The sequence below is a fragment of the Arachis hypogaea genome, chromosome 20 (genome assembly GCF_003086295.3).
Source record: "Arachis hypogaea cultivar Tifrunner chromosome 20, arahy.Tifrunner.gnm2.J5K5, whole genome shotgun sequence".
Classification (NCBI taxonomy): Eukaryota; Viridiplantae; Streptophyta; class Magnoliopsida; order Fabales; family Fabaceae; genus Arachis; species Arachis hypogaea.
In genome coordinates, this window is record NC_092055.1 from 140167156 (window position 1) to 140233513 (window position 66358).

General features: G+C 32.5%; 4 protein-coding genes and 1 long non-coding RNA gene across 15 annotated transcripts; all 5 read left to right on the forward strand.

Annotated features, from left to right (window-relative positions):
- The first annotated feature begins 28406 nt into the window (after positions 1-28406).
- Positions 28407-32698, forward strand: LOC112784237 (plant UBX domain-containing protein 1). Its single transcript, XM_025827386.3, has 7 exons — positions 28407-28654; positions 30128-30224; positions 30323-30397; positions 30818-30885; positions 31058-31187; positions 31382-31486; positions 32259-32698. Exons 1-7 carry the CDS (start codon positions 28589-28591, stop codon positions 32456-32458), a joined length of 741 nt encoding a protein of 246 aa, XP_025683171.1. The 5' UTR covers positions 28407-28588; the 3' UTR covers positions 32459-32698.
- A 1525-nt stretch (positions 32699-34223) lies between these two features.
- On the forward strand, positions 34224-44632 carry LOC112782331 (glucose-6-phosphate 1-dehydrogenase 6, cytoplasmic). Of its 9 annotated transcripts, none has more exons than XM_025824682.2 (17): positions 34246-34363; positions 34535-34609; positions 35150-35363; positions 35473-35558; positions 35881-35947; positions 36059-36245; positions 37138-37292; positions 37373-37441; positions 37675-37733; positions 37977-38013; positions 39848-39919; positions 40210-40357; positions 42350-42445; positions 43222-43292; positions 43894-44009; positions 44080-44125; positions 44279-44632. In XM_025824682.2, the coding sequence occupies exons 3-17, from the start codon at positions 35190-35192 to the stop codon at positions 44447-44449; spliced, it is 1554 nt and encodes a 517-aa protein (XP_025680467.1). In that variant the 5' UTR covers positions 34246-34363; positions 34535-34609; positions 35150-35189; the 3' UTR covers positions 44450-44632. The 9 variants fall into 9 exon arrangements, with proteins under 9 accessions (XP_072086286.1, XP_025680468.1, XP_025680472.1 ...); XM_025824684.2 differs by having other exon boundaries at positions 34259-34363; positions 35160-35363; XM_072230185.1 differs by having other exon boundaries at positions 34224-34609.
- Positions 41049-42128, forward strand: LOC140182787 (uncharacterized). Its single transcript, XR_011878911.1, has 2 exons — positions 41049-41287; positions 41596-42128. It is a non-coding gene; the product is annotated as an uncharacterized lncRNA (long non-coding RNA).
- Positions 44633-45764: 1132 nt separating the features above from the next.
- Positions 45765-47150, forward strand: LOC112784447 (large ribosomal subunit protein mL54). The gene is made up of 2 exons (XM_025827648.2): positions 45765-45956; positions 46475-47150. The coding sequence occupies exon 2, from the start codon at positions 46484-46486 to the stop codon at positions 46874-46876; it is 393 nt and encodes a 130-aa protein (XP_025683433.1). The 5' UTR covers positions 45765-45956; positions 46475-46483; the 3' UTR covers positions 46877-47150.
- A 7342-nt stretch (positions 47151-54492) lies between these two features.
- Positions 54493-58971, forward strand: LOC112783710 (uncharacterized). Of its 3 annotated transcripts, none has more exons than XM_025826755.3 (4): positions 54493-54878; positions 55363-56083; positions 56987-57800; positions 58259-58971. In XM_025826755.3, exons 2-4 carry the CDS (start codon positions 55379-55381, stop codon positions 58792-58794), a joined length of 2055 nt encoding a protein of 684 aa, XP_025682540.1. In that variant the 5' UTR covers positions 54493-54878; positions 55363-55378; the 3' UTR covers positions 58795-58971. The 3 variants fall into 3 exon arrangements, with proteins under 3 accessions (XP_025682540.1, XP_025682541.1, XP_072086014.1); XM_025826756.3 differs by having other exon boundaries at positions 54876-55020; XM_072229913.1 differs by lacking the exon at positions 54493-54878 and having other exon boundaries at positions 55193-56083.
- The last annotated feature ends 7387 nt before the right edge of the window (positions 58972-66358 follow it).

Below are 66358 nucleotides of genomic sequence, written 5' to 3' on the forward strand. Positions count from 1 at the left end.
CACCAGCCTTAAACTTCTGTTTGCATCCATCACATTGAGCACGATCTATTCCATCATCACCAGGTACAAGCTTTGTGAAATATCTCTACACATCAGATGTTGTTGCCTTCGTCTTTTTCTTTTTAATATCTTCAGTCGTTTCAGATCTTTCCATATTTTCAGGATTTTGTGTTGCATTCCCACCATCAACTTCCATAGAGACAGAATTATCCATTGCAGAATCAACAGCTCAATCTAAATAATCTCAATACATGAAAATGTTTAAATCAGTCAAAAAATATTCAAACAATAATCAAACATAATAAATAAGTAATTTAGTACTAACTAAATAATACCCAGTTGCAGAAACATAATCAAATCAGGCAGAAAAACAATATTCAAAGTTTCAAACATAATCAAACAATAATACCCAGTTGCAGAAAACTCAAATCAGGCAGAAAAACAATATTCAAACATAATCAAACAATAATACCCAGTTGCAGAAAACTCAAATCAGGCAGAAAAACAATATTTAAACATAATCAAACAATAATACCCAGTTGCAGAAACAATCAAATCAGGCAGAAAAACAATATTCAAAGATTCAAACATAATCAAACAATAATATCCAATTGCAGAAAACTCAAATCAGGCAGAAAAACAATACTCAAACATAATCAAACAATAATAACCAGCTGCAGAAAACTCAAATCAGGCAGAAAAATAATATTCAAACAATAATACCCAGTTGCAGAAAACTCAAATCAGGCTGAACAAATTGACATGGAAAATGTAAATCACTTACTGTAATGGCAGAGCCGTCGAGCAGAAAGAGGAGGAGAGAGGAGCGATTCCAGGAGTCCGCTAGTCACAGAACCGCCGAGCAGAGGCACCGACGAGACAAAGCTGCCGACGACGACAGGAGGAGAGAAAGGAAGGCGAAAGGCAGAGGCGCCAGAGAGGAGCGAGTGAGGAAAGGCCGCCGCTGGGAGGAGCGAGTGAGGAGGGAGCCGAGCTGCTGAGGAGTGAGGAGGAGCGAGTGAGGAGGGAGTGGGTCAGCGAAAGGTCTGGCCGGCGGGGGTGTGGGTGTGGCTGAGCTGAGTGACCGGCGTTACTGCGTTAGGTCGGGTGTGGCCGTGTGGGTGTGCCGTCTGCCGTGTGGGTGTGGCTGACAGGCTGAGCAGGAGGCACCGAGGCAAGGCAGCTCTGCAGTCCACAGTAGCACCGTGTGGGTGTGGGTGTCACGGGTGTGGGTCTGCCGAGGAGTGAGGACAGACGAGGGAGCTGAGCTGTTGAAGGATGAAGCCGGGGGTCAGGGTCCGTCGGTCTGAGGTCTCACCGTCTCTGGCATTTCAGGGAGTCAGGGTCGCCGGTCAGGGAAAGGAGTAACTAGTAAGGAACGAAGGGTTAAGGGGGCTAGGTTCGGCTGTTTGTGGGAAGGAGGAGAAGGAAAACCTAATTTTTCTATTTATATATCACTTGCAAATTTACGAAATTACCCTTAAAAAAACAATATGTCAGCCCGCCGGGCCAGTCCGCCCCGCCCCGCCTTGGCCCGCGATTTTGGCGGTGCGGTTTTGGCGGGTTTTTAAAATTTGGCGGGTTCAAAATCTCGTCCCGACCCGCTGTTTTTGGCGGTTTTGGCGGTTTGACCCGGCGGGTTCGACCCATTTCGCCACCCCTACTAGAAAACCCTAGATAACCCTAGAAAACCCTAGAAAATCCTAGAAAACACTAGATAACCCTAGATAACCCTAGAAAACCCTAGATAACCCTAGAAAATCCTAGAAACCCCTAGATAACCCTAAAAAACCCTAGAAAAATTAAGATAACCCTAGAAAACCCTAGATAACCCTAGATAACCCTAGAAAATCCTAGATAGCACTAGATAATCCTATATAACCCTAGATAACCCTAGAAAACCCTAGATAACCCTAAAAAACCCTAGAAAACCCTAGATAACCCTAGAAAACCCTAAAAAACCCTATAAAATCTTAGATAACCCTAGAAAACCCTAGATAACACAAGAAAACCCTAGATAACCCTGGAAAATCCTAGATAATCTTAGAAAACCCTAGATAACTCAAGAAAATCCTAGATAACCCTAGAATACCCTAGATATTCCTAAATACCCAAGAAAATGCTAGAAAACCCTAACAAACCGAAGAAAACCCTAGATAACCCTAGAAAACCCTAGAAAACCTTAGATAATCCTAGAAAATCCTAGATAACCCTAGATAACCCTAGAAAACCCTAAAAACTTCTAGAAAACCCTAGAAAATTCTAGAAAATCCTAGATAATACTAGAAAACCCTAGATAACCCTATATAATCCTAAAAAATCCTAGATTACCCTAGAAAATCCTAGATAACCCTAGAAAACCCTAGAAAACCCTAGAAAACTCTAGAAAATCCTAGATAAACCTAAATAACCTTAGAAAAGTCTAGATAACGCTAAAAAACCCTTTAAAACCTTAGATAACCCTAAAAAACCCTAGATAACCCTAGAAAAACCTAGATAACCCTAGAAAATCCTAGAAACTCTAAAAAAACCCTAATAACCTAGAAAACCCTGGAAAACTCTAGATAACCCTAGATAACCCTAGATAACCCTAGAAAACCGTAGATAACCCTAGATAACCTTAGAAAACCCTAGAAAACCCTAGAAAACCCTAGATAACCCTAGAAAAACCTAGAAAACCCTAGAAAACCCTAGATAACCGTAGAAACCCCTAGATAATCCTAGAAAATCCTAGATAACCCTAGAAAATCCTAGAAATTCCTAAAAACCCTAGAAAACCCTAAAGAACCCTAGATAACCCTAGAAAACCCTAGAAATCCTAAAAAACCTAGAAAACCATAGATAACCCTAGAAAACCCAAGAAAACCCTAGATAACCCTAGATAATCCTAGAGAACCCTAGATAATCCTCTAAAACCCTACATAATACTAGAAAACCCTAGAAAACCATGGATAACCCTAGAAAACCCTAGAAAACCCTAAAAAATACTATAAAAACATAGATAATCCTAGAAAATCCTAGATAACCCTAGAAAATCCTAAAAATTCCTAAAAACCCTAAAAAATCCTAAAGAACCCTAGATAACCCTAGAAAACCCTAGAAAATATAAAAAACCCTAGAAAACCCTAGATAAACCTAGAAAATCCTAGAAAAACCAAGATAACCCTAGAAAACCCTAGATAACCCTAGATAACCCTAGAAAATCCTAGATGACCCTAGATAATCCTAGATAACACTAGATAACCCTAGAAAACCCTAGATAACTCTAAAAAATCCTAGAAAACCATAGAAAACCCTAGAAAACCTTAGAAAACCCTAAAAAACCCTATGAAACCTTAGATAACCCTAGAAAATCCTAGATAACACTAGAAAATCCTAGATAACCCTGGAAAATCCTAGATAATCCTAGAAAACCCTAGATAACTCAAGAAAATCCTAGATAACCCTAGAATACCCTAGAAATTCCTAAATACCTAAGAAAACGCTAGAAAAGCCTAAAAAACCGAAGATAACCCTAGAAAAACCTAAAAAACCAAAAAAACCCTAGAAAACCCTAGATAACCCTAGAAAACCTTAGATAATTCTAGAAATCCAAGATAACCCTAGATAACCCTAGAAAACCCTAAAAAATTCTAGAAAACCCTAGAAAATCCTAGATAACCCTAGAAAACCCTAGATAACCCTATATAATCCTAAAAAACCCTAGATTACCCTAGAAAACCCTAGATAACCCTAGAAAATCTTAGAAAACCCTAGAAAATCCTAGATAAACCTAGATAATCCTAGAAAAGCCTAGATAACCCTAAAAAACCCTTTAAAACCTTAGATAACCGTAAAAAACCCTAGATAACCCTAGAAAAACCTAGATAACCCTAGAAAATCCTAGAAAACCCTAAAAAATCCTAATAACCTAGAAAACCATAGAAAACTCTAGATAACCCTAGATAATCCTAGATAAACCTAGATAACCCTAGATAACCCTAGAAAACACTAGATAACCCTAGAAAACCCTAGAAAACCCTAAAAATCATATAAAACCTTAGATAACCCTAGAAAACCATAGATAATCCTAGAAAATCCTAGATAACCCTAGAAAATCCTAGATTACCCTAGAAAACCCTTGATAACCGTAGAAAATCCTAGATAACCCTAGAAAACCCTAGAAATTCTAGATAACCCTAGAAAACCCTAGATAACCCTCAAAAATCCTAGATAACCCTTGAAAATCCTAGAAATTCCTAAAAACCCTAGAAAACCCTAAAGAACCCTAGATAACCATAGAAAACCCTAGAAAATCTAGATAACCCTAGAAAACCCTAGATAACCCTAGAAAACCCTAGATAACCCTAGAATCCCCTAGAAAAACCTAGATAAACCTAGAAAACCCTAGAAAACCTAGAAAACCCTTGAAGACCCTAGAAAACCCTAGAAAATCCTAGTTAACCTTAGAAAATCCTAAATAACCCTAGAAAGCCCAAGAAAACCTAAAAAACCCTAGAAAATCCTAGATAAGCCTAGATAAGCCTAGAAAACCCTAGATAACCCTGGAAAACCCTAGATAACTCTAGAAACCCCTAGAAAACCCTAGTTAACGCTAGAAAACCCTAGAAAATCCTACATAACCCTAGAAAATCCTAGATAACCCTAGAAAACACTAAAAAATCCTAAAAACACTAGAAAACCCTAGAAAATCCTAGATAACCCTAGAAAACCCTAGAAAACCTAGAAAACCCTTGAAAACCCTGGAAAATCCTAGAAAACCTAGAAAACCCTTGAAAACCCTAGAAAACTCTAGATAACCCTAGAAAATCTGAGATAACCTTAGAAAATCCTAGATAACCCTAGAAAATCCTAGATAACCCTAGAAAGCCCTAGAAATTCCTAAAAACCCTAGAAAATCCTAAAGAACCCTAGATATCCCTTGAAAACCCTAGAAATCCTAGAAAACCCTAGATAACCCTAGAAAACCTTGGATATTCCTAGAAAACCCTAGATAACCCTAGATAACACTAGATAACTCCAGAAAATCCTAGAAAACTCTAGAAAACCCTAGATAAAGCTAGAAAATCCTAGAAAACCCTAGATAATACTAAAAAATCCTAAAAAACCTATAAAATCTTAGATAACCCTAGAAAACCCTAGATAACCCTAAAAAACCCTAGATAATCCTAGAAAATCCTAGATAATCGTAGAAAACCCTAGATAACAGTAGAAAATCATATATAACCCTAGAAAGCCCTAAAAATTCTTAGAAACCTTAGAAGTTTCTAGAAAACACTAAAGAACCCTAGATAACCCTAGAAAACCTAGAAAATCCTAGTTAACCCTAGAAAACCCTAGAAAACCCTAGATAACCCTAGAAAACCCTAGATAACCCCTAGAAAACCCTAAAAATTCCTAAAAACCCTAGAAAACCCTAGAAAACCCTAAAGAACCCTAGATAAACCTAGAAAATCCTAGAAACCCTAAAAAACCTAGAAAATCTTAGCAAATCCTAGATAACCCTAGAAAACCCTAGAAAACCCTAGATAACCCTAGAAAACTCTAGAAAATAATAGATAACCCTAGAAAACTCTAGATAACCCTAGATAACCCTAAAAACCCTAGATTACTCAAGATACCCCTAGATAACCCTAAATAACCCTAGAAAACCCTAGATAACCCTAGAAAACCCTAAAAATTCCTAAAAACTCTAGAAAACCCTAGAAAACCCTAAAGAACCCTAGATAACCATAGAAAACCCTAGAAAACCCTAAAGAATCCTAGATAACCCTAGAAAACCCTAGAAATCCTAGAAAACCATAGATAACCCTAGAAAACCCTAGATAACCATAGAAAACCCTGGAAAATCCTGGATAACCCTAGAGAACCCTAGAAAACCCTAAAAAATACTAGAAAACCCTAGAAAATCCTAGATAACCCTAGAAAATCCTAGAAAACCTAGAAAACTCTTGAAAACCCTAAATAACCCCTAGATAACCCTAGAAAACCCTAGAAAATCTAGAAAACCCTAGAAAACCCTAGAAAATCTTAGATAACCCTAGAAAACCCTAGAAAAACTTAGATAACCCTAGAAAACCCAGATAACCCTAGATAACCCTAGATAATACTAGATAACCCTAGAAAACCCTAGATAACCCTAAAATACCCTAGAAAACCCTAGATAACCCTAGAAAATCCAAGAAAACCCTAAAAAACCCTATAAAATCTTAGATAACCCTAGAAAATCCTAGATAACACTAGAAAATCTTAGATAACCCTAGAAAATCCTAGATAATCCTAGAAAACCCTAGATAACTCTAAAAATCCTAGATAACCCTAGAAAACACTAGAAATTCCTAAATACCCTAGAAAACTCTAGAAAATCCTAAAGAACCGAAGATAACCCTAGAAAAACCTAGAAAACCTAAAAAACCTAGAAAACCCTAGATAACGCTAGAAAATCCTGGAAAAACCTAGATAACCCTAGAAAATCCTAGAAAACCCAAGATAACCCAAGATAACCCTAGAAAACCCTAGATAACCCTAGATAACCCTAGAAAATCCTAGATAACCCTAGAAAACACTTGAAAACACTAAAAAGCCCTTTAAAACCTTAGATAACGCTAAAAAAGCCTAGATAACCCTAGAAAAACCTAGATAACCTTAGAAAATCCTAGATAACCCTAGAAAATCCTAGATAACCTAGAAAATCTAAAATAACCCTAGAAAGTCCAAGAAATTCCTAAAAATCCTAGAAAACCCTAGAAAATCCTAAAGAACCCTAGATAACCCTAGAAAATCCTAGAAAACCTATAAAACCGTAGATAACCCTAGATAACCCTAGAAAACCCTAGATAATCCTAGATAACCCTAGATAACCTTAGATAACCCTAGAAAACCCTAGATAACCCTAGAAAATCCTAGAAAACTCTAGATAACCCTAGAAAACCCTAAAAATCCTATAAAACCTTAGATAACCTAGAAAATCCTAGATAACCCTAAAGAATCCTAGATAATCCTAGAAAACACTAGAAAACCTAGGAAACCCTAGATAACCCTAGATAACCCTAGATAACACTAGAAATCCCTAGATAACCCTAAATAACCCTAGATAACCCTAGAAAACCCTAGATAACCCTAGAAAATCCTAGAAAATCCTAGATAACCCAAGAAAATCTTAGAAAACCCTAGATAACCCTAGAACACCCTAGATAACCCTAGAAAACCCTAAAATTTTTATATACTCTAGAAAACCCTAGAAAACTCTAAAGAATCCAAGATAACCCTAGAAAACCCTAGAAAACCTAAAAAACCCGAAAAAACCCTAGATAAACCTAGAAAACCCTAGATAACCCTAGATAACCTTAGAAAATCCTAGAAAACCCTAGAAAACCCTAGTTAACCCTAGAGAACCCTAGAAAATCCTTAAAAATCCTATAAAACCTTAGATAACCTTAGAAAAATCTGGATAACCCTAGAATACCTTACATAACCGTAGAAAATCCTAGATAACCCTAGAAAACCCTAAAAACCCTAGATAACCCTAGAAAACCTAGAAAACCCTTGATAACCATAGAAAACCTAGAAAACCCTAAAAAGCCCTAGAAAACCAAAGAAAACCCTAGATAACCCTAGATAACCCTAGAAAACCTAGAAAACCCTAGAAAATCATAGATAACCCTAGAAAACCCTAGATAACCCTAGAAAATCCTAGATAAACCTAGAAAGCCCTAGAACTTCCTAAAATCCCTAGAAAACCCTTAAGAACCCTAGATACCGCTAGAAAACCCTGAAAAACCTAGAAAATCCTAGATAACCCTAGAAAACCATAGATAACCCTAGAAACCCCTAGAAAATCTTAGATAACCATAGAAAGCCCTAGAAAATCCTAGAAAACCCTAGATAACCCTAGAAAACCTTAAAATTTCTTAAAAATCCTAGAAAACCCTAGACAATCCTAGAAAACCCTAGATAACACTAGAAAATCTTAAATAACCCTAAAAAGCGCTAGAAAACCTAAAAAACCCTAGAAAACCCTAGATAAGCCTAAATAACCCTAGAAAACACTAGATAACCCTTGAAAATTCTAGATAACCCAGGAAAACCATAGATAACCCTATATAACCCTAGAAAACCCTAGATAACCCTAGAAAACCTTAAAATTTCCTAAAAATCCTAGAAAACTCTAGACAATCCTAGAAAACCCTAGATAACACTAGAAAATTCTAAATAACCCTAAAAAGCCCTAGAAAACCTAAAAAACCCTAGAAAACCCTAGATAAGCCTAAATAACCCTAGAAAACACTAGATAACCCTTGAAAATCCTAGATAACCCAGGAAAATCCTAGATAACCCTATATAACCCTAGAAAACCCTAGATAACCCTAGATAACACTAGATAACCCTAGAAAATTCTAGATAACCCTAGAAAATCCTAGAAAACCCTAGTTAACCCTAGAAAAACCCTAAAAAACCCTTAAAAATTCTATAAAACCTTAGATAACCCTAGAAAAACCAATATAACCCTAGAAAACCCTACATAACCCTAGAAAATCTTAGATAACCCTAGAAAACCCTAGAAAACCTAGAAAACCTTTGAAAATTCTAGAAAATCCTAGAAAACTCTAAAAAGCCCAAGAAAACCATAGAAAACCCTAGATAACCCTAGGAAATTCTAGAAAACCTAGAAAACTCTTGAAAACCCTAGAAAACTCTAGATAACCCTAGAAAATACTAGATAACCCTAGAAAATTCTAGATAACCCTAGAAAGCCCTAGAAATTTTCAAAAACCCTAGAAAATCCTAAAGAACCCTTGATACCCCTTGAAAACCCTAGAAAGCCTAGAAAACCATAGAAAAACCTAGATAACCCTAGATAACCCTAGATAATCCTAGAAAATCCTAGAAAACCGTAGATAACGCTAGAAAATCCTAGATAACACTAGAAAATCCTAGAAAACCTAAAAAACCTATAAAACCTTAGATAACCCTAGAAAACCCTAGATAACCCTAGAAAACCTTAGATAACCCTAAAAATCTTAGATAATCATAGAAAACCCTACATAACACTAGAAAATCCTAGATAACCCTAGAAATCCCTAGAAATTCCTAAAAATCCTAGTAAATTTCAGAAAATCTAGAAAATCCTAGAAAACCCTAGATAACCCTAGAAAACCCTAGATAACCCTAGAAAATCCTAGAAAACCCTAGATAACCCTAAAAAACTCTAGATAACCCTAGATAACCCTAGATAACCCTAGAAAACCCTAGATAACCCTAGATAACCCTAGAAAACCCTAGAAAACCCTAGAAAACTTAGAAAACCCTAGAAAACCCTAGATAACCCTAGAAAAACCTAGAAAATCTTAGAAAACCCTAGAAAACTCTAGATAACAGTAGAAAACCCTAGATAAGCCTAGAAAACCATAGATAATCTTAGAAAACCCTAAAAATTTCTAAAAACCCTAGAAAACTCTAGAAAACCCTAAAAACCCTAGATAACCCTAAAAAACCCTAGAAAACCTAGAAAACCCTTGAAAACCCTAGAAAACCTAAAAAACCCTAGAAAGCCCTAGAAAACCAAAGAAAACCCTAGATAACCCTAGAAAACCCTAGATAACCCAAGAAAATCCTAGATAAACCTAGAAAGCCCTAGAACTTCCTAAAAACCCTAGAAAACCCTAAAGATCCCTAGATACAGCTAGAAAACCCTAGAACACCTAGAAAATCCTAGATAACCCTAGAAAACCTTAGAAAACCCTAGATAACCTTAGAAGAAAACCCTAGATAACCATAGAAAGCCCTAGAAAATCCTAGAAAATCCTAGATAACCCTAGATAACCCTAGAAAACCTTAAAATTTCCTAAAAATCCTAGAAAACCCTAGACAATCCTAAAAAACCCTAGATAACCCTAGAAAATCCTAAATAACCCTAAAAAGCCCTAGAAAATCTAAAAAACCCTAGAAAACCCTAGATAAGCCTAGATAACCCTAGAAAACACTAGATAACCCTTGAAAATCCTAGATAACCCAAGAAAACCCAAGATAACCCTATATAACCCTAGAAAACCCTAGATAACCCTAGATAACACTAGATAACCCTAGAAAAGCATAGATAACCCTAGATAACCCTAGAAAACCCTAAAAAGCCTTAGATAAGCCTAGAAAACCCAAGAAAACTCTAGAAAATCCTAGAAAACCCTTGAAAACCCTAGATAACCCAAGAAAATCTTAGATAACACTAGAAAACCCTAGATAACCCTAGATAACCCTAGAAAATGCTTAAAAAACCCTAATAACCCTAGAAAACCCTAGAAAACTCTAGATAATCCTAGAAAACCCTAGAAAACCTAGAAAACCCTGGAAAACCCTAGAAAACCCTAGAAAGCCCTAGAAAATCCTAGAAAACCCTAGATAATTCTAGAAAACCCTAAAAAACCTAAAAAACACTTGAAAACCCTAGAAAACCCAAGAAAACCCTAGAAAACCCTTGAAAACAATAGATAATCCTAGAAAATCCTAAATAACCCTAAAAAGCCCTAAAAATTCCTAAAAATCCTAGAAAACTCTAGAAAATCCTAAAGAACCCTAGATAACCCTAGAAAATACTAGATAACCCTAGAAAACCCTAGAAAACCCTAGATAATCTTAGAAAACCCTAGAAAATCCTAAAAATCCTATAAAACCTTAGATAACCCTAGAAAACCCTAGATAATCCTAGAAAACCCTAGATAACCCTAGAAAATCCTAGATTACCCTAGAAAACCCTAGATAACCCTAGAAAGCCCTAGAAATTCCTAAAAACCCTAGAAGTTTCTAGAAAATACTAAAGAACCCTAGATAACCCTAGAAAACCTAGAAAATCTTAGCAAATCCTAGATAACCCTAGAAAATCCTAGAAAACCCTAGATAACCCTAGAAAACCCTAGAAAACCATAGATAACCCTAGAAAACTCTAGATAACCCTAGATAACCCTAAAAAACCCTAGATTACTCAAGATACCCCTAGATAACCCTAAGTAATCCTAGAAAACCCTAGAAAACCCTAGATAACCCTAGAAAACCCTAAAAATTCTTAAAAACCCTAGAAAACCCTAGAAAACCCTAAAGAACCCTAGATAACCATAGAAAACCCTAGAAAACCCGAAAGAATCCTAGATAACCCTAGAAAACCCTAGATAACCATAGAAAATCCTAGAAAATCCTAGATAACCCTAGAGAACCCTAGAAAACCCTAAAAAACACTAGAAAACCCTAGAAAATCCTAGATAACCCTAGAAAATCCTAGAAAACCAAGAAAACTCTTGAAAATCCTAAATAACCCCTAGATAACCCTAGAAAATCCTAGAAAACCTAGAAAACCCTAGAAAATGCTAGAAAATCTTAGATAACCCTAGAAAACCCTAGAAAAACCTAGATATCCCTAGAAAACCCAGATAACCCTAGATAACCCTAGATAACACTAGATAACCCTAGAAAACCCTAGATAACCCTAAAATATCCTAGAAAACCCTAGATAACCCTAGAAAATCCTAGAAAACCCTAAAAAACCCTATAAAACCTTAGATAACTCTAGAAAATCCTAGATAATACTAGAAAATTCTAGATAACCCTAGAAAATCTTAGATAATCCTAGAAAACCCTAGATAACTCTAAAAAATCCTAGATAACCCTAGAAAACACTATATATTCCTAAATACCCTAGAAAACTCTAGAAAATCCTAAAGAACCGAAGATAACCCTAGAAAATCCTAGAAAACCTAAAAAACCTAGAAAACCCTAGATAACACTAGAAAACCCTGGAAAAACCTAGATAACCCTAGAAAATCCTAGAAAACCCAAGATAACCCAAGATAACCCTAGATAACCCTAGAAAACCCTAGATAACCCTAGAAAACACTTGAAAACACTAAAAAACCCTTTAAAACATTAGATAACGCTAAAAAAGCCTAGATAACCCTAGAAAAACCTAGATAACCCTAGAAAATCCTAGATAACCCTAAAAAATCCTAGATAACCTAGAAAATCCTAAATAACCCTAGAAAGCCCAAGAAATTCCTAAAAACCCTAGAAAACCCTAGAAAACCCTAAAGAACCCTAGATAACCCTAGAAAATCCTAGATAATCCTAGATAACCCTAGATAACCCTAGAAAATCCTAAATAACCCTAGAAAACCCTAGAAAAATCTAGATAACCCTAGAAAACCCTAAAAATCCTATAAAACCTTAGATAACCTAGAAAATCCTAGATAACCCTAAAGAATCCTAGATAACCCTAGAAAATACTAGAAAACCTAGGAAACCCTAAATAACCCTAGATAACCCTAGAAATCCCAAGATAACCCTAAATAGCCCTAGATAACCCTAGAAAACCCTAGATAACCCTAGAAAATCCTAGAAAACCCAAGATAACCCAAGAAAATGCTAAAAAACCCTAGAACACCCTAGATAACCCTAGAAAATCCTAGATAACCCTAGAAAACCCTAAAATTTTTATATACTCTAGAAAACCCTAGAAAACTCTAAAGAACCCAAGATAACCCTAGAAAATCCTAGAAAACCTAAAAAACCCTAGAAAACCCTAGATACCCCTAGAAAACCTGAAAAAATCCTAGATAAACCTAGAAAACCCTAGATAACCCTAGATAACCTTAGAAAATCCTAGATAACCCTAGAAAATCCTTAAAAATCCTATAAAACCTTAGATAACCTTAGAAAAATCTGGATAACCCTAGAATACCTTACATAACCGTAGAAAATCCTAAATAACCCTAGAAAACCCTAGAAAACCCTAAAAACCCTAGATAACCCTAGAAAACCCTAGAAAACCTAGAAAACCCTTGATAACCATAGAAAACCTAGAAAACCCTAGAAAGTCCTAGAAAACCAAAGAAAACCCTAGATAACCCTAGAAAACCCTAGAAAACCTAGAAAACCCTTAAAAATCCAAGATAACCCTAGAAAATCCTAGATAACCCTAGAAAACCCTAGATAACCCTAGAAAATCCTAGATAAACCTAGAAAGCCCTAAAACTTCCTAAAATCCCTAGAAAACCCTTAAGAACTCTAGATACCGCTAGAAAACCCTGGAAAACCTAGAAAATCCTAGATAATCCTAGAAAACCCTAGATAACCGTAGAAACCCCTAGAAAACCCTAGATAACCCTAGAAAACCTTAAAATTTCCTAAAAATCCTAGAAAACCCTAGACAATCCTAGAAAACCCTAGATAACACTAGAAAATCCTAAATAACCCTAAAAAGCCCTAGAAAACCTAAAAAACCCTAGAAAATCCTAGATAAGCCTAGATAACCCTAGAAAACACTAGATAACCCTTGAAAACCCTAGATAACCCAGGAAAACCCTAGATAACCCTATATAACCCTAGAAAACCCTAGATAACCCTAGATAACACTAGATAACCCTAGAAAATCTTAGATACCCCTAGAAAACTCTAGAAAACCCTAGTTAACCCTAGAAAAACCCTAAAAAACCCTTAAAAATCCTATAAAACCTTACATAACCCTAGAAAAACCTATATAACCCTAGAAAACCCTACATAACCCTAGAAAATCCTAGATAACCCTAGAAAACCCTAGAAAACCTAGAAAACCTTTGAAAATCCTAGAAAATCCTAGAAAACTCTAAAAAGCCCAAGAAAACCATAGAAAACCCTAGATAACCCGAGGAAATTCTAGAAAACCTAGAAAACTCTTGAAAACCCTAGAAAACTCTAGATAACCCTAGAAAATCCTAGATAACCCTAGAAAATCCTAGATAACCCTAGAAAGCCCTAGAAATTTCCAAAAACCCTAGAAAATCCTAAAGAACCCTAGATACCCCGTGAAAACCCTAGAAAGCCTAGAAAACTATAGAAAATCCTAGATAACCCTAGATAATCCTAGAAAATCCTAGAAAACCGTAGATAACGCTAGAAAATCCTAGATAACACTAGAAAATCCTAGAAAACCTAAAAAACCTATAAAACCTTAGATAACCCTAGAAAACCCTAGATAACCCTAGAAAACCTTAGATAACTCTAAAAATCTTAAGTAATCGTAGAAAACCCTACAAAACACTAGAAAATCCTAGATAACCCTAGAAAGCCCTAGAAATTCCTAAAAACCCTAGTAAATTCTAGAAAACACTAAAGAACCCTAGATAACCCTAGAAAATCCTAGAAAACCTAGAAAATCCTAGAAAACCCTAGATAACCCTAGAAAACCCTAGATAACCCTAGAAAATCCTAGAAAACCCTAGATAACCCTAGAAAACTCTAGATAACCCTAGATAACCCTAGATAACCCTAGAAAACCCTAGAAAACCCTAGAAAATCCTAGAAAACCCTAAAGAACCCTAGATAACCCTAGAAAACCCTAGAAACCCTAGAAAACCTAGAAAACCATAGATATCCCTAGAAAACCCAAAAAAACCCTAGATAACCCTAGATAACCCTAGATAATCCTAGAGAACCCTAGATAACTCTCGAAAACCCTAGATAACACTAGGAAATCCTAGAAAACCCTAGATAACCCTAGAAAATTCTAGAAAATCCTAAAAAACACTATAAAAACATAGTTAACCCTAGGAAATCCTAGATAATCCTAGAAAATCCTAGAAATTCCTAAAAACCCTAGAAAACCCTAAAGAACCCTAGAAAACCCTAGAAAACCCTAGATAACCCTAGATAACTTTAGAAAACCCTAGATAACCCTAGAAAACCCTAGAAAACCCTAGTTAACCCTAGAAAACCCTAGATAACCCTAGATAACTTTAGAAAACCCTAGATAACCCTAGAAAACCCTAGTTAACCCTAGAGAACCCTAGAAAACCCTTAAAAATCCTATAAAACCTTAGATAATCCTAGAAAAACCTGGATAACCCTAGAAAACCTTACATAACCGTAGAAAATCCTAGATAACCCTAGAAAACCCTAAAAACCCTAGATAACCCTAGAAAATCCTAGAAAACCTAGAAAACCCTTGAAAACCCTAGAAAACCTAGAAAACCCTAGAAAGCCCTAGAAAACCAAAGAAAACCCTAGATAACCCTAGAAAACCCTTGAAAACCTAGAAAACCCTTGAAAATCTAAGATAACACTAGAAAATCCTAGATAACCTTAGAAAACCCTAGATAACCCTAGAAAATCCTAGATAAACCTAGAAAGCCCTAGGAAACCTAAAAAACCCTAGAAAACCCTAGATAAGCCTAGAAAATCTTAGAAAACCCTAGATAACCCTAGAAAATCCTAGATAACCCTAGATAACGCTATATAACCCTATATAACCCTATATAACCCTAGATAACCCTAGAAAATCCTAGATAACCCTATATAACCCTATATAACGCTATATAACCCAAGATAACCCTATATAACCCTAGATAACCCTAGATAACACTAGATAACGCTAGAAAACCTAGATAACCCTAAAAAACCCCAGAAAATCCTAGATAAGCCTAGAAAACCCTAGAAAATCCTAGAAAACCCTAGATAACCCTAGAAAATGCTTGAAAACCCTAGATAACCCAAGAAAACCCTAGATAACACTAGAAAACCCAAGATAACCCTAGATAACCCTAGTAAATCCTAGAAAATCCTAGAAAACTCTAGAAAATCCTAGAAAACCCTAGAAAACTCTAGAAAACTCTAGATAACCCCTAATAATACTAGAAAACCCTAGAAAACTCTAGATAACCCAAGAAAAATCCTAAAAAACCTAGAAAACCCTTGAAAACCCTAAAAAGCACTAGAAAATCCTAGAAAACCCTAGATAATTCTAGAAAACCCTAAAAAACCTAAAAAACACTTAAAAACCCTAAAAAACCCTAGAAAACCCTCCCTAGATAACGCTAGAAAATCCTAAATAACCCTAAAAAGCCCTAGAAATTCTTAAAAACCCTAGAAAATCCTAAAGAACCCTAGATAACCCTAGAAAACCCTAGAAAATCTAGAAAACCCTAAATAACCCTAGAAAACACTTGATAATCCTAGAAAACACTAGAAAACCCTAGATAATCCTAGAAAACCCTAAAAATCCTATAAAACCTTAAATAACCCTAGAAAACCCTAGATAATCCTAGAAATTCTGGATAATCCTAGAAAATCCTAGATAATCCTAGAAAACCCTAGAAATTCTAGATAACCCTAGAAAACCCTAGATAACCCTCAAAAATCCTAGATAACCCTAGAAAATCCTAGAAATTCCTAAAAACCCTAGAAAATCCTAAAGAATCCTAGATAAACATAGAAAACCCTAGAAAACCTAGATAACCCTAGAAAACCCTAGATAACCCTAGAAAATCCTAGAAAATCCTAGAAAACCCTAGAAAACTCTAGATAACCCTAGATAACCCTAAAAAACCCTTGATTACTCAAGATACCACTAGATAACCCTAGAAAACCCTAGAAAATCCTAAATAACCCTAGAAAACCCTAAAAATTCCTAAAAACCCTAGAGAATTCTAGAAAACCCTAAAGAACCCTAGATAACCATAGAAAACTCTAGAAAACCCTAAAGAATCCTAGATAACCCTAGAAAACCCTAGAAATCCTAAAAAACCATAAATAACCCTAGAAAACCCTAGAAAACCCTAGATAACCCCAGATAACCCTAGATAACCCTAGATAATCCTAGAGAACCCTAGATAACCATAGAAAACCCTAGATAACCATAGAAAACCCTAGAAAATCCTAGAAAATTTTAGAAAACCCTAGAAAATCCTAGAAAACCTAAAAAACTCTTGAAAACCCTAAAGAACCCCTAGATAACCCTAGAAAACCCTAGAAAACCTTAGATAACCCTAGAAAACCCTAGAAAAACTTAGATAACCCTAGAAATCTCAGATAACCCTAGATAACTCTAGATAACACTAGATAACCCTAAAAAACCCTAGATAACCCTAAAATATCCTAGAAAACCCTAGATAACCCTAGAAAATCCTAGAAAACCCTAAAAAATCCTATAAAACCGTAGATAACCCTAGAAAACCCTAGATAACACTAGAAAATCTTAGATAACCTTAGAAAATCCTAGATAATCCTAGAAAACCCTAGATAACTCTAAAAAATCCTAGATAACCCTAGAAAACACTAGAAATTCCTAAATATCCTAGAAAACTCTAGAAAATCCTAAAGACCCGAAGATAACCCTAGAAAAACCTAGAAAACCTAAAAAACCTAGAAAACCCTAGACAACGCTAGAAAACCCTAGAAAAACCTAGATAACCCTAGAAAATCCTAAAAAACCCAAGATAACCCTAGATAACCCTAGAAAACCCTAGATAACCATAGATAACCCTAGAAAACCCTAGATAACCCTAGAAAACCCTAGATAATCCTAGAAAACCCTTGAAAACCCTAAAAAACCCTTTAAAACCTCAGATAATCCTAAAAAAGCCTAGATAACCCTAGAAAATCCTAGATAACCCTAGAAAATCCTAGATAACCTAGAAAATCCTAAATAACCCTAGAAAGCCCTAGAAATTCTTAAAAACCCTAGAAAACCCAAGAAAACCCTAAAGAACCATAGATAACCCTAGAAAATCCTAGAAAACCTAGAAACCCTAGATAACCCTAGATAACCATAGATAACCCTAGAAAACCCTAGATAATCCTAGATAACCCTAGATAACCCTAGAAAACCCTAGAAAACCCTAGAAAACTCTAGATAACCCTAGAAAACCCTAAAAATCCTATAAAACCTTAGATAACCCTAGAAAAACCTATATAACCCTAGAAATCCCTACATAACCCAAGAAAATCCTAGATAACCCTAGAAAATACTAAAAAATCCTAAAAATCCTAGAAAATCCTAGAAAATTCTAGATAACCCTAGAAAACCCTAGAAAACCTAGAAAACCCTTGAAAATCCTAGAAAATCCTAGAAAACTCTTGAAAACCCTAGAAAACTCTAGATAACCCTAGAAAATCCTAGATAACCCTAGAAAATCCTAGATAACCCTAGAAAGCCCTAAAAATTCCCAAAAATCCTAGAAAATCCTAAAGAACTCTAGATACCCCTTGAAAACCCTAGAAAACCTAGAAAACCATAGAAAATCCTAGATAACTCAGATAACCCTAGATAATCCTAGAAAATCCTAGAAAACCGTAGATAACGCTAGAAAATCCTAAAAAATCCTAGATAACACTAGAAAATCCTAGAAAACCTAAAAAACCTAGAAAACCTTAGATAACCCTAGAAAACCCTAGATAACTCTAGAAAACTTTAGATAACCCTAAAAAATCCTAGATAATCGTAGAAAATCCTACATAACACTAGAAAATCCTAGATAACCCAAGAGAGCCCTAGAAATTCCTAAAAACCCTAGTAAATTCTAGAAAACACTAAAGAACCCTAGATAACCCTAGAAAATCCTAGAAAACCTAGAAAATCCTAGAAAACCCTAGATAACCCTAGAAAACCCTAGAAAACCCTAGATAACCCTAGAAAATCCTAGAAAACCCTAGATAACCCTAGAAAACTCTAGATAACCCTAGATAACCCTAGAAAACCCAAGATAACCCTAGAAAACCCGAGGAAACCCTAGAAAACTTAGAAAACCCTAAAAAACCCTAGGTAATCCTAGAAAAACCTAGAAAACCCTAGAAAACCCTAGAAAACTCTAGACAACCGTAGAAAACCCTAAAAATTCCTAAAAACCCTAGAAAACCCTAGAAAACCCTAAATAACCCTAGAAACCCTATAAAATCTAGAAAACCATAGATAACCCTAGAAAACCCAAGAAAACCCTAGATAACCCTAGATAACCCTAGATAATCCTAGAGAATCCTAGATAACCCTCGAAAACCCTAGATAACACTAGAAAATCCTAGAAAACCCTGGATAACCCTAGAAAACCCTAGAAAACCCTAAAAAACACTATAAAAACATAGATAACCCTAGGAAATCCTAGATAATCCTAGAAAACCCTAAAGAACCCTAGATAACCCTAGAAAACATAGAAAACCCTACAAAACCCTAGATAACACTAGAAAACCCTAGAAAAACCTAGATAACCCTAGAAAACCGTAGATAACCCTTGACAATCCTAGAAAATCCTAGATAACCCTAGATAACCCTAGAAAACCCTAAAAAACCCTATAAAACCCTAGATAACCCTAGAAAACCCTAGATAACACTAGAAAACCCTAGATAACCCTAAAAAATCCTAGATAATCCTAGAAAACCCTAGATAACTCAAGAAAATCTTAGATAACCCTAGAATACCCTAGAAATTCCTAAATACCCAAGAAAATGCTAGAAAACCCTAAAGAACTGAAGATAACTCTAGAAAAATCTAGAAAACCTAAAAAACCCTAGAAAACCCTAGATAACCCTAGAAAACCCTCGAAAATCTTAGATAATCCTAGAAAATCCTAGATAACCCTAGATAACCCTAGAAAACCATAAAAAATTATAAAAAACCCAAGAAAATCCTAGATAACCCTAGAAAATCGTAGATAACCCTATATAATCCTAAAAAACCCTAGATTACCCTAGAAAACCCTAGATAAACCTAGAAAAATCTAAAAAACCCTAGAAAACCCTAGAAAACCCTAGATAACCGTAGAAAACCTTAGATAACTCTAGAAAACCATAGATAATCTTAGAAACCCCTAAAAATTCTTAGAAACCCTAGAAAACCCTAGAAAACCCTAAAGAACCCTAGATAACCCTAGAAACCCTAGAAAATCTAGAAAACCTTAGATAACCCTAGAAAACCCAAGAAAATCGTAGATAACACTAGATAACCCTAGATAATCCTAGAGAACCCTAGATAACCCTCGAAAACCCTAGATCACACTAGAAAACCCTAGAAAACCCTGGATAACCCTAGAAAACCCTAGAAAATCCTAAAAAACATTATAAAAACATAGATAACACTAGAAAATCCTAGATAACCCTAGAAAATCCTAGAAATTCCTAAAAACCCTAGAAAATCCTAAAGAACCCTAGATAACCCTAGAAAACATAGAAAATCCTAGATAACCCTAGAAAAACCTAGAAAACCCTAGAAAACCCTAGATTACTCAAGATACCCCTAGATAACCCTAGAAAACCCTAGATAACCCTAGAAAATCCTAAATAACCCTAGAAAACCCTAGAAATTTTTAAAAACCCTAGAAAATCCTAGAAAACCCTAAAGAACCCTAGATAACCATAGAAAATCCTAAAAAACTCTAAAGAATCTAGATAACCCTAGAAAACCCTAGAAAACCCTAGAAAACCCTAGATAACCCCAGATAACCCTAGATAATCCTAGAGAACCCTAGATAACCCTAGAAAACCCTAGATAACCATAGAAAATCCTAGAAAATCCTAGAAAATCCTAGAAAACCCTAGAGAATCCTAGAAAACCTAGAAAACTCTTGAAAATCCCAAAGAACCCCTAGATAACCCTAGAAAACCTAGAAAACCCTAGAAAACTCTAGAAAACCTTAGATAACCCTAGAAAACCCTAGAAAAACTTAGATAACCCTAGAAAACCCAGATAACCCTAGATAACACTAGATAACCCTAAAAAACCCTAGATAACCCTAAAATACCCTAGATAACCCTAGAAAACCCTAGATAACACTAGAAAATCCTAGATAACCCTAGAAAACCCTAAAGAACCCTAGATAACCCTAGAAAATCCTAGAAAACCTAAAAAACCCTAGATAACCCTAGATAACGCTAGAAAACCCTAGAAAAACCTAAATAACCCTAGAAAATCCTAGAAAACCCAAGATAACCCTAGTTAACCCAAGAAAATCCTAAATAACCATAGATAACCCTAGAAAACCCTAGATAACCCTAGAAAACCCTAGATAATCCGAGAAAACCCTTGAAAACCCTAAAGAACCCTTTAAAACCTTAGATAACCCTAAAAAAGCCTAGATAACCCTAGAAAAACCTAGATAACCCTAGAAAATCCTAGATAACCCTAGAAAATCCTAGATAACCTAGAAAATCCTAGAAAATCTAAAAAACCCTAGATAACCCTAGATAACCATAGATAACCCTAGAAAACCCTAAATAATCCTAGATAACCATAGATAACCCTAGATAACCCTAGAAAATCCTAGATAACCCTAGAAAACCCTAGAAAACTCTAGATAACCCTAGAAAACCCTAGAAAATCCTAAAAATCCTATAAAACCTTAGATAACCCTAGAAAAACCTATATAATTCTAGAAATCCCTACATAACCCTAGAAAATCCTAGATAACCCTAGAAAACACTAAAAAATTCTAAAAATCCTAGATAACCCTAGAAAACCCTAGAAACCCTAGAAAACCCTTGAAAATCCTAGAAAATCCTAGAAAACTCTAAAAAGCCCAAGAAAACCATAGAAAACCCTAGATAACCCGAGGAAATTTTAGAAAATCTAGAAAACTCTTGAAAACCCTAGAAAACTCTAGATAACCCTAGAAAATCCTAGATAACCCTAGAAAATCCTAGATAACCCTAGAAAGCCCTAAAAATTTCCAAAAACCCTAGAAAATCCTAAAGAACCCTAGATACCCCTTGAAAACCCTAGAAAACCTAGAAAACCATAGAAAATCCTAGATAACCCTAGATAACCCTAGATAATCCTAGATAATCCTAGAAAATCCTAGAAAACCGTAGATAACGTTAGAAAATTCTAGAAAATCCTAGATAACACTAGAAAATCCTAGAAAACCTAAAAAACCTAGAAAACCATAGATAACCCTAGAAAATCCTACACAACCCTAGAAAACCTTAGATAACCCTAAAAAATCCTAGATAATCGTAGAAAACCCTACATAACACTAGAAAATCCTAGATAACCCAAGAAAGCCCTAGAAATTCCTAAAAACCCTAGTAAATTCTAGAAAACACTAAAGAACCCTAGATAACCCTAGAAAATCCTAGAAAACCTAGAAAATCCTAGAAAACCCTAGATAACCCCAGAAACCCCTAGAAAACCCTAGATAACCCTAGAAGATCCTAGAAAACCATAGATAACCCTAGAAAACTCTAGATAACCCTAGATAACCCTAGATAATCCTAGAAAACCCAAGATAACCCTAGATAACCCTAGAAAACCCTAGAAAACTTAGAAAACCCTAGAAAATCCTAGGTAACCCTAGAAAAATCTAGAAAACCCTAGAAAACTCTAGACAACCGTAGAAAACCCTAGATAACCCTAGAAAACCATAGATAATCTTAGAAAACCCTAAAAATTCCTAAAAACCCTAGAAAATCCTAGAAAACCCTAAAGAACCCTAAATAACCCTAGAAAACCCTAGAAACCCTAGAAAATCTAGAAAACCATAGATAACCCTAGAAAACCCAAGAAAACCCTAGATAACCCTAGATAATCCTAGAAAATCCTAGAAAACCCTGGATAACCCTAGAAAACTCTAGAAAACCCTAAAAAACACTATAAAAACATAGAAAACCCTAAGAAATCCTAGATAACCCTAGAAAATCCTAAAGAACCCTAGATAACCCTAGAAAACATAGAAAACCCTACAAAACCCTAGATAACACTAGAAAACCCTAGAAAAACCTAGATAACCCTAGAAAACTGTAGATAACCCTTGATAACCCTAGAAAATCCTAGATAACCCTAAAAAACCCTATAAAACCCTAGATAACCCTAGAAAACTCTAGATAATACTAGAAAACCCTAGATAACCCTAGAAAATCCTAGATAATCCTAGAAAATCCTAGATAACTCAAGAAAATCCTAGATAACCCTAGAATACCCTAGAAATTCCTAAATACCCAAGAAAACGCTAGAAAACCCTAAAGAACCGAAGATATCCCTAGAAAAACCTAGAAAACCTAAAAAACCCTAGAAAACCCTAGATAATCCTAGAAAACCCTAGAAAATCTTAGATAATCCTAGAAAATCCTAGATAACCCTAGATAACCCTAAAAAACCCTAAAAAATTCTAGAAAACCCAAGAAAATCCTAGAAAATCCTAGATAACCCTAGAAAACCGTAGATAGCCCTATATAATCCTAAAAAACCCTAGATTACCCTAGAAAATCCTAGATAAACCTACAAAAACCTAAAAAACCCTAGAAAACCCTAGAAAACCCTAGATAACCGTAGAAAACCTTAGATAACCCTAGAAAACCATAGATAATCTTAGAAACCCCTAAAAATTCCTAAAAACCTTAGAAAATCCTAAAAAACCCTAAAGAATCCTAGATAACCCTAGAAACCCTAGAAAACCTAGAAAACCTTAGATAACCCTAGAAAACCCAAGAAAACCGTAGATAACCCTAGATAACCCTAGATAATCCTAGAGAACCCTAGATAACCTTCGAAAACCCTAGATCACACTAGAAAACCCTAGAAAACCCTGGATAACCCTAGAAAACCTTAGAAAATCCTAAAAAACACTATAAAAACATAGATAACCCTAGAAAATCCTAGATAACCCTAGAAAATCCTAGAAATTCCTAAAAACCCTAGAAAACCCTAAAAACCCTAGATAACCCTAGAAAACCCTAGATAACCCTAGATAACCCTTGAAAACCCTAGATAACCCTAGATAACCTTAAAAAATCCTAGATAACCCTAGATAATCCTAGATAACACTAGATAACCCTAGAAAACCCTAGATAAACCTAAAAAACCCTAGAAAACCCTAAATAACCTTAGAAAATCCTAGAAAACCCTATAAAACCTTAGATAACCCTAGAAAACCCTAGATAACACTAGAAACCCCTAGAAAACCCTAGAAAATCCTAGATAATCCTAGAAAACCCTAGATAACTCAAGAAAATCCTAGATAACCCTAGAATACCCTAGAAATTCCTAAATACCCAAGAAAACGCTAGAAAACCCTAAATAACCGAAGATAACCCTAGAAAAACCTAGAAAACCTAAAAAACCCTAGAAAACCCTAGATAACCCTAGAAAACCCTAGAAAACCTTAGATAATCCTAGAAAATTCTAGATAACCCTAGATAACCCTAGAAAACCCTAAAAAATTCTAGAAAACCCTAGAAAATCCTAGAAAATCCTAGATAACCCTAGAAAACCCTAGATAACCCTATATAATCCTAAAAACCCTAGATTATTCTAGAAAACCCTAGATAACCCTAGAAAACCCTAGATTACCATAGAAAACCCTAGAAACCCTAGAAAACCTAAAAAATCATAGATAACCCTAGAAAACCCTAGATAACCCCAGATAACCCTAGATAACCCTAGATAATCCTGGATAACCCTAGAGAACTCTAGAAAATCCTAAAAAATACTAGAAAACCCTAGAAAATCCTAGATAACCTTAGAAAATTTTAGAAAATCTAGAAAATCCTTGAAAACTCTAAAGAACCCCTAGAAAACCCTAGAAAACCTAGAAAACCCTAGATAACCCTAAAAAACCCTAGAAAAACCTAGATAACCCTAGATAACCCTAGATAACACTAGATAACCCTAGAAAACCCTAGATAACCCTAAAATACCCTAGAAAACCCTAGATAACCCTAGAAAATCCTAGAAAAACCTAAAAAACCTATAAAACCTTAGATAACCCTAGAAAACTCTAGATAACACTAGAAAATCCTAGATAACCCTAAAAAATCCTAGATAATCCTAGAAAATCCTAGATAACTCTAAAAAATTCTAGATAACCCTAGAAAACACTAGAAATTCCTAAATACCCTAGGAAACTCTAGAAAATCCTAAAGAACCGAAGATAACTCTAGAAAAACCTAGATAACCCTAGAAAATCCTAGAAAACCCAAGATAACCCTAGATAACCCTAGAAAACCCTAGATAACCCTAGATAATATAATGTCAGAATAAAAATAGAACAAAGAAGAGAAATTTTGCATTACCGAATATCTTAGTTCAACCATTAATGCAATGTGATATACATTCAGTCTTCATCACAAACAATAATAGAATTTTCACTATAATTTCTAGAAATTACATTCACCAATTCTCTATAATACTTCCTAATCCTATCAAGGAACTCATAAACTTCTAACCAAACATTGTTTTGACTAAGCTCCCTAGCCTAAATTCTCGATAGTAAGTGCTTACTCAACCTAGTACGAAAAATCTCTCAGGCTCATGACACAAAATTGAAAATTATCAAAAGTTTTAGACTTTTTTTCATCAGTCAAACAAGTTATAGGTCTAACGGTTAGATATCAAATACTGATCATGTCAAGATGGCTATTTTGATTGTCTTAGAAACAAGAATCTGACATTTGGAAGAGTCTTTGCAACGTTTGAAAAGTGTTAAATGATGAGTTTACTTGGTATATTAAGAATTTAAACAAGAATTTTTTATTTTCCAGATGGAGGAGAGAAGGACAAGTATCTAATAAGATGGATTATGTTCACATTTCTTATTCGAATTTTTGGATATCTGATTAATTGGTAGGTGGTATTGGAGATTCTTTATCTCCTCTATCTCAGAATATAAAAGGTAACATTATTTCTTACAATCCAGATATGTAAATGGGTTTAGAAGTGAGTTGGTATTGGTCTAGAGCTGTATCCAAAATCTATGACTCACGCAATGGTTACTTGTAGTTGTCGAAGCAGCTTTTTGGCTGGGAGAAGTGGGAGAATTGACTTTGACTTTGGCGTCAGCTTGTTCCAAAAAAGCACAAGTTTTTAGCTTTGCTGTGTTTTAGGGAGGCTCTTCATATTGCAAGTTCGCGTCAAAAGAGAGATATCGTCATTGAATAGTTGTCCAAGATGTTTTTCTTGTCAGAAATTAATTTTACATTGTATTTGAGATTTTCCGAAAACTCAGCTTGTATGGCATATGTTGGATATTTCTTGTCATCCTCTAAATTTGAAAAACTATTTCTTGTATCATAACATAGAGTATCCATTCAAGTTCTTTTTGAAACTTTGGTGTACATGGTAACTGTAGTCTGTAGAAACGGATTTACGTTGGGAGTGTGGGAGCAAGTGCCCCATTAAAATTTTATAGAGTTATATGTTGTATAAAAGATAAAAATTTATTTGCCTCTCCTCAATAAATAAATTTGACTTCGCTTTAATTTTTTTAAATTTATCTTTGTTTTCATAATGCATAAAAAAAAAAGATCTCACTATTTTATAATAATATCACATTGATTATAAAAATAATTAAATAATAATAATAAAAAGATAATTAAAAATTAACTCAATAATTTAAATTTAAGTACTAAAAGCATACTTTTTTTATGCTCTCTAAAATTCTAATTTTCTTCTCTTGTTGTTCGTTCTTGACTTTTTATCTTTTAGTAAGACTCATTAACTTCATTCTTTAATTTCTCTTGATTCAATTAAAGATTTATTTTTATTTATATTTTTTAATTTATTCAATTATTTTGTATTTTACTCTATAGTTATGTTGTTGTATATTTTTTATTACATGGTTAAGTATTATTGAATAATAAGATTCATTAGTAATTTAAATTTTGAAATATAATAATAATAATGAACAACAAAGAACAGTTAAAATGAAAAGTAAGACCCAAATATACGAATATCTATTGATGTTTCTTCTTTTGAAGTTTGCTCTAATTTTGTTAGTAATAACGACATTAATTAAAAAAAAGTTTAATTATAAACATTATAAAGAGTCAATTTCATAATTTTATAAAAGATAAATTTTTAACCAATTATTTAGTGACATATATAAAAAATAAAATATTTAATTGTATTAACAAAAAAAGAATTATTCAATCTTTTTAAAATATAAAATTTAAAAGAATAAAATTCTAAGTTATATGTTATTATTTAAATTACTATATAAGTGTTTTAATTTATTAGTTAAATAGCTAGAAGATTAATTATATTTTATAATAATAAAATATAATTATAAAATTATTATCATGTTATATATATTTTGCCCTCACTAATAAAATTTTTTGGATCCGTCACTTATGGCGAGTAAGGAATAATGGCATCGTTAATCTTCAAGAAACTTGGCCTCAGACAAAAAAAAATGAATGATCTGGTTTTAGTTTTAGAAAATAAATTTAGGAGTATTTTTGAATTACAACATATGTCCCTCCCTTCTATTCTAAGTGGTTCTTGAAATTTTTCATACTTTTAAGATTGATTGATATGCTAATTATCTTGATTCTGGTGATAGTGTTGGTTTTACTTGCGTCATCAAAAATTGTAATGAATGTTGACAAAATGGGTGTTTAAAATGATTGAGAGTAGCAGTATTCTTCAAGTGAAATTGTTTGTTATTTGGAGATGTTATCTCTTAGCCTAAAATATGTGTTAACGAGATGTTTGTGAGATGGATTATGTGGAGGCGTTTAATCTTATTACTAATAATCAAAATGCTTTTAGGTTTATTGATACATTGATGCTCAAAATAAGGAATATCATATATTCGAATTGGCATGTTGATTTTCGTTTAATTACGAGAGATGTAAACTCAGTGGTGAACACAATAACAAAAATATGATGAAATTACAATTTTATTAAGTGGAGATTTTCTTTTTTTAAAAGAAATTTGAAAATTGTTTTAAGTGGGACTGCTCATCTATTTAAGTAGTTTTTAACCCTTTTTGTTAGCTTATTTAGTAAAAAAAATGACAATTAAGTCTTGAAAATTTTGATTTTTGATTAATTAATTTTTGAAAAAAAAAATTTAACCCTCTAAAACAGTTATTGACAATATTAATTTATCACGTAAAATTTAAAATAATATTTATATATATTATTAATTATCGTGATGTATTTATTTATAAAAGATCATTATATTTTACTTATTTTAGTAAGATTCGAAATAAATAAAAAAAGAAAAATATATATCACATTATCTATTAACAAAATTATATATATGTTTATTATTTATTACCGTAAAAAATTTAATTAATATTTTTTTAAGAATTAGTGTTTATTTGGATATCATTATTTTCATAAAAAAAATCTTTTTTTAATAAAAAAAATATTTTTTATTTTTTAACGTGTTTGACAAATTTCTAATAGTAAAAATAAAAGTACTAAAAAAATTACCAAGCCCTCATACTTGACTTGAGATGGCTGTGGATTTGAAAGAGTTGCAACTCTTATGGAGATTTGAAATTGGTGATCAATCAACTCCTTGGTAATTATTCAGTTAAAAAGCCTGACCTGAATTGATTCCATACTATAATTACGCAAACAAAAAGGCTTATTGGGTGGCTTGGTGATGTGACCATAGAGCATGTCCCAAGAAAAAATAAAAAATATTTTTTTTAAAATGCTGTAATTTATATCTTTTTTTAAAAGATATTTTTTCTTAAAAAAAATATTTTTCATATAATAAATAAACAAAAAAATACATTTATATTATTATATTTAAATATAATTAATAAATAAAAAAATCTTTTTATATAAAATATCTAAACACAAAATTACTTTTATTTTTATATAAAATCTTTTAAAAAAATAACTCAAAAAAATTTTTTTTTTTTATAAATTCACCCAAACCGACCCTTAATTAGTCCGAACTCTCCGAAGCTTAAATTGCTTCAGAATATAATTGTCGCTTTAAACTATATAAACTATACTTTTTTCCCTGTGCGAAAAGTGTACGCGTGTGACGAACAAAACTCAACATATCCGAGGAAGAGAAGAACAATCAATTGTGATTTCGTTCTCCACTTCACTCCTCCAAGTCTCTGATGGTCATTGATGCCTTGTCTCCACTGAATCCTAAGCGGAGAAGGTTCACCAACGCTTATTCCATGGTAACTCTCTCATCCTCCTAAAGATTCTTTTCTTCTTTCTTGCCTCATGATTTTTTTTTTTTACATTTCGCTGATTTCAAGAATTTTTCCTCTTTTTCTTTCTTTTTTAAGCTTAATTTCTAGTTTTTCTTGATTTTCTAATCCAATTGATTTATGTTACGATCTGGCTTTGCTTTGTTTTTTGCCCATCGTTGTTTTTCTCACTTTCCATAGGTTTGTTCAGAATTCTTTTCATTTAATCCTCAAAATAATTGTAATGAACAAAAAACCCTAAATTGTTATCCACAGAGTGCAAAGTTTGTGAAAGAAATATGAATGGTTAATGGTTTAGTACTTTATTTCAAAGTTTTAGTTTTGAGGCGATCTTTTTGAGGGTTTTTTATTTATTTATTTATTTATTTTAAATCATCCTAATTAGATAGCCAGATAGCTTTCTAAGCAAAATACCGGTTATGATCTATGAAGTATTGTTGTATTTCCATGAATCACCATTCCACCTCTTTGAAGTTCTTGATTGAAAAAATCTGAAAATGCCTCTTTTAAAGCGAGGGTGTATAGATTATCTTATAGTGTATGATAAGAGATAGGGATTGTTGTATCTTAAAATACCCTAAACTATTGTTTACTTTATGTTAGTTTATTTTTTTTCTGCTAATGGTTGGTGCAACCCACTCTCCGCTAGCATGAAGTTTTGAACTTCTCACCTTAGCTAAGAAGAGTCAAATCTGAATTAATCCATAGCCCTTTGTAGCTTCTTTCGTTCGCCTTGATTTCTTGGATTTCCTGAATGATTGGTGTTGGTCAAATTCGGCTTCATTTGACATCTCATGTCCTTCAAACCTTATGCTTAATTGCGAAATTCAAATTGAAATTTTCCTTATTGGTGCCTGTAAATGGGGCATTGGGGCTGTGTCCTTAAGTTTAGTCGGTAATAGGACTGCAATGCCTATTGGCTATTGTATGAAATTCGTTCATGGTGAAAATATGGGTGTCCTAGGTTCTGTTCTGAATGCAGACCACCATGCATTAATATTTATTCAAAATCTATGATTGGCCTTATAATATTGAAATGAGAAAGTCTAGGGGGCCAACAGATTTTGTAGTTTTTAGTCATCAATTAGCCATCAATGATGTTTTTAATGGTGTGAGATTGCATCTAATGGTGTAGAATTATTCAATTTCCTTTTGATGGTTGAGTGCTGGCCAGAATTTAACAAAAGTGCTGGCCCCCTAGCACTCCTCGATTGAAATAATGAATTAGAGAATCCACAATTCACTTTTCCTATTCTCTGAAATAATTAAGATCTTTCAAATCATAACTACTGTTCCAATACACATGTATCACAGCTATCATTTCTGAGTTTAATATACTGTGCCAACTTCTTGTACAGTCATTATTTTGACGATGTTTGATTGCTTGCTCAATTTGCTGTTTTTCGTCTGTTCTTTCTGAATCGTCTTTTATGGCAACAGGCCAATCTTGCAGATATGAATGAAAGGTTTGGGCGAGAGATTCGTGTTTTTGAAACGTCACCAGTTTCTCCATCATTAAATGCTGCACCAAGCAACGGTATATTTTAGCAATTACGTGAATTTAAACCCTCACTAATTGACTTTTCTATATATAATTTTCCTTTCTTAAACTTATATTTTGTGATGGTTTTCCAGAAGGAGATGAGACAGATGACTTCTATGAGTTCACCCCAGAAGACTATTACCGACTTCTAGCTACTAAAAAGGAAGGTAACAATGATGAAATCATTTTATGACTGAAGAAGTAACACAATAAAATAAGAAGTTAAACATAAGCATTAATTTCCATATTTCTCATTATAGTTAAAAGTTTATCTAATATATGTCAAAAATTGAAAATTTAAGAATTAATGATTAGTTGATGATCAGTATTCCATTTTACATGCCCCATTCATTGGTCATAAGTACTATGTCATACTGTATTTTTTGTATTCCAAAAGTCCACTAAAGAAAATTATATTATTCCACCTTTTGTAACTATGTGTTCTGTTTGCACTTGATGATCAATAGTGATGAAAGGGAAATATGAAATAATAACCTAACTACCTAAGTACCTTACAAGAATTGCACACTGCAATTTCCTTGCTGTGATATTGTTATTTAATTATATTAATGATTAATGATGTGCAGATAAATTATTGAAGACTCGAAAAATCCGAGAAGCAGAAGAGGCAGCTCGTAGGTCAAGAATAACGAAGGTAATGGCTACCTTCTTTTTAATGGTAGAGAATTTTGGTTAGTTGCCTGTATAGAAAAATTTTTTTTTTGTTTTATCCCAAAGAATCTTAAAATTTTCATGAATATTAAAATTTAATTCATATCAACAAGAGTGAACACTAACAAGTCAGTTGTATTTGATCTTGTTTGTAGGCTGTAATTCGAGTTCGTTTCCCTGATAATCACACATTGGAGGCTAACTTTCACCCATCAGAAACCATCCAGAATTTAGTTGATCTTGTGACTAAAGTGATTGCGCAGCCGGAGCAGCCATTTTATTTGTGTAAGCAATAACGAATTGATCTTCTATATATGATTAAATCTTGAATGAGTTACACCGATGGTTTGTAACGATCTGTAACACAGTTTTTTAAGGTCTCTCAATTTCTTTACTATCAGATTAGCTTTTCCTAACATCATCTCCTGTTAAGTGCTAACTGAACTGAAACGCAAATCATATGCGCTTTAATTATGCAGATACCACACCGCCTAAGAAGCTGATCAAAGACATGTCTCAGGATTTCTACACTGCTGGTTTTTGCCCTGGTGCCATTGTGTACTTTTCGTACGAGGTTCCAAAAGGTGTGTTCCTATTGTTCTGACCATTTTCTTAAACATTTGTGTTATGATTTTACCACACAATAATTATGCAAGTTCTATGTGATCTTCCTTTTGTCCCCACTTGAGTAACCGACCACATAGGACAATTATTTTGGTAAACCAAGAATTTGGTTTCATTTCAGACATGTAAATTGAAGTGGTTATTAAGATCAATATGTATGGCTTGTGCATTAGTTATCTTTGTTAAGAGTTTTCTCATATAGTCATATGTATCTTATATTCCTACTCTAACTAGCAAATAAAATGAATATTGCATTTAGAAATATTAGTTTGGCGTTGTCCAAAGTTTTTCCGCATCTATCCAATCATTTTATTCTTACGCATACAGTGAGGATTGCATGTAAGATTTGTGCAATTTAAATGACACTAGCGTCTATGCTTACTGCTAGTTAGCTTTAACTCCTATATAATGGGGTGTACAACTTGTCACAAATTTGATTACCTATTCTATATCATTAGGAAATTGAGGCGAACTTTTCAATGGCAAAGAGGAAGTTGAGAGAAATTGATAAAAATTAAGGAATAGAAAAAAGAAAAACTTGAAACATGTTATAAATGAGAAAAAAAAAATTATTTTATTTTAAATGTAAACTCAAAAAAATGTGAATTGATGTGCACTCCTTAAGTTTTTTCTTTTTCTTGATTTAAATTTTTAGTCATTTAAGGGTTATGAAAAATTTAATCCTATTTGGTTTGTTCACCTCTCTTGATTCCAATGGTATGTTGTAATTAGGTGATAACACTCTCGTTGGCTCCTACTTGAGTGAAGATATCATGGCCTTGAAGGATTTACATGTATCTGCTGATCAAGGTCAGCAATCACAGCCTGTGCAAGTGGAACCAGAGTCTGTAGTGGCACCACAACCTCCTCCTGTCGAAGAGCGAAAACCGGCTGAGAAAAAGCTTGTTAAACCAAAGTGGCTAAAAATGTGATATCATTGTTCCATACTTGCCATGGTTGTTTCTATAGGACAATTCACTTATGCTTAATTTTATACCATGTATAGTGGTTGTTCATTCTGGTCTTCTGAAGATACTTTTTTATGCCATGTTTTACTTTCTAGTCTTGGTATCGGTTGGGTATATGGATCTTAGTCAAGTGTATCATGCTAAATCCAATAGTATGCAGCATAGTTGTTTCATCTCTTTTAATTCACAGTATACCTTTCCTTACTATCTTTCTTTGTATTGTCATAAAGTTGTAGATAATGTTTGAAATACCTTGGTGAGAAAAAGTCTCCCATAGTCCCATGATCTAGTTATGTCCTGGTGTTAGGTTAATTCCCCTGATGAGAAATTATAAGATAACCCCATCTTATTGTTGCACAAGAGGTGCCTCAGTATTTATTTGGGGAAGGAGGAGAGGGTGGTTGAGAGAAATGTTGATGAAAGTGTCAAAGAATGAGAAAGAAGATGAAGGTGAAAAGCGGCAAAATTGGAAAATAAACTATTGAGTTGTTAATGTAGTAGATTTGGATTTGAATGGTAAGGATAAAATTGAAATTTAATTTACAAAGTTTGGATACAATTGAATTAAATTAAAAAGGTAGAGACAATTTTGAAATTCTAGACAAATTTTAAGAAAAATAAATATATTTGATCCGATTATAACTTATTTGTCAACATTGCTTTATATTATATATATTTTTAGGTAGCGTTTGTTTTCAGAGATTAAAACTTGTTTTCAGAGATTAAAACTGAGACTGAAAGATTAGGATTTAGTATTGTGTTTGTTTTTAGAGACTAAGACTAAAATTGAGGGATTATAATTTAGTATTGCATTTGATGGTTATAGATTGAAATTAAAATTTAAGTTCTAAGACACAATTTTAATTCCTTCAATATTTTTAAAAAATAAGGATATAAGGGACTGAAATTTTTTAAACGGATACTAAAATTTTAATATTTTTTTAAAAAATATTTCTATTTAACTTTTTAAATTCTAAATTTACTCCTCAATTTTTATATTTATTTAAATTAAACATAATACTGGAACATAACTTAATTCATTACATTTTTCATCAAATATAATACAAATATTTAATTTTGTCTTTATTTCTCAATTTCAATCTCTTAATCTTAGTCTTTCTTTCAAACGTAATTTTAATTTTTATATTAATTCTTTTCAATTCGCTTCTAAATTCTAAGTTAAATTGTTTAGTATATTAGTACTGAAATGATGCATTACGAGATGGATTTATAACAAAACACTTTTACAATTTTATATTAAAAAATTTTATTTGTTTTTTTAAATACGATTGACATTCGTATAAAAAATAAAAAATATACTTATTATTAATTAATTATATATTTTAATTATTTTTAAAAGTAAAAAAAGTGGTCAAATTCAAGTTATGGGATATATGTTTCTAAGTAATAAAAAACATTTAACCTATATTCCTACTTTCTAGTCTTTCTAACTAGCAATTTATACTTTATATTGTGAGTTTTAAATGGTTATAATGCAACGAGTAATCTTGAAGGCCGAAAAGATTATCCAAAAAATATATCTCGGGGGCTGAAATTGATATTTAATAGAGATAAGTGAAGCAGGTCCGGTCCAGTTTGGCAGTTTCGGACATTTATTACGGTGAACATGTTATATATAATTCAAATGTCATTTAAATTATAATTTATTAAAAAAAATATTTATTATTATTATTATTATTATTATTATTATTATTATTATTATTATTATTATTGTGGTGAAAAATTGACCTCAAATCACATCGTTAATACACACAGAAATCAGAACAAAATCTTATAGCCATTCTCATTTCTTCTCTGTTCGTTCCTCCGCTGCTTCTGCTCTCGCCGTCGCCGCCTGCGCCTCTCCGGGTAACCGCTCCGCCACCGCTTCTACTCTCGTTCTGCTGCTCGTGCTTCTCCAATCTTCACTACTTCTACTGCTTTGCTGCTGTTCTCGCCACCGCTCTTCTGTTTCCGTTTCTCTGGTTCGCCAGCTCACCTCTTAAACTTTAAAGCTTACATTTTGTGATTGTTTTCCAGAAGGAGATGAGACAGATGATTTCTATGTCTTCACCCTAGAACACTATTACCAACTTCTAGCTGCTAAAAAGGAAGGTAACAATGATTAGATCATTCTATGGCTGAAGAAGTAACACAATAAAATAGGAACTAAAAATATAAGCATTTGGATCTTTCTCATCTTTAGTTAAAACCTTATCTAATATAAGGCAAAAGTTGAAAATTTAAGGATAAATGATTCGTTGGTTATCGGTCATAAGCACTATGTCGTACTGTATTATTTTTTTTATTCCATAAGACTGCTAAAAGAAAATTATATTCTTCCACCTTTAGGAACTACGTCACTGTATGTAGTTATGTTGCTTGTTTTCAGTTGATGAAAATAGTAATGAATGAAAAGGAAATAGGAAACCGGGTAAAAATTATTATGTAGTTGTGTTCATGTGAGTTGATGGATAATTTAGTGAAAACTTTCTTTAGTTGTCTTCGTAGAAGTTGATAGTTGAAAATCATTTGATGACAATTTAGTCAAGCCTGTCAAATTATCTAACCATTCTCAACTATCAAGTTCACCTTAATTGCATGTGAGTCTTCACCAGAAAACGATAATAACCTAACTACCTAAGTACCTTAAAGGCTGGCGTAGATTGTTCAAGCATTCTGGTACTGTCAGAGAATGGGGTCAGGTCAATGGCATGTTGAAAAGAGGTGCTTTAGCAGTGAATCTCCCCAATCAATGGATCTCGAAAATGGACCTGAAACTGGGTCACTCTCCATAGTTGTGCTTGGTGCTTCTGGTGATCTTGCTAAGAAGAAGACATTTCCAGCATTATTCCACCTTTACCGCCAGGTTTTAATTCAATAGCCTCCAATTGTGTTGGAATGGATGATAATTTCTCTTTTTCTTGGTGACCTTTTAAACCAATAACGGTTATGAAGTTTGGCGGTTTCTTTTGTAGGGATTCCTACCAGTAGATGAAGTTTCTATTTTTGGATATGCAAGAACAATAATCTCTAATGATGAATTAAGAGAACGCCTACGTGGGTGAGGTTTATTTGAAAAAACTCGATCACTGTATTATTTTCCTTATCTAGAGTGGAAAAAATGTTGATGTAACTTGCTTCTTTCAGCTGATTCACAAATTGTAAAGTAATGTAAATCATTTGATTACTTGAATGAATAATAAAGCATATTTTCTTGATACTTATGTTTATATTAACTGAAATTTTTCAGCAAAGAGCTTTCTATGATTGTTATGTTGTGCATGCGCTGGTTGTTCTATTATGACTCAGTCACATTTGTCTTCCATACCTTCTTAAACTAGTTTCAAGTATAATAAATAAATGGAGTTGATTGTGACATGCAGCTATCTTGTTCGGGACAAAGATGCTTCCTCTGAAGAGTTGGAGGTTGTAGCAAAGTTTTTGCATCTGGTAAGCACCGGCCATTGTGCATCATTTTATAATTTTTGCCAGTCTTATCATAAAATTTACCCTTCTGATTGGTCAAGTTTTCATTCTCTTTTCCTCTCATCTTCCTTTTAGATCAAATATGTAAGTGGCCCATACGATTCAGAGGATGGCTTCCGTTTGTTGGATAAAGAGATTTTGGAGCATGAATCTTTGAAAACTAGTGCAAAGGGTTTATCTCGACGGCTTTTCTATCTCGCTCTTCCACCTTCTGTATATCCATCTGTTTGCAAGATGATCAAGACTTGCTGCATGAACAAATGTAAGATCTAATAATCTCTTGTTGGGAATGTGCTGCAAATGTTTTTGCAAGGAAAAAATAGGCAACCCTGTATGGCATAGCATAACCCCACTAGGGTGTAGTTCTCAGTCAGACAACTATTATATAGATTGAGAAGCAAGTCAACCAACACTAATCTCTTCTTCCGTTTGATTGAGTAAAATGTTAAATGTTGATTACTTTCCTGCATGATATTTTTCTAGATAATAGTGGAATTAAATTGAAGTTATTTCTATGTAGTGGGTTATGCTTTTGGCATTTGAAACTAAAAGAAATGAGAATGTTGTAGGGATGAGAATATTGCAATGGATTAGCAAAAAAATTGGACAAGATCGGGTTAGAAATGAAAATATCAAGAGAAATTTGGTCTGACACCTAATCTGATTTGTGAAAAAGATGGTAAAATAGGCCTTATACGATAAAGTAGAATAGATGAAATCCAATACCTAGAAAATAAAAAGAAAAAAAAAACCTGTAGCTGAAACCACTAATAGAGATTTAAATCTTTAATGGACAAGGTTCACTATAGGACATGATAACATTATTTCATCTATGCAACCGCCGGGTTTGGCAGTGGTTGTTATATTAAAAGAAATAATCTGATATGAACTTTAAATATGTCAGCTTTTCCTCATTGCTTTCTATTAAGTACCTAAGTAAAGTGGGAAACCACACCCTAAAAGCTAGTCTTTAAGGGGAAAGAACCACTCTCTCTAAATACAAAATCAAGCATCCCATACCACTTGATGGGAACTTTATGCACCTCATAATACCCAATTCTCTAACACTTTCTCATGTTATGCTCTTAATATTTTTCACTTGGAGCATCTACTATTGCATTTATTGATGGGTCACATCTATTTCAATTTTATAGCTGATGGTGGATGGACACGTGTTGTTGTTGAGAAGCCATTTGGTAAAGACTTAGAATCTGCAGAGCAACTCAGTACCCAGATTGGGGCATTGTTTGAGGAGCCTCAAATTTACCGTATTGATCACTACTTGGGAAAGGAACTAGTACAGAATATGGTACTTAATGATTACATAATAGCTTACTTCTTGTTTACTTCATGAGTTCCACCTGATCCCTCTTCATTTGACTTTGCCAGTTAGTACTTCGTTTTGCAAATCGCTTGTTCTTGCCTCTTTGGAACCGTGACAACATTGCTAATGTGCAGGTGAGAAAGTGCAACTTTGGGTTGAGGTTTAAAAACTTGAATGAAACTAAAGAGGAACTGTTAGTTGGGATTCACAATTCATGTTTTATAGTTTGTGATCATATCTATCAATTGTTAATGAACATGCCAAAATTCACCCCATCTGTCCATTGTTACCTTTTTCAGTTACTGCATTACCCAACATTGGTGTCACCATCTTAAACTTTAGATTGTGATTGCTTGCTATTTCGCAGATAGTCTTCAGGGAAGATTTTGGAACTGAAGGCCGAGGTGGATATTTTGACCAGTATGGGTAAGTGTATTATTTTATTTCAATTCTTTATATAAGTTATTTGGTTGTATTTTGTTGTGTAATGAGAATCCATGGCAATAATAGGTTTTCAAGTGAAGTGATGTTAAGAAAAGCAAGTTTCTGCATACATCAATTATTGCTCTCCTATATATGTCTATTTTTAGCTTTTTATTTGACATGATGTATATCTATTGTAATGATGAGAAAACTACAATTTATTAATATTCTACTTTATTGTGGCAGAATTATTCGAGATATAATTCAAAACCATCTACTTCAGGTGAGGCCTTTATTGTAGAATAAAGTAGATTTCATATCGCCATGGTGTAATGTTAAGCGGTTGCTTCTGTCCAATAATCAGATGCAACAATAGTGCTTAACTTCATTCCCCTCCATTCTTGGTATCTCTCTTGAGGATGCATTTGATAGAACAAAATAGTATTGGCACTTAAACTTCAATACTTTAAGTGTTGATTTTCAACCTTGTATTGGTAATGCATGAAGGAAATTCATATGAAGAGCCAAATGCGTATTTGGGAAAACTATTAAAAATTTTAAATTTAAATTTTATGTAGTACATAAATCTAAAAGGGTCTGTTTGAAACCTTTTGGAATTGGAATGGAATTGATTTGTAAATCAATTCTTTGTTTGGAATGGATAAAAATAGGAATTGATTTTATTTGTAAATCATATGGGTTTACTTTATAACTAATCTCAGATCCTCTCATTTTTGGGACAAGAATAGGACAAACGAAAGTTTGGGACAAAATTGACACTTGAACAGAGTGTTTGGGATAAAAGGGTACTTTACCCTAATTATTAAATATTATACTAACTGTAGATATATGATAGGAATCTTTGGGTTTTTTTTGGGGGGACAAAACAAGAAGAGTGATGAGGAACATAAGTAAGAAACTAGAATAAGTTTCAGGGAAGGGGTGATCTGAGTAACTTACTGCAATGTTTTTGTATTTGATATTATATGATTCTCTCCTCATTTTAACAATAGGGATTTTTACTTTCATGTAAATTTTGTGTCTTATTTGTGAACTTTATTTTGTGTAATTGTGTGCATCTCCTTACACTCTCAGTTTCTCAATTTGAATGGTAATGGGGATATAAATGATGCAGAGTCAAAATGGCTGACTTACCAGCCCATTCCAAACCCCCCAAAATAAATTTCCATGGGTCAAATGGACCTACAGAAATTCAATTAATATATGTTGTTAAAATTCTATGTACAATTGTTTTTTTTGTGGTATGTATTTGCAAAGAGAGAGAAAAAATGGCATGTGATGATAACTTAACAAACCGCTTATTGATATACTGATTTTGCAGTGGTGACAAGTACAACATAATCCACTTATCTGATGCCAAATATTTAATTAGCTCAATTTTAATCTCATGTTTTAGGGTTTTTTTTTTGGCCTTCTACATGAGTATAATATATGAGGCTTTAGTTGATCATTTTGAATTTTGGTTTTTTATGTATTTTTATATTTATGGAGGATGTATTTGTTATCATGTGCTTATTTATGATGTAATATATTATTTTACTATAATCTAGTTATTCTAGTTGAACTCCGGTTAAACTGGTTGGATGTAGCTTGGTAATCTAAATGGTTTGATGTCCGGTCTAGTATTAGGAACCTTGGTTTACATATTCCTCTATTTTATTGCTATTTTATACGATGGATCCAAGATATTTAAACCGCATGACTTGTGATATGGTATTATCTCCAGTTTTATCTCTAGAAACATTAAGTGTGTTGCTGATGGTGAAAAATAGTTTCATCATTGCATGTTCTATTTCTTTTTTTTTCCTTTTTATTTCGAGTATTAAATTAAATTATCAAAGTGGCACTAGGAATATTTCTAAGTCTACCTAAATCTTTCTCTAACCGGTGATTGGAAAACTTAATAATACTTTCTTGATGGACTTCACCATGCTTTTTAGTTTTGTAATAACAAAATTTTCATTTTAAAACCTGGATATGTCAGGCTTTAGTTCACACAGTAAGACCTATTAAATAGTCTCAAGCTGCTCCAGCATTTTAAATCCTACATTTATAAGCTGAGCATGATAACCTTGTTTATTTTCCTACAAGATCAGGTTTTTTGCTTGATTGCTATGGAAAAACCTGTTTCTCTCAAGCCTGAACACATTCGAGATGAGAAAGTGAAGGTTTGTCTCTTTCGGCTAAATTAATGTGGAAACTATAAGTATATTATTTTGTTCTGTAATTTATTCTGTCTTTCAGGTTCTCATATGAAGTAATCATGGTCTGTACCAACATTTTGCTCTCGTGTTTTCTGGTTTTATGTATTTATTGTGCATACTATTACTCAACTGCAGCAAAGTAGGGTATTTTTATAGTTAATATCTTTCCATGTTACACTTTTTTTTTGTTTATCTTGAATTTTTCGGTTCGTGTTCTAGATTGCTCCTCACTTTCTAGTTATTTGAAAATACAGGTTCTTCAATCAGTAGTTCCTATTAAAGATGAGGAAGTTGTCTTAGGACAATATGATGGCTATAGGAATGACCCAACCGTACCTAACAATTCAAACACACCAACTTTTGCATCTGTTATTCTCCGAATAGACAATGAAAGATGGGAAGGTAGGAGAATAACTCCAGCATTATTTTCTAAAACTAATTTGCATTACAAGTTTAGGAAATTCTCTTGGCCTCCCTTATATGCTGAATGTTTAGCAAATAACATAATGGTTGACATTCTCTTAGGGCTGTCTGCATGTATATTTTCTATTCTTTGGTATATATTTCTGCACATTTGATCAATTATGCTGCGTTTGTTTGATGGGACACAGACATTAATACATAGACACGATGGTATATGTCCATCGTTTGTTTGCTGAGACACAAATTTTTGAAGGACATGGTGACACACAAATATACATAAAATACATGTATTTGGTGTCCTTCAAAAAAGATGAGACATGGAGATACATTGATGAGACACAAATATTTACTCTTTTATCCTTAGTAATTTACTCTTGTCCTTATTCCATTGGTGATAATATAAGGGTAAAATTGATATTTAGTTTATACTAGTGTGTCTTGTCCAATATCACCAAACACAATAAAAAATTTGTGTATCTTTGTGTATATGTCTCTCTATGTATTTGTGTCCGTGTCAATGTATTTGAAAGACAATAAACAAACGCAGCGTTAAATCACAATTAAAGACACTGGTGGTGAGAAATTGGATTCTTTTAAGCTGTCTCATCGTTTATGGCAACAGGACCCATATCTCATTTTTTTTTCATTATTTGTATTCTTCATGGGGCAGTCAGATCTGGTAGTTGGGATCCGGTGAAAATACCCGGCAAGGGTAGTGGGGAAGCTTACATATAGTATGACAATTGACAAGTTGAGTCCAATGGGAGAATGTAACCACTGGTAACTGAGGTAGTGAAATTAACAAAAACAAAGAGCAAGACAAGTAAAAGAGTGAAGCAAAATGATTTCACTCAATTTGCGGACATAGAAGAAAGGAAATACAAGAAAGAAAAGATTATGGCTGTGATGGTAAGAGCCAGCCTCACTCTCCTAGCCTAGCCTTAATTCTTTCCAAAAGTCTGCCTCTCCCTCTCCCTATTTTGCTACTACTTATACTCTCCTCACTCCAATCGTGAAAATCTGTTAGAATCATCCCTACTGACCCTCTTTTACGTTTTTCCCACTAAATCTGTCATGATTCTCTTCCCTTGTCTTTCCTATTCTACCCTCCACTCTCTTCCTTCTAGTGTAATGTAAGGGCAGAGGAGAAAGTTGCTTCCCTTTATGATTGGAAGCTTCTATTCCTAATACTTCATTCTTGCTTGGGTATGTAACAGAGAAATTGGTGAGTTTGTCCTCTACATCAATATCCATAACTCCCATATACAATTGTGAGACATATGATCATAATGTGCGGCACTTTATTTGTTTGGCAACTCAACTTCCACAAGCTTTGAAGATGATGTTCTCTCCTTCCCAGTGGTAGAGGAGGCTGTTGGTATTGCTATAGACTGGAGCTGTGGCCTTTTGGGCTAGAATGTGGAAGATGAAGGTGCCAGAGAAGATTTTAGGTTCTTTGTTTGGCAGATATATCACAAGGTACTCCCTTTGGCGATGACACTTGGCAAATTCATATGGATTATGAAAGTTGCCTGCGACTGTGTTCGAGCGCGTTGAAAGTGTGGCTTTAGGCTTTGGAAACTTGATGGCAAGACCAAGAAATGTTTTGTTTCCTGGTTATAGATGGGAGCCTTTGGTGCTAGAGCCACTGCATTTGTTGTCTAATTGCGGTGGATTTGGTGAGCTTGACAGGCATTCATACCTACCAAGCCACAATTCTTTTTAAATAAAATGCTCTTGTTAGTTATAAGTTTTACCATCTTTTTTTAATCAATTTTTTTTTAAAGAAAAGAAAAAAAGAAGGTACATTTGAAGATTTTGTCTAAATTAAAAGCAAAATTGTTAAACAACTTGATAACAAGAACAAATGTGCATGTATTTGGAACAGTAAAATGTGTGACTAAATGACAATGATTCTGTCTCAACCATTTTATTAGTAGTAAAGATTATCACTAAACGTCTTTGTGTTAGGTGTTCCTTTCATAATAAAAGCTGGGAAGGCCCTGAATTCAAGAAAGGCAGAGATACGAGTTCAATTCAAGGATGTTCCTGGTGATATATTCAAGTGTATGGCATCGGACCTTTTTGTTAATTGGATTATTTCTCTTCAATAAGTGCTTAAACTTGGAGTTGCATAAATTTTCTTTCCCCCTTTTGGATAAGTAATCAGATATAGGCATATAGGCTGTAACTTTGGAAAATCAGGGTATTTTTTATCTTAAAAAAAAAGTATATTTGGCACTTTTATGAGTTTCCATTAGGTAACATTTTATACTGTCAGTGCATATAGATTATTTATAAATCCATAGCCACAACCAAAGGTAACAATTAAGAGGAACATATCTCTATTAGCCACTATGAATCTTTGACAAGGAACATAAATACATAACAGCTGCTACTAGCTTGCCTATATTCTTTAAGTATTTGATAATGGATACTGATAAATCTTTATCTTTTTGTTTTCACTGTGTCTTTTATTCCTGGGTTTTTATTTTCTTATCAGATACTAATTGAGTAAATGCTTAAATTGGTTTTTTAAATTTTACGTATAAGTTAAATTAGTTCCTCAAATTTCCATTGAATTAAATTAGTCCATGACCTATTCATGTTGTTTGAGCATGCTCAGTTGGACCTACATGAAGGATGCAACAAAATGAGTTTGACCATAGTTTTGTGGTGGACAATAATGTAGGTCAAACAACATGCAAAGGAAAAATGAGTTAGGGGAGAATTTAAAGATTTAATTGAGGGATCTATTTCACTCATGCATAAAATTTAAAAGGATTAATTTGAATATTTACTTAATCTAATCATCAGTTGATGTACCACTTGTCCTTGTTTAGGTCAAAAGCAGGGGAGAAATGAGTTTGTCATACGCCTGCAACCTGAAGAAGCTATGTACATGAAGCTGACGGTAAGTGAGTTCTTAAGTAGAACTGTTTGGTTACTTTATTACCAGATTTTTTATGAGAATCTGAGGTTTTGTTAACTAAGGAAGGTGAACTTAAGCATAAGAATGAGGATACTTGTTGTTTATATGTTGAATAGTATAAACCAAATGTGTTATCCATTGCACCACTGCCTGTAATCAATTTCTTTGCAGTGAAATTGAAGCTTTGATATATGTGTGTTTAACACTTCCAAATTATTACTTTTGTTCTACCTCTTGTATATGATAATGAAAAAAATACTAACATGTTAAATTTATTAAAATCTAGACTTTAAATGTGATATAATTTAAGGTTTAATCATTTTATATGTTCTTATAGTTAAAAATTTATAATTAAAATATTAACCGTTGAAGTTAAAAACAACAGAAACAAAATATTCTAAAAGTATTCAACCATAACAATGTTAATATGAAATTAGTTAAAAGCTTTTATTTACCATATAAATCTAATCTAAATATAAAATTTTAAATTAGAGACTTTACTGGTGAAACTATACCTCAGAGTAATTAAACCATAATTTAATGATACTTCTTGAAGTGGACTTACTAGTTCAATGTGTTGTAGGTCAAGCAACCTGGACTCGAGATGTCAACGGTGCAAAGTGAACTAGATTTGTCGTATCGACAACGATATCAAGGAGTAAAAATTCCAGAGGCTTATGAACGTCTAATTCTTGATACGTATGTTGCTTTTCCTACCTCATTAAAACGATTTGAATCAATAGTGATCTGATTGAAAATTTGTTTGCAGAATTAGAGGTGATCAGCAACATTTTGTTCGGAGGGATGAGTTGAAGGTAGATTGTAGGAGGATTATTACATTCTTTATAAACTATTGCAACCGAGTCTGTTATGAAATCACTTCTCTTATAAATTTAAACTAAGAAGAGGAAGAATATGAATTATTATATCTCTTAACGGATTGTTGATTCAAAACTTGGTGTGATCAGGCATCATGGGAAATCTTCACCCCACTTTTGCACCGCATCGACAAGGGTGAGTTCAAACCATTCTCTTACCAAGCTGGAAGCAGAGGTCCTGCTGAAGCAGATAAGTTGCTAGAAAAAGCTGGCTATGTTCAAACACATGGTTATGTATGGTCACCTCCTTCCTTAGAATGATTCAATGCAATAATTTTGCAATTTCTTATATTTGTAATCAATATGTTTGGGAAGATTCCATGACATAAAAATATTTTCTCCTGATGGGTTTGTGTCTCATGAATTTGAGTTGAACAAATATGTGCCGTTCAGAAGGTATGTGTAAAGTGATGTTTCTAAATTCAAAAGACAAAAATTCATGTAGCACTGTTTGTTACACTATCTTCTTAAGATTTAATTGATGCTTAAAGGTCTGATTTCATATTTTAATAGGAATAAATAAGGAGTGCTGGATTTTTTATTTTTAAATTTTATTATATTTTATATGAATAGGTAGTATTTAAAATGATAATTCATTAATCAAGTTAATTATTTTATAAAAACATTTTAAAATAAACTACAAATGATTTTTACAAAACCAAAACCGATATCATGTCCAAATATACAATTGATATAATTCCAGTTAAAAAAAATCATATAACTGACAAGAGTTGGGAGAAACAGAAGGTAATAAATAATACTGTGAAAAAAATTATTTTAATAAATAAATATACATTTTCTCATTATATGAAAAATATAAGAGAATAGCTGTTAAAATATAAAATAATGTTATATATACTATTCCTCTTTCTATTTTTTATTTATAGTATTAAAAGCAATTAATAAAAATTTAAAAAATGTGATCTTCTATGATATTAAAAAGATATATAAAAGGGATGTAAATAAAGTGGTGTAAATATTTTTTTTCTCCCTAAAATGTTTTGCATAAAGTACAGAGTTAAAGGATTTGGAATTTAGAATTAAAAAGTAAAAAATTGAAACAAATTATTAACTATTAACTATCATAAAAATTAACAATAAGGTTTAAATCAAAATTTATTTTTTAAAAATAAAAATAATCGAATAAAATTAAACATAAAAAATATTTTAAATTTTTTTTCAGTAATAAAAAGCATAGTAAACCACCAAAAATGCATTCGAATAATTTTTGCGTTGACAAAAATGTTTTTAAATTTTACTATCAAAAAAATTGTCTTCAAATAATTTAAAAACGTGCAAAAAATATTCAGTTTTGATCAAATGCATGTTCCGATAATAAAAACTGTAATGTAACTTATTTACCAATGTCAAAATTTCATTTACCACACAAAAAATTTCATTTGGCACATTACTTTTTTTATTAACATATAATATTATTTTTGTCATATTTTAATATTATTTTTACCGATTATAAACTTTAAAAAAATTTATAAATGACAAAATAATTTGAGTGTATTTTTTATGGTTTACCTAAATTATATCTGCTCTTGTAAAAAATCCAAATCGTTAAACATAGCAGAGATACCCTAGCAGGCCTAGCTTAGACACACAACCCCAAATCTCCATTTGCATCTCTTCTCTGCACGTTCCTCCGCTGCTTCTGCTCTCGCTGCCGCCGCGCGCGCCTTCGGGATCGCCGCTTCCAGTCTCATTCTGCTCTTCTGCTTCCGCCTCTCCGGTTTGCCAGCTCACCTTTTCTCGCTGCAAGGTGCGAAGTAATACTTTCTGTCATTTTTTTCTGCCTTTGTGCGATTTTTTTTATTTTTAATGGTAAATTTTATTATCTAATTCCCTTATATTTTTGTTTTCATTGATGTTCAATGTGTTGTTGTTATTGCTGTTGCTGCTAATTTTTATCGACGATCAATTTCTGTAAACAATTGCTGGTGTGGCTTCTAATACATGTTCCTCTGGTTACTGCCTCGGAGAATTGATAGTTGATAGTTGAGAACCGATAGATGATTTGACATGTTTGACTGGACCGTTCACATTTTAACTATTATTTTAACTATTATGTTTGACTATATACTGTGTTTATATTTTGTAGGATTTGTACTCCTTCTGAATTTTTTGTATCCAAACTCGAGTTAATTCATAAACTCAATGCATTTTACAATTTTAGAGTTTAAACTCATAAACCTGTTATGAGTTCACGAATTTAGCTTTATGATTCTAGTTTGGATAGGTAAACTCTCCAGCTTCCTCTGACTTAAACTTATCTTTCAGAAGAAAATCATGGCAATGAACCATGTTAGGTTAGTTAGTCGAAATCTTATTACCAAAGAAGCCTTTGGGGTTTCATTCCAAAGGACATTTGCCACTGGCAAAGCGAAGAAAGGATCAAAAGGGGGTGCCGCGGATGCACCCAAAGCATCATCTCTCAGCAAGGAAGTGAAGGCAAGTACGGTTGTAGGCGCCAACATTCTCAAGGAAGGCACCGATCCGAAAATCCAGCCTGATTCTGAATACCCTGATTGGTTATGGCATTTGCTTGATAAACGCCCGGCACTAAGTGAACTGCGTAGGAAGGACATCAATAAACTGCCTTACGAAGATCTTAAGCGCTTTGTTAAGCTGGATAACCGAGCAAGGATCAAGGAGAATAACTCTCTCAAGTCCAAGAACTGATTCAATGGTACATAGCAGAAAGTTGTGAGAATGACAGATCAGAGTTATATCCTTTTTCTTTTTTGTAGTGTTGTGGTTCCAGTCTTCTGGGATTCCTTGGAGCAATTGAAATGAATTACATGTGCTTAAGAGTTGCATGATGTAGCAATCTCGATTGGTTATACTTTTTGCTTTCCCCTGTGATCTTTTAGCAGATTAGACCCGATGAACTTTGATTGTTGTATTGGACTGAGGTATGTCAATAAAATCTTTTTTGGTAGCTTTGTTAGACCAATTAGATACTTGATTATAAATTTATAATACTTGTTCAAGAGAATTCGTGTAATTTCACTCAAATTTTTTATTTAGGCAGAGTCACTTGGAGAAAGATGAATGCATGATCATAGTCTTTGTATTCCATTTAGTGCCATTGTGGGAGGTTGATTTCTTCTTACAAGGGTAGCATGTTAAAACTTTCAAATTTGATATTTTAACCTATCTCTTAGGTACTGCAGTTATGATTAAAGAATGATAATTCTTATAGAATTGTTTAGAATAGGGATGAAGTGGTTGTAGATGATAACAATTTCACCCATTTTTATTGCATGTCAAGTTCCAAGTGTCAAAATGACCTTAAGTCCTTAACACATTGTTCACTGTATTTTGAGAAACATAAATTAGCGATGTTTCATTCCCTCAACCCATTGAACTAAATAAATGAGAAATCAAATACCTAAGAAGAGTGGAAACTTTTTTTATTTATTTTTTTCCAGACACGTTTAGACATATCTAAATATTATTACCTGTTCAACTTTATTTTTAATATGTATTCTTGAAATGAGTTTAAAAATAGTATATATTATTAATTATTAAAATAAAAAATATTTTAAATATTTTATATATATATTGTCTGTGTTACACCTCTTTCCTAGCTTCTTTATTGTATGTCAATCAGAAATGAAGTTTGAAAATAGAATTCAATAAACACCAATATATGTCAATCTCTCTATTCTTTCCTTTTTTTTTTTTATCATTTTTACTTTTAAGCTAATGTTCTGTTTCTTATTTTATTTCCACCCATTAAAAATGTTGAAATAAAATAATACTCTCTATGGCTATTTTTTTTTTTTGGGGATATTGACACTCTCCTATGGCTATGTCATTGTAACATGTAGTTGGGCCCTAGTCTTTGACATTATTGCCATCAAACTTCGTGGGTGGAAGCCACCATCTTCTGCTCCCCGGCTAGTGTTCTAAAGAGATTGGAAATCAAATGATATCTCACTTTTTGAACCTTCACTCCAAATGCATCATGCCATTCTCCCTTTTCAATCATCAACTTTGTAGGCCCTTTTTGTTTAGTCTTTATACCTTATTGATTCGGCTTTGTGAGCTATTTAAATATCTTAACTAACAAAGTGTATCACATACACATTTGTACAATGTTGATTGTGCATAATGTGCACAGAGCAATTATCATTCTTTTTATTTTTTGGGTAAGCAATGATCATTCTTTTTTGTAAAGTTTAAAATTATACATAAAATATCAACTATTAATCAATTATTATGTATAAAAATATATATTTGATATTTCATAAAAGAATTATTATAATATTATAAACAAGTTTAATTATTCTTCTATTACAAATTTGATTATTTTATTACAATAGATTTAATAATTTTAATGGTTGATTATTTAATTAAAAAATATATGAATTAATATTTGTAAATATATAATATATAATAACTACTTTGGTGGGTAATTTTTAGTGCGGATGATTTTTTTTTCCAAATTAACTGAAGAATTAATTCATGGAAGGCAAGACTCAAACGAGAATTAGGTTGGAGCCAAATTAGACTACAATAATTGATAAAAGCCAAAAAGGTGAGTGTATTTTAAATAAAATAAGGATCCCGTTAGGGAGATAATGGACTATTTGTACAATGTGTTATTGAGTTACAAAATGAACATCTCCTGTACTATCTAGAATAACCATTCGAGTAGTAGGGATAATAAACATCCTTTCAAAAGTTTAAATTGATTTTGGGGTTCACCAAGGATCGAACTCTTAATCTTTTGGATCTAAAGCTCTAATACCATATCATGATACTACTCATTCTAAAAGCTTCAGCTGATGGAAAAATGTAACACTAATGATTATATCTCTAATACTCCCTAAACCTTCATTGTACGCATTGTACAAATATTCCATTGGCTTCTCGCACTTTCTCATCAAATAATAACTAGAACCTATGTTTTTTGTTGGGTGCATCTAATCTAAATTAAATGTTACAATGAATAAGTACCTAACATACTAGAATTTCCCTTTTTTATCTTTTTTTTTTTTGAAATTTATTTCACCCTAGGTGTGGTCCCTTTCTGTAGTGTATAATAATGCATCCACATTATGAAGCATAACTATTCATAAATAAATCACAATCTTAATTAACCATGGCTAATTCACTCTCACTGCTAGTAGTGGTTGTGTGTTATCCTTCATGATCTTATCCCATGTGATATGTGAAGATATGGTTTCATTTCATTTCTGAAAACCCTTCAATTCACCACCCTCTACTAAAGCAAAGAAAGAGACTAGAATGAGGTAAAAGAGGGAGGCAAGAAATGAAGAAAATGATATTAGAAGGTGATGGAATTGGACATGACATGCATGCATGCATCATTGTTGTTATAAAAAGCAGGAAAATCCCTCTGCCCTATAAATGAAAGAAGAAAAAAAGAAGAAGCTCTTTTTGTAGTGGGGGGATGCAGTACCTATATGTTAAAAGCTTCCTTTTTCACATGGTTTTGTGCACTTTTTAGAGCTTTATAATGGACAATGGTTGTGATTCCAACACCATTGAATAATAATGTGAAGTATGGACTACTTTGGGTCACTTTTAGGTACCTAGCTTACCAGGACAGCTCACCAAAAATCATGTGCTAAGGTAAGGTGAACTGCTACCATAATCTGAAATGTTATCATCAGAAATGATGATAATTAGTGTTTAGAGTATAAGGTGATAATAAGATTTTTCGCAATTTTAACTTCGGATTAATTAGTCTAACGGAAAAAAAAGTACTAATATAATTAGGTTTTTTATGATAGTAAACAATGAATATGTTATGCCTTTTTATCAATTTATTATGTAAAATTTAAGGACAATGCTTATGTTTTTCATTAATTACAGTAACATTTCTATTTATAAAAGATCAACATAAAGATAACAATTTTTAGAGTGAAACTTCATTTGTTTTATTAGAGTTTGTAATAAATAGAGAATAATTGATGAGAGTTATATAAAAATTCAAAAAATAACGAATGTTTCACGGTCTAAAACGACATCGTCCCCATGTTGATGTGACAATAACGAGATACATCACTAGAGATAATAAAACACATAGTCAATTTTATTTTATTTCACACTATCTATTTATAGAAGGACATAACATGTCTACTATTTATTATATATCATAAAATATTTAATTGATACTTTTTATAAGGACTATTAATTTAAAATTAAAATTTTTAAATACTTAATTCTCATTTTACTCTAGAATTTAATTAACATATTTTTAAAAATATATACATTAAGACATTATTAATAGAAACTTTTTAATTTTTTTTAATCAATACATAATAAATATATTAAAATTAAAATTTTATGTTTTTTATTAAAAAAATAAATGATTATTTTAATAAAAAATTTTATGTACACACTAAAAATTAATTATTATATAATTGTGTGTAAATATATATTATTTAATTTATTTTTAATATATATTTTATAAGATGGTTGATTTAATAATTATATTTTTTTACAAATAGTAAGCTTTAATAAATATATATATATATATTATAAATTATAAATAGGACAAAATACCTAAATAAACCAAACAACTAATAATATTATATGAATGTCCTAAAGTAAATAACGTCACATAGAAAGTCTTTATTCATATTTTTATATAAATCGAATTCATCGAATTCGGATTAGCTCTTTTAGTGCTAAATTGAATGAATGAAGCAAATTTAATTTAGTAGGTAAATATAAAAATTGAAGCTTTTAAATTCGATCCACCAAGGGAGAAAAATTTGAAAATATACCCATGGTTTTGCATTCCTAGTAAATTAATTAATACCATTAGTTTTGATTTAGCATAAAGGTTTTTGGCTTCTAATAAATCGAATAGAATTAGTTCAAATTACATATCATAATAAATCGAATGAGTTAAATTCGACTTATAGGTGGTACGTGTCATAATAATAAATCGACTTCAATGGCTTTGATTTAGCATAGATATTTCTATATATAGAAATTGAATTTACTTGTTTTGCATTATATTTCACCAAACTCAAAACCACCAAAATCCAAAACCCAAAAAAACTAAGGAGATTTATACTATAAGATTCAAATTGCAAAAATAGAAGACGACCCGAATCGAATCTATCGGTTGGATAGAGTTGCCCACATTGCTGGTAGTGTCCACAAAAAGGTCAGTGAATGAGATTTAATTTATTTTTTTAAGAAATAAAGTCTTGTTAGTGATATTAAATCGCTTAGAACTTTATTAGACGTGTTATTAGAACTTAAGTAATTGTTTTTTATTAATCTTCTTTTCAATAATTTTAATTTTTTTACGACAAATAATTACTTAATTTATTTTTTAATTTTGCTCTTAATAAAAAATAAATTCACTTATAAATAAATAATGTGATTAAGAATAAAATAAAAAATATAATTAAATAATTATCTACCGTAAAAATTTGATATTATTGAAGAATAAAATTAAAAATAAAGTTTAACTAAATTAAACATTAAAGAATTTTAATACATTAGAGATAAAAGGTATAATTTATACTTTATTGTATATGTATCATTTTTTTTCGCAAATTTATATACTAGTCATTCTACAAATATTTCATGGTGAGTAAAAATCTCTAAGAGTAAAATTATAAAAAAAATAATTTATTTAGAATGAAAGTAATGTAATTAAGTGTAATTTACTCATATGTGATTAAAAAATAATTGAATAACTATGTACTGTAAAAAATTGATATTATTGAAAGATAAAATTAAAATTTATTTCTATGTATCGTTTTTATCCCAACGTTTTCGTTCTATTTAAGTCTCTAACATTTTAAAATTGTCTCAATTTTATCTCGCCGTCAATTCTGTTAACTGATTTCTAACGGCAGGATAACATTGAGTCAATTTTAAAATGTTAAGAACTTAAATATGACGATTTAAACCTTAAAAACAACTTTAAAACTTATCCCGAACGTTACGAACAAAAAGGATATTTACTTTTTTTTATTTAAATAATCTTAAAACCTTTTGTTTAGTAGATTGAGATAGTCATTCTCAAGAGTGACACGTCAGCATTCTCCAGTTGTCCCCCACGTTTCTAATAATGTAAGATGTAAAATGGTCAAAGTCAAACATTCTCTCATTTTTTAATGTCCATTAGTCTGTTTCATCTCTGCTGTTTTTGTCAATCGAATGGTTTCACTAGTAATAGTAATATTCTTTTGAGGTTTTTTACTCAAATAAAATAAAAGAGAATTTTTATTATTAAAGACTAAACAAATTTAAATATGAAAGAATTATAGGTGTATATATTATATAACATGAACTAACTCATCATGTGATTTGCCCGTATATAGGAGATTGTGATGAATAATATTTTTGTGGAAAAAAAAATTTTCACCCGCCAAAATGCATCCTTTTTTCTCCCATTAAATTGTTCTTTTCATCCCATCGAGATACCTCGGCTAAATTCATGTGTTAATATTACATAATTTACGTTGCAATACACCAATATAGCATCTATTTTTGTTATAATTTTTTTCATGTAAATTGTAGCATGTGATTTAGCAAAGAATTGTATTACTAAATCGTTGCGCTCTGATTAAGATTAGTTACCTAATAAAACCATGAGGCTCGTCATGATTTAATTCTGCAGCGACTTAGTAGGATAAAAAGTATTAACGACTAGTTAACTAAAACCTTGATCCTTACACCGATTTAATAAGAACCGACGCAACACCCAAAATGATGTAGAGATTTATCATGGACTAGGATTGCCAATATCCAATAAGTAGGTAAAAAGAATTTTGACATTTAGAACATATACTACTATAAATATTTATAAAAATTTAACTTAATATATTTATCATGTATAGTTATAAACATAATAGCTAGAATCTCGATTTAACTCTTAAAATCTTTCGATATTACAATTTTAAATGAGTTTATCGATTTTACGAAATTTGTACTAAGTCTGACGATTTTACGATTTAAATTTTGTTAAGATTTTACGTTTTACGTTTTTTATTTATTTTTTCGATTTCACGTAAAATCTCGATTTTTTCTACCTTGATTATAAAGTTCAATCAAATATTTTTATTTAAAAAATCTAACTGTAATTAAGAAAGAAAAAATTATATGGAAAACGTGTGGATGCATATAACTTATTAATGACATGAGTAAGTTCATTATTATTTCTGTTGAATAATTATTTAGAACTAAATTAATCAATTAATAATCACTTTAACCATCGTATACAATTTATTATTGTCGAAAGAATATGATAGTAATACACTAATACGCATATTAAAAATATTTGGTAATCAAACAAATCACCCAAAATTTATTTTATTTAATATTTATTAATTGTTACGATAATTAATAAATATTAAATAAAACAAATTTTGATTTTTTTTTTCCCTCTCTTAACATTACCGTACACATATATTCAACTACAAGTAGCGCACAACATTTGATGGTGTCACGAGCTCTGTCTCTTGAAGTGTAAAGCAAAAGCACCTGCTTCGGTTTGGCATTCATAATTACTATTTACTAGAATATCTATGATAAATAGAATTGACTTTTGAAGATTGTAAAATGATTTTATTTTATATATATATATATATATATTAAAAACACATTAAGAGGTCTACTAAAAGGATGACTAATTTAACTCAAATATAAGAAAAAAATATTATTCTATAATAATTTTTCTTATTTCTATTTTGCACTTAAAAATTTTAAAAAGTTGTGATTCACAACTTTATATTATTATTAGTTTATTTAGTTAAACATTAATAAGAGACATGATTTATCTAGTTAATATTTAACTTAACAAACAAGTATTTAATTGAATAAACTAATTATTTAAATTAAAATAAAAAGTTTTAAATTTTCTGACATCACGTGTAGAAATTTTAGAAGGAAAAATAAAAAAAGGGTATATTTTACAGAACATATTAAAATATATTAAAATAAGTACATATTTATATATTTACATTTATAATTAAATTTTATAAAAAAATGTAATAAAATTTTATAAATATGTTAATCAAACTAGATTTATTTTTATATTCATATTCAAAATAAGTATAATATAAATGTAAAGTGATAATTGATTTCTTATATATATTTATGCGTTTAAGTGACTTTTTAAGTAATAAATTTAAAAATTAATTATTTTTACATAAATAATAATATATTATTAGTTGTCTATGCAAAAAAAAATTATACACTCTCAAGTCTCAATACATAAAATTTAAATGTTTATTTTTGTAATTAATCATTTTATTTTATATATGTATGTAGACACACACACACACAAGACCATGCATTATGGATAGGATTTCACTTGGAGAGTGTTCAAAAGTACTATCTTCTTGGTCCATTTTTGAAAGTACTATCTAAAGAGTAGCGTCTAACTTACTAAAAAAATTTTAGAAATTAAGATTTAATAAAAAATATAAAAATAAATGATTTTTGAATAAAATTAGACACTAAAAATATTTTGAAAGTATAGTACTAGGTCTTTAGCAGTGGTTCAACCTCCTACTTCTACCATCTTTATAACCAACCTTTTTCATTATCATGTTGTGTCCTTTGCAACCTACCCTGGTTTTTACTACACAAAACCATTATTATCATCTTAAGGACTTCACTTTTTCAAAGAGATTCCAAACCTAAGCAAATTTTCCGGGAATATCCCCTTTTCATGGTGTGTGTGTTTTCCTTTATCTTCTCCAAATTCTCTTGGGATTATGATCACTTTATATATATAAACCATATTCTTCTTTTCTTTAAACCTTTTCTGTTTGGTTATTACCTTTCTTGGTTTTAGCTTTGTGACAACAATCATGGTTGTTTCCATTCTCATACTATTTGCTTTCTATTAATCATGTGATCACACCGATACCGATCATGCACATCGATCTTTCTAATTATTATTCTCTGTCTATGTTCTACTCCTGAAAAATTTATATAATATTTTTTCAATTAGTACTAATTGATGTGATTATTTTAAGTATTAGCCACTCGTGTTCCCTTAATGTTTATTCTTTAGTGGTTATCTCACTAGTTCAGGATTTGAATTCTGCCTTGTATATGTATGCATAACAAATCTTTAAATATAGTTTAGATCCGCGACAGATTAGTCTCTCGTCTATATACTATCTTCATAACAGGATTCTTCTTTTTCGCAGTGATAGTGGTTGCGAAATGCATCATACAGATTTTCCTCTTCGATGGGAGAGCACAGGGGACCAATGGTGGTTTGCCTCGCCAATCGACTGGGCGGCGGCCAACGGCCACTACGATTTGGTCCGCGAGCTGCTCCGAATCGACAGCAACCACCTCTTCAAACTAACCTCCCTGCGGCGAATCCGGCGACTAGAAGTGGTTTGGGACGACGAAGAACAATTCAGCTACGTAGCCAAGTTACGGTGCCAAGTAGCGCAAAAGCTTCTTCTAGAAAGCGAATCGAAGAAGGGGAGGGAGTCGTTGATCCGCGGCGGGTACGGGGGATGGCTGATGTACACGGCGGCGTCGGCGGGCGACTTGTGTTTTGTAGAAATGCTTCTTGAGAGGAATCCTCTGCTGGTTTTCGGCGAAGGAGAGTACGGTGTGACTGATATACTGTATGCGGCTGCGAGGAGCAAGAAGTGTGAGGTGTTTAGGGTGTTATTTGATTTCGCGGTTTCGCCGAGGTTTGTTACCGGCAAAGGTGGTATGGAGGAGCATATTGGGGAGATTCCTTCTGTTTATAAGTGGGAAATGACGAATAGAGCTCTTCATGCTGCTGCTAGAGGTGGTAATATCAAGATCTTGGAGGACCTTCTTGCAAATTGTACTGATATTTTGGCTTATAGAGATTCTCAGGGCTCAACTCTCTTGCATGCAGCTGCAGCCAGAGGCCAGGTTGAGGTAATGCTCTATTCATTTCCTCAGTAATTTGATCATTAGTTCATTACTCAAGGAGACTTAGACCTAGGGTCAATTTGGGTAAACGGTAAATAATTAAAAAGATAAGGAGTTATATTAAAAGCAGATTATAAATACATTATTTTATATTTGAATTTTTATTATAAAAATATTTATTTTAAAATTGTTTTAATAAATAGGAGTAATAAAATAATTTTTAAAAATGTTGACTTCTTTAAAAGATTTTAAATAATTTTTGAGAAATTAAAAATATTAATGTGACTTTGCATAAGTTAAAAGTACCAAAAAATTATTTTTAAAGCTTTTCAAATGAGTTCTTAGTTTGGTAAAACTTTTATTTTTTAAAAGTAGTTTATAAAATCTAATTTTAAAATATAATTTTTTAAAAATGATAACATTTATGTTTAGTAAATCAAACTAAAAATGACTTTTAATAAATACAAATAACAATATTTTTGAATAATCTGGAAATAATGTGAATTAATAGGATTAAAAGAGTAAATTAATCTTAAATTTAATTAGTAGCATTAAATTAGGATGTAGTGTATTTTTATTTTATTGGTGATTATTCATATTGTTCAAGATGGTCATTGTTTACCTAACACTCCCTAATTTAAAAATATTATAATAAATATAAATGTAAGGATTAAATTTAAAATTAATTAATATATAAAGTTATATTAGATTTTTTTAATTTTAAATTTTGTTATTATTAGATATTAATTACTCATCCACTAATTAAATTTGAGATTAATTTATTTTTTCAAACCCATTATTCACGTTGTTTAGTAAAGTTGTTGTCTATCTATACTTTTCTAATTTAAAATTCTTATGGTTATTGTGTTGGTTTTGCCAGTATATCTGAAATTGTTGGCACCCTTGCAGGTAGTTAAGTATCTTATATCATCCTTTGCCATGACCAACTCCATAGATCACCAAGGCAACACTGCTCTCCATGTGGCTGCTTCAAGGGGCCAATTAGCCGCGGCCGAGGCTCTTGTCTCTGCATCTCCGGCGTTGATCTCTCAAAGGAACAACGCCGGCGAAACTTTTCTCCATAAGGCCGTGTCCGGCTTCCAGACACCCGGCTTCCGGAGATTGGACCGACAGGTTGAGCTTCTAAGAAAGTTACTGAGTGGTAAGAGTTTCCATGTGGAGGAAATCATAAATGTGAAGAATAATGATGGAAGAACAGCACTTCACATGGCCATAATTGGAAACATTCACACTGATCTTGTTCAACTCCTAATGACTGCTCCATTAATAAATGTTAATATCTCTGATGTTCATGCCATGACTCCACTTGATTACCTCAGACAACAACCAAATTCTTCATCCTCAGATATTCTCATCAAGAAATTGATCTCAGCTGGGGGAATGTTTGGTTGTCAAGGTCACAATTCAAGAAAAGCCATTGCTTCACACTTGAGGAAGCAGAGCATTGGAACCAGCCCTGGCGTGTCGTTTCGAGTCTCCGACACTGAAATATTTCTCTACACTGGCATTGAGAGTAACTTAGACTATGCTTGTCCTGATCAGGGAAGTGGAGGAAGGAGTTCTTCTTCGTCGGAGCACATTCCGGATTACTTAACCGCCGCGAATCGGGTATCTTCCGTCAGCAAAAGGCCTAGCTCTGTAAACTATGCTGCATCAAGGTTGAAAAGGGTCCTTCAGTGGCCAAGGGTGAAAGACAAGAAAGGTAATCATGTAAAAATACTTCAAATTTATACATCAAATTCTGCTGTCAAACACTCACGGACAATTGTTTTCATATAAAATTGATAGATAAAAACTGCTATATAACAGTTAAAAGGAAAAATATAGAGAGCCAATGGAATATTTGTACAATGTACACAATGGAAGTTTAGAGAGTATTAGAGATATAACCATTAGTGTTACCTTTTCCTATCAGTGTAAGCTTGTGGGATGAATGATATCATGACATGGTATCAGAGCTCTATATTCGAAAAGTCAAGAATTTGATCTTTGATGAACCCCAAAATCAGCTTAAGCTTTTGGGATGAATGGTCCCTAGCAGGACTCATAGTTAAATTAGTGAATATTTATAACAAAGTCACTTTAGTACACGTCATAAATTCATTGGAGACACTAAGAATTTCTCTTATTCTTATTGCATTTGTTGAACAACTAACACAGAAGGTGAAGGAATGAAGAAGTCTATAGATGAGCGTTCAGTGGACTCATCATATAAGAAATGGAATAACAACAATAATAATAGTAGTAATAACACTGCCATTGAAGAAGCTCCAACACCATTGAGGAAAAGATTCCCTTCAACAAAGCCAACATCACTTCCTAACAACAAAAGAACACTCTCAGTGAGGAGTCACCAGTCAAGTCCCAATGCAAAGAAGAGATTTGCCTCAGGACTAGTCCATGGAGTAATGCAATCAATGCCACAGGTTAAGGTCTCAGGGAGATCAAGGTCTAGCTCGTTTTCGAAGTCTTCGACGATCTCTTCGCCGAGATCAATGGACAAACAGAAGGGTGTTTACATTGCTGGGCCTTCTTGTGATGATGAATCACCACATTTGAGTAAGAGAACTAGTTCAGTTAGTAAGAAGTTAAGGGTATGTTTTGGTGCTCCTGGCCTTAATGTCATGAAGAACCCAAGTCATAGGAGGCAAGAGAGCCAAACTAGTTACAAGGATCATGCCATTTCTGTGGCTTAATTAATTAAATTGGACCTAAATTTGACTAAATTGTATCTATTCTTACAACTAATTACTTAAATGTTTTTATTTTTGTATAATAATGAACTTGTAACATCGTGTTACCATTTCATGCATTACAATTTTTAGTTTACTCTTCTGATATTATAATAGAATTTGTGTGCTTAATTTGTTATAGTTTTGAGACTTAATTTTAGAATTAAGTAGTTTTTGCATGCTTGATGTATCATAAGCTTTTCTCTCTGAAAATTACAAGGAAGAAGAAGAAAATTGTTCTTCTTAAGTTTTATCTTCTTACTTTTACTTTAATTTTTATTGTTTCTCCAATCCAATTTTATTTTTTCACAAACAGTTTGTTAATCTGGTTCCTAGAACCATTTAATTTCGTTCTTTGTTCCACCACTGAGAACTGTACTTTTTTTTTTATGTCTAAATATGACTGAGGAATAGTATATTATAAACGGTTTTGTAACACAACGTATCAAATATAAAAGGAAAAAGATACAACATTCACAACAAGTTAAAATCAAATCACATTGAAGCATATATTAAAACACCTTGGTTGACTTGTTCATCAGTATTGACCTTATAGAATTGTAAGCATGGTTGTTTATTGACTAAGATTATTGCTATATCTTGTCTCTGACTAATTCTTTTAAAAGATGTTTTAAAAAGATAAAAATAATTTTATTTTTAGATATTTTATATAAAAATATGTTTTTATCTCACAATTATATTCGGATACGATAATATAAAATTATTTTTTGTTTATTTATAATATTAAAAATCTTTTTTAAATAAAAAAATCTTTTAAAAATGTAAATTATAATTTTTTAAAAAAAATATTTCATTTTTTTTTTGTTTTTTATTTTTATTATTTTTTTAAATACATTAAAAAAATTATTTTATTAAAAAAAAATTTAATAATTTAATAACACCCAAATAAATTTTATATCTTGTATTGATATATACACAACATACATCTAATTTATCCTTATTTTTAGATGTGATACTAAGTACGCTTAAACCATTGAAATAATACTAATAATTTTGGTACACCAATATTGTAAAATGTTTCACACAATTTTCTAAGTTAATTCTTTTTAAATGATTACTCACATAATTAATATAAAAAAAATTATTTTTGCTCACATTGAATTATTAAGAAATTATTATAATAAGTCTGTGTAAACACCATAAAATTAATAGGAAGAAATTATTAAAAATGTGCAAATTAAAGAATATTCAACAATGTAAACACAACATAATGTTTGGGTTACTTGAGACACTTGATAGTGATACCTTTTATCAATCAGGAATTATACATCATTATATATCGTTCTCGTACTTTAATTTGTTTGATGTTTTGAACGCCCACAAGCTAAGAACTGAAAATTCATTATACGACTTTTAATTTCCAAGAAAATTAAACTTACTTTCTCGTATGCAAAACTTAATCACCTGCTTTTGATGGTGTTTATGTGTGGGTAGCCGATATAGCTCTTTCTATTTAGCGTTTGAACTCGTTTTTCTTTGGAGGGAATGGAGTATAAGATGATATAGATGTCATTCAAAGTGAATAACTTACCTCTTTGAGTGGTTAATATTTTGTATTTATAGAGTTATTGTACTATATGTGACTACTTAGTAAGTCTAGTATTGCTGAACTATTGAGAATGTTAGCCTATTTATGTGGTAACTATTTTTTAGCGATGTTTGATTTTATAGAATAAGTCCGTTAAAAGAGTAAAACATGTATTCTTGATTGATGGAGTACGTATTTATTTAATTTTAAGCAGATTTTGATTTATAATTTTATGTGGGTCAAATTATAACCAACGGATCACATGGCATACAATTTTTTTTTTGGTGACTGCATGGCATACAATAAATCTTAGTATATCTATTTTTTCTCCTGTAAAAAAAAAAATTTAGTTAAAAAGTTTTAGATAACACAGATTATTGGAGATGCTATAAGTATATTATCTTCCATATCTCCAACTAATTCTTAAAAATCAAACATTTTAAGAGAACTTAGACCATAGTACCTAAATTAAGTATTTTGAAGTGAACAAAATTAAAATTCACTATATTTTTATGGTAGCAAATTAAATATATAACAAAATATATCACATGTTTCTGTTGGATTGGACGGAATTTTAGTGAAAGCATGGACCTTCTGAGCGTGTGTGAACAAATAGAACTTGTGGCTATGGTGTTTTGAATTAGTTGAAAATTATGCTTGTTGATTGACCAAGGCAATATTCTATGAAATGATACATATGTTTTTATTATTATTGTTTTCGATAATACTAGAGAGACAAAAAAAAAAGTCACAATTTGTTTTATTTAATATTCATTGCGATAATTAATAAATGTTAAATAAGACAAATTCTGACTATTTTTAACTATTTTTTTTTTTGTTATCAAATATTTTCGTATTATTTTATTGGGCAGCAATATAATATCCTATCTTGTATTCATATGATACCCTATCTTGTATTCATATGATACGCACGCTTTTGAATTTTGATAACACGCAAACGAGGATTATATCTGTCGATCTTGTCCCTCAAAATATTTTTCGGTCTTGATTCTAATAATTAATTAACATCGTGATGATGCAATTGTATATGAAAATTTTCTCTTTTTGAATTACCACTTTTTTCTCGCCCTTTAGTTGAATTACCACTTAGTGATCTATTTTTTCACTTTTAATTATCATTTTCTATTCTAATCATAGTCAAATTCATATTTTTTTAGCTTAAAAGATGAATTTTTTGGTTGACTTTTTAAAAAGTGAGTTTAATTTTAATATATTGATAGTGTAAAATATTTTATAAAATTGTCTAATTATCTTCATTCTTTTAGATAACAGTTAATAAAAAAAATAATTATTTTTATTAACATGACGTTATATAATTTAATATACGTATAAAATTATTTTATACCGATAATATATCAAAATTAAATTTTTAAAAAATAATATTGTTATAAACTTATAATAATTTAATTCGATTGTAGGTTTCCATTTATCACGAAAGAGGTGAATCTTCACAATATCCGTGGTTATTAACTAGAAAAAAAGTTTACAAAAACAATTTTAAAAAAAAATAATAATAATATCCAATATAATCTAAATTAAAAGATAAATATTCATAATATATTAAAACCAACAATACTATATGATTAATAAATATTATCATTTTGAGTTAACACTTGATCAATAATAATTTATATTTATATTTACAGAAATTTATTATACACATAAAATATATAGTTTGTATCTATATTTATCAGAATTTACACACATGAATCAATACAGCTTGTACTCACATGCATTTATCAAAAGAATTATTCTCTACATACAAGCATTTTTCCCATACAAATTTTTACAAGTCATTTATATTTATGCGTTTCGCTCGTACCGTTACTGCACGTTCTTCTTCTTCTTCGTCGTCATCAACACCACCTCTTCCTCCTTTTTTTATTAGAATTTCTTCTCCTCTTTCCTTTTTCTCTTTCTCCTCCATCATCAATTATCTTGTTGTTGAAGATAATGAATAGTTCAGGTTCAGATTGTCAATTGAACTAGAACGAATTGATTATTGTTTTGAATCCAATTAAGTGGCTGAGATGTGGTTCAATTCAGAAGAAAAAATGTAGCATTAGAGAAAATATTTTTCTGTATTTATAGCAAATTTGGGTGTAACATGAAGATATTTGGGTGTATTTTTATTCTGATAAGTTCTGCATAATTCAAAACTCTTCCTATTCCTCCTTCTCATCTTCTGCTGCTTCTTCTTCATCTTTTTATTTCATATTTTCATAATTCTTCTTTAGAGGAAAAAGTCAAACAAAAAAATACATAATGTTGCAAAATCAATAGAAAGAGAAGGAGGAAAAAAAATGAATGAACAACAACAGTAGTAAAAAAACGACGATGAAGGTGAAACACGTGAAGAAAAATGAGGAGAAACGCAAAGAAGAAGGAGAAGAAGGAGGAAGAGGAAGAGGAGGAACGCAAAGTGCGCTATGGAAACCATTGAGTAGCGCACGTGTTGACACGCTCGTATGGGCGAGCATTCTTTTTATTGGGTTTGACCCAACTTATATGACTTATAAACCAAAATGACTTATATGTGTAGCACTTCTCTTATCAAAATTTGCACACATAAATAATAAAATTTATTTATTAAAAATAATTTAATTTTGTATTGACTAATTCTTGGTTAAAATTATTAAAATCTACTAGATCCTATGACTTTTATATTAAAAAAAGAGTAAACTACCATTTCTACCCATGAAAGTTGAAAACGCTGACAAATCTATCCACAAGAGACGGAAACTACCAAATGTGTCCATCAATCATGAGTTCCGTGGGACGAAACTAACCAATCCATATTCCGACGTTGACTCCGTCAGTAACACTCCCTACGTGGCACTTCACGGCGTGACATGGCTTGGGGGCTGCACACGTGGATATTATAATTATAATTAGTTAAAAAAATAATTGAATTTTGAAATTTTTTTTGAAAAAAAAAGGAAATTAGAAATGAACTGTTAGCAAAGGTTTTCCATCTTCGCGCGTTTCAGAAAACAAAGGGTACAGCCCTAGGAAGAAACTGTTCATCTTCAACAATCAAAGAAAACCTCCCAGGCCGACGATAATCTCCGTATTGAAGAGAGGGTGCTTGTTGGCGTGGACCGTTTGGGCGGGTGGAGTTGCGTGGTGTCATCCATAGGTAAGTAGTAACCGTTCATCTCTATGTGATGGTTTTCTTGTTTTCGGTGCATGGTTGTGGAAACTGGGTTTTTATTAAGGTGTGCTTATATTTGCTATGATTTGGTTGTTAATTAGGGTGTGTCTGTTTGCAGATGGTAACTATCCACATTACGTTAGTGATTAGTCACAGAGAAAAATTTCAAAAGGGTGATGATGGCAGAGTGGCATACGTTGGGGGTGAGAAAACAGAGATTGAACGAGTGAATGTCGATACCCTAAATAGGTTCTTCATGAATGACTTAGTAAAGGATATAGGGTACACTGATGTGAGCGAGCTTTACTAGCTTGAACCTGGGAAGGAGTTGGATGGTGGGTTGAGGTTGCTTAGACTTGACATGGATGTGGTGACTATGTACGAAGAAGCCATCGCTAATGGGAGGAGAGTTGAGGTATTCACTGAGCATCCAGTTAACCTTCCTGAGTTTGCAGAAGAAAACAATGAACCTGAAGAGGATCTTGAGATTTTAAATGTTACGAAGACCCCAGTGAAGCATAGAACCAAACTGTGTGTTAGGAGACCCCCAACACCAAAGAAGAAGCACAAGAAAGTGGTGAAGATCAGTGAGACTGAAGGAGGTATGCCTGGACCGGATACCCAAACAGAACAACCAAAAGTAGGCAGTGACGAACCAAATCTCCCCACACACTCACCAAAGGTAACCTTCGAAGAGCCACCAAGGATCATTCAGACCCCATATGCACCCATCGAACCCAATTTGCCTCCACATGAGCCATTGGACAAGACTCCTCCAGAGCCTCAAAAACCACGTGTTTCAGTTGGAAGTCATGAAACTGGGCACCGAAATCCAGTGTCTGTGGAATCAGTGGCTCCCACAGTTGATAAAGGGCCTCTGGAATCTAATGAGGTTTTCACACAATATATTCCACAACCTTGCAACGAACCAGAGTCTCAGGAGCAAACCATTCAGAATGAGAATGAAACACCTTGTGAAGAGAGTCAACCTAGCAGTACACAGCCCGAACCGTCTACAAACCCAGATGTGGGTGGTGGTAGTCCAAAGAAGCGGAAGAGACGATCAACAGTCAGGCCTCCTCCATCAGGACAAACGTTCATACCTAACCAGGATCCAAACAAGCATCCTTCAATCTTTATACCTGTGGAGGGTGAAGATATGGCTGGGCCAAGTGCAGGGATGCATTGTTACGAGTCTGAAAAGCTGGATTCTGTTGCAAGTGATGATGAAGACAGTCAGCAAGCAGCATTTCCTCAAGCTAATCCCCCAGTCAGGGAGGTAAGGCTGGAGGTTGGGATGGAATTTGAGAATCTAGAGCATTTCAAGAAGGCAGTTAGGAAGTTCAACATCAACCTAGGGCGAAGCATATTCTTTCCAAGAGTTTATTCAACTAGGTGCAAGGCCATATGTTATGACGAGGATTGCCCATGGCAGATATATTGTGCAAAACGGTCGTTTCCATTAAGCTTCCAGGTGAAGACCTTTGTCAACGAACATACCTGCAGTAGAGTTAATAAGAACAAATCTGCAGATGGAAAATCGGTTGTTGAAGAGCTTGAGGACAAGATCCGTGACCATCTAGACATGACTCAAAGGCAGGCACAGGAATTCATGTTACATCACTTTATATGTTACATCACTTATGAATTCATGTTCCACGGGTTGTTTCATTCCACATGTTACTGCAGACTGGACATAACAGTCGCAGCTGTTCCAAGAAGAAGGAGGCAATGGCTGGGAGTGCTGGGGGACAAAGTGCAAGTCAACACCCACCTGCTGCGGATGACGAAGAGGAGGCGACAAGACTGGAGGAGATGTTCTGGGAGGAAACTCTTGAAGCTGTTGAAGCAGCTGAAGCAGCAGTAACTCAGCCCCCGCCTGTAACTCTATTGATTTATTTTGCAATCCCATTTTACAAGTTAGAAGTTTTATGTCATTATGTCACTCATACGTTTCTATCTGAATAGGAGACCACCCCAGTTAGGCCACCCACTGCAAAAAGACCACCAAAGAAGAAGAAGAATGTGAGGAGACCGCCACCAACTAGTCAGCAACCACGACCTCCTCCGCCTATTGTCAGCCCAACAACACCAACTACTACTAGTTCATCACCCCCAGCCTCTGATGTGCCACCCACTGTGACACCTCAAACTATGCAAGCTGCCTCCCAGGGTACTACTTCAAGATTCATGGAGTTCATGCCAACTCCCACAGTTAGAGTATCAACCATAAGGAGGTGGCCGCAGCCAGCCTTCCGTCCGCCAGGCAAAAAGGGGTCAACAACTGCACAGCTGAAAGAGGGGTCAAGCGGAAGCAGCAACTTCACTCCAATTCCATGAAGCAATAGTTTTATAACTTATTTTTTTGTAATCCTGTTGGCAGTTTATCGTACAATTGTTGGATCAAGAAACATACTATGCCTTATTTTGTTTACGTTTTGATAACTCTTAGTACAATCTTGCACGTTTCTGTAAGCCAGTTACTACATACTTATCAGGATATTATGCCTATCTTTGATGTTATTTTGGACCAGAAAGTAAACAAGAATTGCAATTAGTACCAGATAATTTTTTCATGTTACATAACTTATAAGGCTACATCTGACATTAATTGAATACCATGTGTGCACAAATGACATATTTCGAATCGATCATGGGTATTTTTGTCATGATCTTACACTAACAACTAATAGGGATCAAACCCTCCTAAGAATCAGATACACAGTGCACACAACATTACAAACCACAGCCATTGATATAATCAGAAGCCAAAACCTAATTTTGCTAAATTCAGCTTCAAAGCT

Excerpts from the sequence above, each read along its gene's own strand:
- LOC112784237 (XM_025827386.3), top strand. The coding sequence starts at position 28,589 with ATGGTCATTGATGCCTTGTCTCCACTGAATCCTAAGCGGAGAAGGTTC. Across the intron at positions 30,398-30,817 it reads TCTAGCTACTAAAAAGGAAG|ATAAATTATTGAAGACTCGA; the intron begins GTAACAATGATG and ends AATGATGTGCAG. Across the intron at positions 30,886-31,057 it reads GTAGGTCAAGAATAACGAAG|GCTGTAATTCGAGTTCGTTT; the intron begins GTAATGGCTACC and ends TCTTGTTTGTAG.
- LOC112782331 (XM_072230185.1), top strand. The coding sequence starts at position 35,190 with ATGGGGTCAGGTCAATGGCATGTTGAAAAGAGGTGCTTTAGCAGTGAA. Across the intron at positions 37,734-37,976 it reads GGATATTTTGACCAGTATGG|AATTATTCGAGATATAATTC; the intron begins GTAAGTGTATTA and ends TTATTGTGGCAG. Across the intron at positions 42,446-43,221 it reads TCCTGGTGATATATTCAAGT|GTCAAAAGCAGGGGAGAAAT; the intron begins GTATGGCATCGG and ends GTCCTTGTTTAG.
- LOC112784447 (XM_025827648.2), top strand. The coding sequence starts at position 46,484 with ATGGCAATGAACCATGTTAGGTTAGTTAGTCGAAATCTTATTACCAAA.
- LOC112783710 (XM_025826755.3), top strand. The coding sequence starts at position 55,379 with ATGCATCATACAGATTTTCCTCTTCGATGGGAGAGCACAGGGGACCAA. Across the intron at positions 56,084-56,986 it reads CAGCCAGAGGCCAGGTTGAG|GTAGTTAAGTATCTTATATC; the intron begins GTAATGCTCTAT and ends GCACCCTTGCAG. Across the intron at positions 57,801-58,258 it reads AAGGGTGAAAGACAAGAAAG|AAGGTGAAGGAATGAAGAAG; the intron begins GTAATCATGTAA and ends CAACTAACACAG.